The sequence below is a fragment of the Ixodes scapularis genome, unplaced genomic scaffold (genome assembly GCF_016920785.2).
Source record: "Ixodes scapularis isolate PalLabHiFi unplaced genomic scaffold, ASM1692078v2 PGA_scaffold1__304_contigs__length_218370807, whole genome shotgun sequence".
Classification (NCBI taxonomy): Eukaryota; Metazoa; Arthropoda; class Arachnida; order Ixodida; family Ixodidae; genus Ixodes; species Ixodes scapularis.
This window is the reverse complement of record NW_024609846.1, coordinates 199,308,367-199,380,455: the sequence shown is the minus strand read 5'-3', so window position 1 is coordinate 199,380,455 and position 72,089 is coordinate 199,308,367. Positions and strand designations below refer to the sequence as shown.

At 46.4% G+C, this 72,089-nt stretch overlaps 2 pseudogenes; both read left to right on the top strand.

The window, feature by feature from the left end:
* Positions 1-27,259: 27,259 nt before the first annotated feature.
* LOC121835904 lies at positions 27,260-57,073 on the top strand (annotated as a pseudogene).
* A 660-nt stretch (positions 57,074-57,733) lies between these two features.
* On the top strand, positions 57,734-58,447 carry LOC115308582 (annotated as a pseudogene).
* The last annotated feature ends 13,642 nt before the right edge of the window (positions 58,448-72,089 follow it).

Sequence of the window (72,089 nt, the reverse complement as noted above, 5' to 3'; positions counted from 1 at the left end):
CCTCGTGAGTTGAACAGCCGCTGAGACGCTTTCTCTATCACTACAAAAAATCGCAACATCATCTGCGTACGCTAATATTTTAACATCACATGCATTTAAAGAAAAACCACGTATGTTCCCACTCTTTATGACACTTAGGCAGTAGGGCTCAAGAAATATGGCGAACAACAACGGCGAAAGTGGGCACCCTTGCCGAACAGAGGATAACACAGAAATGCGTTTAGTTACTTGTTTGTTAATTACAAGACTAGTCGTGCAGTTACTATAGGCCATCTTTACTCCATCAAAAATAATTTTACCCACGCCAACATGGTTTAGAATGCAAAAAAGAACATCATGGGACACTCGATCAAAAGCTTTTTCAAGATCGACTTGCAACAGAGCAACTTTCCGGAAATTAGCATCACATAGTTCCAACACACTGCGCGCAACATGAATGTTACTCATAATCGTACGTCCCTTGATACCGCACGTTTGATGTTCTCCCACCACATCTCCAATCACCGATTGCATTCGTCTCGCAAGGATTTTCATTAGAATCTTATAGTCTGTATTAGCTAGTGTAATGGGCCGGTAATTGGCTACATTACGAAGTTTATTAGTGTCTTCACTTTTGGGGATAAAGACTGTGTGGGTAAATAAAAAGGAAGGGGGAAAAACTTGGTTTTCATAACATTCGCGATACACTTGTAACAAAATACAAGCTAAATCTTTTTTATACTTTTTATAAAAGGCAGCACCCGAACCATCAGGGCCCGGTGATTTTCCGCTTTGCAAATCATCAATGGCTCTTTCTACTTCGGACACACCTATCGGCTGTTCTAACCATTCTTTTATTTCACTACCTATCTTTGGCAGAAGGGGCAAAAAATTTTCTGTGAAACCTTCTTCTTTTGGGGCTTTGTGACTCAGTAAGCTTTCGTAGAATTCAAGAAAGGCTCCCTCAATTATGCTAGAGTCACGCGTCGTGGTACCCTGATAATCAATTTCAGTTATTTCATTGGCGCGTGCGTATCTCTTTTCTGTGGCTAACGCTCGTTTTGTTGGTGCTTCACCCGCGAGAAACCTTTCTGCCCGGGCACGTATTATCGCACCTCTGTAGTGCTCAGTATCTATGAGCTGTAGCTTGCTTTTTATTTTATTAATGTCATCTATAAATAACCCGGGGGATTTACACTCTTCTAGAACAAGCTCCTTTAAAGTTGAGCGCAGCTGCTTTTCCTCTTTCTCTTTCTCGTACTTTAGAATGGTTGATCTTTCTATGGCGTCCATTTTAACTGCTCGTTTAAATTCTTCCCATTCTCCGGTCATCTCGCTCCCGCAGATGTTCCTAAAATTTTCAATCCTTGCATTTATCTTGTCGTTAAACACTTCGTCGTCAAGGAGCTTATAATTCATTTTCCAGTTGTGCCAATCAAATCGGTGTCGTTCTTTTCTTTTTGATCCTAACCCCAAAGTCACAAGGCAGTGGTCGCTAAAGCACACCTGCTCGACACTATAGTGTCCACACAGCGGAACTAGCTCAACTGACACGTATGCTCTGTCTAGCCGTGCGTGGCTACTTCCTTGGAAATGTGTGAACTGCACGCCCTTCGTGCCCTTTCCGCAATGTGCCACGTCCTCCAAGTAATGCTCGTTTACCAGTTCATTCCAGACATCGCCACTGCTATCCCTCCGGCGACTATGAGGGGTCCTGTCTTCTGGAGCACATGTACTGTTAAAATCCCCCACCACCACAAGCAGTCGTTCGCACTTTAAATATTCCGCTATACTTTCAAAAAAATGGCATCGTTCCGTCTCTACAGTCGATGCGTAGATACAGATTATACGAAACTTTTGATCTGAAAAGCAAATATCACAATACACGACTCTCCCATCTTCGCGCGAAGCAACATTCTCAACAATAATACCTAAAGCATTTTTCAAAAAGATGCATACACCTCCCGACCTCCCTACCGCATGGCTTACGCATACATCGTATCGCGACTCAAATTGGCGCACCATCTGCTCGGTCTGCTCCTCGCTCTCAATCTTGGTTTCCTGGACCGCTATCACGTCGAGGTCGTTTTCCAAGAACAACCTTCTGAGCTGGCACTGCCTTCGCCTTGCAGACAGTCCTCTTACGTTCAGGGTAGCTATACGCAGTGCGACCTCGAGCTGTTTCATAGCTTTAAAAACTTAGGAGCTTATGACCTTGCGCCAGCTATCAGACACTTGCCAATCAGGGGGGTAGCGGGGAACCAGCTTACTGTGACAGCCGGTCTTCACGAGCCCTCGACGGCGAGCGGCTGCGTGTCGTATAGCGTCCTTTTTTCCCGGCGAGCTTCCACTGATATTCCAGGCGTCGCAGTGCCTGCTCGCTGGCAGCAGCACTGCGTGCACCCAAGTCCTCTAGTCGCCGCTCCGAAGTGATCGCGTCCAGGGACATTTCCTCGCTGGGGCTGTTCTCCGGTGCCACTTCCTTTTCCTTACACGTAGCCGTATTCTCCGCTGCTTCCTCTACTCTAGCTGCATCTGAACCGGCTGAGTGCTCGAAATCCCCCGTGGTGTCCTGGAGCTTCGCGGTCGGCATCTCGGCTGGCGCTGTGACCACAAAAGGCTCCTTTTCTCCGTCAGGTTTCCCTTCGCACTCCTTGCTAGCGGTTACTGTTGCCTTTGAAGTCGTCGACGCTACAGACGCTTGCGTTGAGGGCGCCGCCGCCTGTTCCGCCTCTTGTTCGTCCATCACAAGCTCGTTCGTGTCTTCCTCGGCCTGGCGTCCTCCTGCGACACGAGCGTAGGATCGAACGCAGTCTTGGCGTTCGTGACCATATCCACGGCACTCACTACAGCGAGGCGCCCTACAATCACGGCGAATGTGTCCAGACCGTTTGCACCGCAGGCACATTGGTGCACGCCCTGGAACAACCACAAGTACAGGGCCGCCGGTGAACCGAAGCTGGTGAGGCAGGCTTTCCAGCGTCATGCCTTCCTTCAGTGACAGCCGCGCCACCCGGGTCGACGACTCGACGCCGTCAAACCCGTCGATGTGCCATTTTTCTCGGATTATCTCTCTCACCACGCCAAACTCCTCCAGTGCCCTTTTCAGGGCTTCGTTGGGCACGTCGAAAGGCACCCAGTGAAGCTTGAGTCGGACCTCTCGTCGATCAGGGTCCATCGGCACACACCAACCTCCTTTCACCTTGAACTTGCCAGACATCATCAGTTTCTCCTTGGCAGCAGTCGACTTGAGGCGGACAATCCAAACGTGCCCCATCTGGAACACCCCCATACCGGTCACGTCGCTCAGGACGCCAAGTTGCCGCAAAGGTTCCCTGAAATCTTCAATGCGGTACGGCCGCACTCCGATGTCAGCGTGCAGAAATGCCGTGCATTTCGAAAAGTCATTCGCCGGTAGCGTCGGCAGAATAAACCGATAGTCAGCAGGAAGATCCAAAGCCTTATCACCGCGTCCAAACAGGGACGCTTGCTCAGCTCCAACGGAGCTCATGATTCCGCGTGCGCTTTCGACGACGTTCGAAATTGGAATCTCGGCCACCGATCCCCCGCCAAAATCGTCCCCTATATCTACAAATGGTCGTAACCGAAAAGCTGCAGCTTTTGACTTTCTACCCTCTTTATTTTGGCCCACTAAACGATATGCGAATATTAAACCCCCAATGTAAAATCATTTGTCCCAGCCCAAAATTCACTTCATTTCGAATAAAAGGATAAAAGGCGCGAACAGAACAGGACGAAAAAAAGAACCACTTACGACGCGGGCAAGCGTCAACTTCCAACTGATTTAAAGGGGCACTGACACATCAAAATCATTTTTTTTTTATTACCAGAAACAATTGAAAACGATGCTGGGACATTACCCTCAAAATATGAAATTTGGGAATTCAGTATTCGTGAAGTAAAAAAACAATTTCCAAATGCCGAATTCGAAGTTCCCGCGCGATCGGCGCCGGTGCCTTGACGTCAAAAATTGCGGAGACCTGAGAGTCCCCTTTCCTGTCACCACTCCCTGCTGTTGCCATGGCGACCCAAAGCGAGGAGGAAAGGAGCGAGCGGCGGCGTTGCGGCGGACCGGTTTTGAGCGGTGTCGCCTGTTTTCCGTTGGAGGATACAAATCCAGGAGACGGCACCACAACGAACTCCCGATTTTCGGTATTTCAAAAAGAAGGGCCGTAGTGCGTTCGCAATTGCGTTAAAAAACATGTTTTAGGATTGCCGTAATTAAATGTTATAGAGATGTCGCCTACAAAGCTTCTAAATTTCATGATTCTTGACGTCACCGATCAAAAGAAGCGAGGAGGCGAGAGGCGGGAAAATCAAACGCCAAAAATAAAAAGGCGCGCGCGCGCGCGGGAAAATTTTTTTTCGCGATGCGGTTTTTTTTTTGCGTGTCTATGACTGCAACTTGCATCGTTTTAGACAATAAAAATAAATACGACCTTTGGGGTGTCAGTGCCCCTTTAATAAAACACGAAACATTGTCAAACTGTCGATCCCCATCGCCTAAACACAAGCAACAGATAAAGGTTCCTATCGCTCATCACACGCAGCCCTCAAGAAACACAATTTCTTTGTTTAGCAGATAAAGGGACGGCTGCTTACGCATTTGTCAGCCGCTTTGTGTATACCGAAAGCTTCGATTTATCTCCTTTCCATCTTCTTCTTCCCTCTCTTAATAAACCTTGTGTGCTCTAACAAAGTTTCACACCCGCATCGTTCGCAGTGCTCCGCAAGATGGTCACCCGAATCATTGCGTCCGACTAGCTTGTGTTCCCGCGCTCTCTTATTAAGGCATCGGTCGGTCTGTCCGATGTAAACTTGTCCGTAACTAAAAGGAATCTCACCTTCTAAAATTTTAATCGATTTGAACCAACTAGCCTTAAACCAAATTTTTATTTAATTTCATGGCCCCTTTAAGTCTGGAAATCAATAAAAGTAAAAGCACATCGAAAAAAAAAAAAAAAAAAGCCTCGCGGAAAGCTGGAGATTTTTTTTTTTTTTTTTCCTTAAAGAGGGCAATGTAAATTACCTCGACCTGCAAGTTCGGAACTAAGAGTCTAATTTTAACATTCTCGTTTTTGTTTCATGAAGCGGTCATAACACATGAACATGTCGGGACCACACCTAATCTTGTAATGCTCGTGTCCCACTAGAGCGACAGACAGAAGCAAACCACAACAAGCCTCAAACCAGAGTCATTCGCGATTCGAGAGGCTTTGTAGAATAAAGGATGCTATGCTGAAACACGAGCATCATGCACACAAGGGTATCTTTGGCAGGCTTGCAATCACTCGTGCTCACTTCACGAGCACCGAACGACTAAACGCCTGCCAAAGGTACCATCGCGAGCATGCTGCGTGGGTTTGAGGCTTGTCGCTGTCTTTTGTTTCTGTCTGTCGCTCTAGTGGGACACGGGCATAAACAACTCCGGAACGCAGCCCAGTGACGGAACCTTACATTTTTTGTTTCGTCCCTGCTTATGTTCAAAGTGAAACGGTGTTATCTATCTTGACCGGAAGACTGTTTTAAAAGCAGCACTAAAAAAAAAAAAAAGCATTGCAGCAAAAAAATTTTTTTTTTTTTTATTTACATGAGAAATTAGACAAGCACGGAAGCACACTATTCAACTTTGAAACACTTTGGGGGCTTTTGTAATTGAACTTCAAACTGTAGCCAGCTGACATTATAATCGCTCGTTTGATTGCTATGTACACCTCAGATACAATAAATACATGTTTGTTTTAGTGCCTTGCCTACGAATGACAGACAGCTAGTTTGATAAGCTCTGAGTGGGCGCTAAGCATAAGTTAAAATTTTCTTGCATGCTTTCCATAAGACGAGCGGAATCCTTTATCGCTGTCCATAAATTGTATCCCTTTCCAAGTGGAAGTTATTTCACCGTTGCGCAAAATCGCACAGAATTCCTATATATATATATATATGTCGGCGGTGTTCTATAAACGCCGGAGAAAAAATGCAGGCGTCCGAACCAGAGCTTTGGCTAGAGTCAACTTCTTTCTCTTTATTTTCCTGGCTCCTAAGCCACGAGCGCTGGCAGAGGCTGGCGCTCGTGAGAACCAGCATTGCGAGCCTAGCGCATCTGTCTGTGTCACTATAGAATCCCCCCCCCCCCTAGTTGCGCGGAGCAGAAGTTGTGGTTGTGCTCCACGTAACGATCTTCTTGGAACCAGGTTGCTGGTGGGTGTTGGTGACTTGGGTAGTTATTCTGGACAGTTCAAGCGGGAAAACGACAGGATTTGTCACGGAGGAAGCTAATAGGCAGGTTTCACGCGGTCCAGCGTGACCACATCGTGACGTCCGTTGATGTTGACCGTGATGGTTTTTTCTGTTCGAGAAAGAACTTCATACGGTCCGTCGTAAGGTCGCGTGAGGGGTGCTCGTACAGCATCTCTTCGCACGAATACGTTTGTACAGGTGTTGAGGTCGTCGCTAATGAAAATCTGCCGTGAAGTCTGTTGTCTGGGTGGTACTGGCCGCAGGGAGGAAAAGAAAGTTCTCATCTCTTGAAGATAGGACGGGATGTCAGGATCCTTCGATGGTACATGTGTCAGAAATTCTTCAGGCAACCTGAGCGTAGCGCCATAGACCAGCTCAGCTGAGGTGCAAGCGATGTCTGTTTTGAAGGTAGAACGGATTCCAAGGAGGACGATAGGAAGGTGGCTAACCCAATGAGCACGATCTTCTTTCGTCATCAGTGCTGCCTTGAGTTGGCGATGGAGCCGTTCAACCATACCATTGGATGAAGGATGGTATGCAGTGGTGTGTACGTGGCGTACGCCCAAGATCTTGGTGAGGACCGTGAAAAATTTGCGTTGAAACTGTCGGCCACGGTCGGTGGTGATGGTGGACGGACAGCCAAACCGCGCGATCCATGTAGATAGGAAAGTGTGGGCGACTGTCTCCGCTTTTATGTCGGTGAGTGGAACCGCTTCCGGCCATCGCGTAAACCTGTCCACACATGTCAAAACGTATCGGAAACCGCTTGATGATGGTAGAGGTCCCACAATATCAATGTGGACGTGATCAAATCTGGCATCTGGAGGTCGAAATGCATGCAGCGGTGTCTTCGTGTGTCGAAGTACTTTGGAACGTTGACATTTGCTGCATGTTTTGGTCCATCGAGGGATGTCAGCATTAATCCGGGGCCAGATGTATCGTGCCGTAACGAGGCGTTGCGTTGCACGAATGCCCGGATGACTAAGATCATGAATGGAATGGAAGATGGCTTGTCGAAATCGTTCGGGTATGTATGGTCTAGCTGTGCCGGTTGACACGTCGCAGATAAGCTCGCAGTTGGCGAGTGACAGTGTGACAAGTTGGAGCTGCAGAGAGGTAGAGGGCGCTCGTAGCTTTTGCAGCTCGGAGTCTTCCTGTTGTGCGGAGGCGAGTTCCGAAAAACTGACAACAGGAGGTGATGAAACACCGTCAATGCGTGAGAGTCCGTCTGCTGGCGTGTTGTCCGTTCCGGCGACATGGCGTAGATCAGTGGTATACTCAGAGATGTACGAGAGGTGTCGAATTTCTCTGGCGGAGTAGGAATTGTGATTTCCCACGAATGCGTGAATCAGGGGCTTATGGTCAGTTAGCACGTGAAAAACGCGGCCTTCCAAGAAGTACCGGAAGTGCCGAATGGTCGCATAAATTGCGAAGAGCTCGCGTCCAAACGTGCTGTAGCGTGTCTCCGCAGGTTTGAGTTTCTGTGAGAAAAATCCAAGCGGATTCCACCCATTTTCGCCGTACTGCTGTAAGACAGCGCCGACAGCAACATCGGACGCGTCTACCATGACACGTGTCGGGGCGTTTGACATGGGATGCACGAGTAGTGTGGCATCGGCGAGGGCTTGCTTGGCCGTGGTGAAAGCATCCACTGCGCTGGTGGTCCATGATAGTTGTGCCGAGGACTTGCTCGGAGCTCGGAGCAAGTCTGTGAGAGGCTGAATGATTTGTGCGCAATGTGGGATGAAGCGCCGATGAAAATTAATGAGGCCCAGAAATTCCCGCAGCTTACGTAGAGATTTGGGTTGTGGGAAGTCTCGTATGGCTTCCACGTTAGATTGGAGAGGTTCGATGCCATCGGGAGTGATGCGGTGCCCTAAAAATTCCAGTGCCGTAGTACCAAAGGTACACTTCGCCACATTGATTATAAGCCCGTAATCGCGGAGGCGTTCGAAGAGGAGGCGCAGATGTGTTGTGTGCTCCTCGTGGGATTTGCTCGCGATCAACAAGTCATCCACGTAGGCAAATACAAAGGGCAGTCCATGAAGAACTTCGTGGACGAATCTCTGAAAGGTTTGTGCGGCGTTTCTCAATCCGAAAGGCATGCAAACGTGCTCGAAGAGGCCAAACGGTGTTGTGATGGCTGTCTTCGGAATATCTGCAGGCTCGATCGGGATGTGGTGAAACGCCTTCACCATGTCGATTTTGCTAAATATAGAGGTTCCTGCCAGGTGTGCGGCGAAGTCGTGTATGTGAGGTAGTGGGTAGCGATCGGGTTGTGTATGGGTGTTTAGCTCCCTGTAATCACCGCACGGCCTCCAGTCGCCTGGGTCTTTCTTAGGAACCATGTGGAGCGGTGATGCCCAAGAGCTGTTCGATGGTCGAATTATGCCTAGTTCTAGCATATGCTCAAACTCTCGTCGTGCTACTTGCAGGCGTTCGCCAGAGAGACGACGAGGGCGAGCAAAAAAGGGAGGGCCGGAGGTGACGATGTGGTGTGTCACTGCATGCGGTGGCGGCTCTGCCATGTTGGAGGACTTCGTGATTTCAGGAAATTCTTTAAGAATGTCTGAGAATCTCGAAGGAGGCAGGATGTTCCGGATGCAAAGGGGAGGTAGATGTCACGTTCGCCCGGTCTGACACGCGAAATGATTGAGACAAGACCAGGTGAGACAAAGGCATGTACATACGTAATAATATAATGAAAGGAAATCAGAAGGTAGTTATCAACAATAAAGAAAGAAAAGGAAAAGTTCAAAGCAGACCGGAGTCCCCGTGGTCAAGTCCCCACAAAAGCTCGACTCACGCCTGACGTGGCGGGGCTTCAGCTGCAGGAGCGTAGCGGGGCTCGTCGTGGCCTCAGGAGCGTGGCGGGGCTCGTCGTGGCCTCAGGGATCGGAGCGTTGCCGGGTTCTTCGTGGCTCTCAGGAACCGGAGCGTTGCTGGGCTCTCAGGAACCGGAGCGGGGCCGTTCACGGTGAGGCTTCAGGAGCCGGAGCGTGGCCGGCTTCTCGAGAACCGGAGCGGGGCCGGTTTCGATGAGGCTTCAGAAGCCGGAGCGTGGCCGGGGTCTCAGGAACCGGAGCGGGGCCGGTTTCTGTGAAGCTTCAGTAGCCGGAGCGTTGCCGGCTTCAACAAGCGACGGGTCAGAACTCCCGCACCTGCCCGTCGTTTCTCGCGATCCTCTTCTTCCTCTCTTCTCTTCTTTTTCTTCTTTTCTTCCCAGCTCCACACCCGTGACAATCATCCCCCAACTTTGAGAAGTTCATCGTTGAACTTCTTCTACACCGTCAATCTTGATGTTCATTGCTAAAGTCTCGGACTGACGGTAATTCCTGCCGGCACTTGCGCAGCACTCACTCTTGGCCTGGGCGATCTCGAGCCTTGCCAAAGACCGCATCCGTTCTCGTAGTACTCGCACGCGCAGCACCAGTCTACACTCTTGACCGCCCCCGATGTAACACGCGGACAGGTTCGACAGAATAGATGCCGCCCTATGGAGGAGACTCCAGGCGGGCAACTTCCCGAACAAGGTGCTGGCCAGACACGTGGATCCGGACAGGTACGAAGACGACAGCTGCCCCTGGTGCGGCTCCCGAGCGACACTCTACCACTCCACGTGGGAATGTACGAATAACGACGAGCTTCCCAAGCTCCAAGACGAAGAAAAAGGCCAAGCCGGCTGGGAGAGGCTGCTGCGGAGCAGGGACCCCGGAGAGCAGCTTAGGCTGCTCGAAAGGGCCAAACTTGCTGGCCAGCTTCTAGGGATCCTGGAATGAGGAACCCTCCCCGCTAAGGCTCCACTTCCGTCATCATCAGCATCATCCCTCATGTTCCAATAAACGTTTTCCTCCTCCTCCTCCTTCATTTCACGCTCGCGCGCAAAGTACCAAATAAAATCATGCGTGAAGAACTTCGAAATAAAACTCAATTCACATTAAATTGCGTCCCTTTTCCCCCATCAAAAAAAGAACCATGTTTGCACTTCGATACCAGTAACTCGATCCCCGTATTACCCCATGCGCTATCGAGCAAGAAAAAAAAAAATAGGCACGAGGGCATTCTATGTCTAAATTCCTTATTTACATCCGACTTAAGTAGTCTGCACCTACATTATCCTTCCCCTTAATGTATTCGACGTGAAAACTATAGTCTTGCATCTTCATGCTCCATCGCATGACTCGACTATTGGTGTGTTTAGCCTTATTTAAGAATTCCAACGGCTGGGGGTCAGCTTGCACTCGGAAATGCTTGCCATATAAATATAGTGCAAACTTTTCATCGGCCCAAACTAGTGCCAGGCATTCCCTTTCAATCGTGGCATAGTTATTTTCCGCCTTGCTTAACCGTCTGCTTCCTTTACGCTATCTTTTTCCTGTAGAAGGTCTGCTCCCAAACTGACGCTTGAGGCGTCTGTACGTAGCACAAATTCCTTGTCTAGGTCGAGAGCCATGGGGATGGGAGGTTTACTCAATTCCTCCTTCAGGCGCTTGAATGCCCTTTCCCGCTCGTCGTCCCACTGCACCTCGTTGCGAGTTCCCTTTTGGGTCAACACTGTCAGAGGAGCCGCCACCTCTGCGTAGTTAGGAATGAATTCCCTGTAGAATCCAGTCAAACCCAGGAAGGACCTGACCTGTCGTTTTGTTGTCGGCCTTTGCGGCTCTTGGATCTTCGTCAGGATCTCCTGTCTTGGGGCTACTTGGCCTGATCCTAATCTGTGGCCGAGAAAGCTGATTTCGTGAAATCCAATTTCACACTTTTTTGGCTTGAGTGTGATCCCCGCATCGCGCAGCCTTCCGAATATAGCCTTTAGTGCATCTATGTGCTCCTCCCACGAGTCCGTTGCCACCAGAACATCATCAATATAGTGGTGTGCATTCGGTATGCCTCTTAGTAGGATCCGCATCAGCTTCGTGAAAGTCGCGGAAGCTGTCTTTAAGCCGAACGGCATGAATCTGAAATGATACAAACCGCTCAAAGCTGAGAACGCTGTTTTATGCTTCGATGATTCTGTCATGGGGATCTGCCAATATCCCTTGGCTAAGTCTAACTTTGTGAAGAAACGTTTACATCCCACTTTAGCAAACGTGACATCTACCCTGGGAATGGGCTCGGCATCGGCTACCAACACGTCATTTAGCCGCCTAAAGTCTATGCAGAATCTGCTGGACCCATCTGACTTCTTCACTAGTACTATAGGCGGGTTGAATGGTGATGTTGATCTCTCAATCACTCCCAGCCGCAACATCTCTGTTATTTCCTTTTCCACTGTTTCGTGTACCTTTATCGGCAGAGGGTACTGTTTAACATGCACTGGTGCCTGAGTTGTCAGCTTCAGATCGCACTCAATCAAGTTTGTTTTTCCGGGTAGATCAGAGAAGATTTCTCAAAATTCTCCAATCAAAGTCGCAACTTGTTTCTTCTCCTCTGTACTCAGGGCCGTATTCACCAGTACGTCTTGCCCGTTTTGTTGTCTTGTCAGGGACAGAGTCGGGACATCGTCTATGGCGTCTTCCCCGTCGTTTTTGTTGTCATCGTCAGTTGCTGTTGCCGCGCTGCACCTCGGTGCCGCCCGGTCCATTTCCGTCCTCTCTTCATATTTTTTGAGCATATTTACATGGAAGGCTTTTCTCGTTCCGGCAATCTCCAGCTCATAGTCAACTTCATTTCTTCGCGCCGTGACGATGAAGGGACCCTTCCATTGCATGAGCAACTTGTTATTGTCGCTTGGAAGGAGGATTATAGTGCTTTATCCCCTACCTTCATTTCTCGGTTGACTTTCTTCCGATCATAATACGCCTTGTAATTCACCTTGGCTTCATCCAAGCATTGGTGTGCCAGTTTGCAGGTCTCCTCCAGTTTGTCTCTCAGTTCCATGACGTAGCTGTACGACGTTTTTGTTTCCTCGTTCAACGCCTCGTTGGACCACACTTCTCTCAGTATAGTTAATGGCCCCCGTGCCGTTCTCCCATATAACAACTCAAATGGAGAGAATCTCAAACTGGACTGGGGTACCTCCCGGTAAGCGAACAACAGCGCTGGCAGGTACCGGTCCCAATCCTTGGGCCTCTCCTGACACATTCTACGTAGCATCAACTTTAAAGTTCCATTGAATTTCTCTACCAACCCGTTGCTCATGGGATGATAGGGAGTAGTCAAAAGGCGTCTCACTGACAGCAGGCGACCCACCTCCTTCATCAGGTCTGAAGTAAACGCACTACCACGGTCACTAAGGACCTCTCTCGGTACGCCGTATCGCGTAAACATGTCAACTAAAGCTTCCGCTACTACCGGAGTCCCGATGGTTTTCAAGGCTACCGCGTCGGGGTATCGAGTAGCCACATCCACCATGGTTAAAATGTATCGGTTCCCCGAGTCTGATTTGGCAGCAATCGGACCAATGATGTCAATGGCCACTCTCTGAAAGGGAGTTACAATCGTCGGCATGGTACCTAAGGGGGCCTTGCCTACTCTTTCTTTGGGGACCGTCCGTTGGCAAATGTCACATGACCGCACGTACCTCTTAATGTCGCTTTGGACACCCGGCCAAAAGAACTCTTCAGACACTAGTGCTATTGTGTTGCTCACGCCCTAGTGGCCTGACATTATTCCGTCATGTGCCATCCCGGTGACAGTTCGCCGAAACTTTTTCGGGAGAACCAACTGGTCGGTTTTTCTTCCGGAACTGTATGTACAGCTCCTGTACAACAGCTCATTCCTAATGAAAAACTCGTACTTCGTTCTGCCCCTGTGCTTCTTGGTTACTTTCCCAACGTCGTGGAAGCATTTCTTCAGGGTTTCGTCATTCTTTTGCTCCTGGATGAGCTCCTCTTTAGTTGTTTGAAGCAGTGGTACCTCAGGTACTCGCAGTTCGGGAGGCGATGGCGGGGGTCGACATATAGATTTCTTGGTCTGCACAGCCCCCGCGGTGCCCATGAACTCTTTATCGCCCCGTTCGAGTAAAGATTCGTCAGCAGAGCGTTCTAGAGACTCCACATGTGTCTCTTTCGCCAGGACGCCTTCCGTCCCGGTCTTCTGTTCATCGGCTGGCTCTGTCGCCAACATATGAGCTTCCCTCGTTTTCACATTCAAACTCCAGTTTGGATCGGGGTCATTGGCATCTTGTACAAGCGGCACATTTCCCAACACCAGATCGTACAACGGGTCGTTTACACACTTCGCTGTTAACTTTCCCGTGTAGTATGGTGTCCTAACCATAATCTCGGCCTCGGGAAGGTGCCTTACTGTTTTGTCCAGTAGAAACACCGGGCTCAATATTCCCGTGTACGCTTCCTTCGGAACCAAGCTCTGGCGAACAACGACGGTGTTGCAGCCCGTGTCCCTGAGGACAGTTATTTTGTGGCCACCCATATCGCCCTCTACAACTGGCAGATTCTCCACTAGAAACTTGGGAGGATGTCCTACTGCCGAGTTGACAACCGGAATCTTGTCACCATTCTTGAGGGTAACAAAGCCATCTTCGGGCTCGGTCACCTCTCCGTTTCTTGACTCCGTCCAAAGACATGACGCCCGATGATTGTCGTTAGGCTTTGACCTGCAGCTATCTGCACGGTGTCCAGTTTTCCCGCATTGCCAGCAAGTAATTCCTTTGGAGGCCGGCGGACGTCCATGACAGTTTTCCGCCTTGTGCCCAATTTTGTTGCATAAAAAGCAACGCAAAGCTTTCCTGCCCCCTCCTGTTTTAGACTTATCTGCTAACGCCACACTAGACTGCTTATTCGTCTCGTCGATTTTCGACTTACTCGTAGTACGTTGGGCCTGAGCCTCTAGGAAAAGGTCCGCCTTTGACGCAACTTCTTGCAAGCTTTGGCATTCTCTCTCTCGGAGAAAAATAGTCAACTTGGTGGAGCAAGTGAGCAGAAACTGCTCGACCAAGACCTTGTCACGGAGGGCTTCAAACGTGTGTTGAATATTGGCCATCTCAACCCACCTGTCAAAATACCCAGCGAGACGGGCGGCAAACTGTCTCCTCGTCTCTCCCTCTTCGGGCTTTGCATCCCTAAACCGTTCTCTATACCCTTCTTTAGTGTAGCGAAACCTTTGAAGCAGTGCCAGCTTCACTCTCGCATAATCCAGTGCGTCTTCTGGCGACAACCGACCCACTACCGTCAATGCTTCACCAGTGAGGCACAAACTCAGAGTCGTCGCCCATTTCTGCTGAGGCCAACCCATTCCCGTTGCAGTACGTTCAAAGCGTAGCAAATATGCATCTAAGTCATCCCTTCCTTCTTCGAACTGAGGAATTAACTTTAAGGGCTAAAGTGTCGCGCCTCGCCGGTTGTCGTGGCCAAGTTAGTAGCCTCTCCTTCACCTATGCCTTGGATTGCATCCTGACGTGGCGCCCCTGCGCTTTGTACTGCCAACCGAAGTTGCAGAACTTCGCGTTCTTTGTCCAACCGGACACATTCCTCCTCGCGTTCCTGTCGCGCCCACGCTCTTTCTTCTCGTAGTCTAGCTTTTTCGTCCTCCATCCATTTCTTCAACTCATCTCCCTAATAACCCAACTCCTTTCCCACCGCCATTAATTTCTCGTTCTCCATGCTAGTCTTTTTGACTCTAGCAATTCGTGTGTGTCCCGGACGAAGTGATTCAATTAAACTGATGATAAGTGGGATCCTGGCAGGCTCGCCACAATTGTCACGTTCGCCCGGTCCGACACGCGAAATGATTGAGACAAGACCAGGTGAGACAAAGGCATGTACATACGTAATAATATAATGAAAGGAAATCAGGAGGTAGTCATCAACAATAAAGAAAGAAAAGGAAAAGTTCAAAGCAGACCGGAGTCCCCGTGGTCAAGTCCCCACAAAAGCTCGACTCACGCCTGACGTGGCGGGGCTTCAGCTGCAGGAGCGTAGCGGGGCTCGTCGTGGCCTCAGGAGCGTGGCGGGGCTCGTCGTGGCCTCAGGGATCGGAGCGTTGCCGGGTTCTTCGTGGCTCTCAGGAACCGGAGCGTTGCTGGGCTCTCAGGAACCGGAGCGGGGCCGGTTACGGTGAGGCTTCAGGAGCCGGAGCGTGGCCGGCTTCTCGGGAACCGGAGCGGGGCCGGTTTCGGTGAGGCTTCAGAAGCCGGAGCGTGGCCGGGGTCTCAGGAACCGGAGCGGAGCCGGTTCCTGTGAAGCTTCAGTAGCCGGAGCGTTGCCGGCTTCAACAAGCGACGGGTCAGAACTCCCGCACCTGCCCGTCGTTTCTCGCGATCCTCTTCTTCCTCTCTTCTCTTCTTTTTCTTCTTTTCTTCCCAGCTCCACACCCGTGACAGTAGAGTTGTGGACACGCCGTTGACAGCGAGATGAGTCTTCCTGTCAATAAGGCGTCGATGGTGCATGCTGACGTCCAGATCGAAGTGTGAAAGAAAATTTGAGCCTAAGATGGGGTAGGTCGATCACGTCAGCAATGATGAAAATCCATCGAAAGTTCTTACGAAGCCCTAAGTCCAGGGTCAGAGATTGTCTGCCATATGTTGGAATGTTTGAGCCGTTTGCCGCGACGAGATGTGAACCGGGCAATGGACGTCGCCTCTCTGCATGTGTAGGTGGAATTACGCACATTTCAGCTCCTGTGTCGACGAGGAAACGGCGGCCCGTTATTCGGTCTGTGACGAAAAACAGACGGCTGGTTGCTGGCCCGACTTCACTTGCCGCCTGTAGTTACGGGCCGGAGCGTTTCCCTGCCATTCGCACGGCTGTTGGCACTTACGTGCGTCGCTACCGAATTTCTGGTGGTACCAGCAGAGGACGTCAGTCCGTCGTTGTGAAGGACTGCGACGTCGAGAGGATCTACTTCTCCGACGACGTCTCGAGTCGTTTCTCTTTGTGCCCAGTGCTGCGACGGCGGTTATCAGGGCGTCGATGCGGGCTTCAAGGGCTCGCATGGCGAAACATTGATGAGCGTAATCCGTGACGCTTGACAGGGCGGGCGCAGCATACTCCGCGACGCGGTCAGCCATCTCGGCAAGGCGATCGAGTGGAAGATCGGTGGCTGGTGCAAGCGTCATGCGAATGCCTTGTGGCAAGCGCTGGAGAGACAACTCCCGTAGAATCGGAGTGTTCGTGTCCGAAGCTTGCTCACCTAACAGCTGGCGCATGCGATGAAGTAGCTGAGAGGGTCGACGGTCGCCCAGCTCCTCTGTGTTCAGAAGCTGCTGTAGCCTTGAAGCCTCTGACTCCGTCTTCCTAGCGAGGATCGTCCGCTTGATGTAGTCTTAGGCGTCGTCGGGAGGGGGAGACGCCAGTACGTCGTCAAGCTCATCAGCCACCTCTGGGGGAAGAGCAGAAACGACATGGTAGTAGCGGGCGGTCTGGCTTGTGATGTGCCGCAGGTGGAATTGTGCTTCCACTTGGGAAAACCAGGCCCGAGGGTTTTTCGCCCAGAAGGCTGGAAGGCGGAGGTGGACGGTGGAGAAAGCTCCGTCGCCGTTGGAAGAGGTGCCAGCAGCACTCTGGTTCATGTTGGTCGGACGTCCGGGTCACCAATTTGTCGGCGGTGTTCTATAAACGCCGGAGAAAAAATGCAGGCGTCCGAACAAGAGCTTTGGCTAGAGTCAACTTCTTTCTCTTTATTTTCCTGGCTAGCTCCCAAGTCCCAAGCCACGAGCGCTGGCAGAGGCTGGCGCTCGTGAGAACCAGCATTGCGAGCCTAGCGCATCTGTCTGTGTCCAATACCACCTAGAAGACAAGGCCTGCGCATGACGTTCCGTTAGTAGATCCCCGACCCGCCCCAAGCGGCAAACAGCCCGAAGCTTGACGAGAGTAGGGGCCGCGTCGCAACTACGTCGCATTCACTTGCGGCCGCAGCTGTGTGGGTGACTGCTGAGTGCATTTGCGACGTGCACGCGAACGCTCCCTCGGCCAGGAGCGCGAGCTAGCACGCGCTCGTGGCTTTGAGACGCGCATTTCTAGCGCGCGCGCTCGTTCTGCGGTAGAACGCTTCGAAGCAGCTACTCGAGGTATAAACAGCGCCCCCGAAAATGGCGTCCAGTGTCAGCGTCCAGCGTCCAACGAAGGGCTTTTCAGCCCTTCGCAGCAGCAGTAAGGCAATTTCGCTCATGCATTTGACGCTCCACGTAAACGTCTAACTTCATCGTATGCTATTTGCAGGAGAAACTCGGCGTGAGCATCTGTTTCATTATCTGTTACACAAACCACTGAAGCAGGCGATGGAGCAGACGATGTAGCAGACGATGTTGCTCATCCGGGCTAGCTAGGGGGCGCTGAGGGGATCTACTAGTGATGACGTTTAGAGGAGAAAACGCGCAGGCCTTGTGTTCTAGGTGGTATTGCTGTGTCATTACTTATATATATATATATATATATATATATATATATATATATGTAAGTCAACGATGCGTACTGTCGGAGTTACTAATTCGAAGTTTATTACGACGTTTCGAGCAGGGACCGCTCTTCATCAGGTGGTACGGTCAGAGCGGTCCCCACTCGAAACGTCGTAATAATGTCGTAATTTGACGTCTGAGGCAAACCTTTGGAGAGCGATAACTCAAGAAACACGCCGCTTCAAAAGCACTCGGGCATATACGTCACAGACCTAGAGGAGATTTATTATAATGAATTATGAACTGCTGAGTGTCGCCATTGATGGTGCAATTGACGGCGTGTATGCCCGAAATGTTTATCGGCTTCTTTCGGTAAATTAAAATAAACACTAACGGACACCGGATCACACGATCCTTGTAGCTTTGACATTTGTGATCATCCAAAGAATGGCTGCACAGATACATTGAAAAAGAAATCGACACTTTATTTAGCAAATGTGTGCAACTGTAAAAGAAACAACAAAAAAAGACGGAAGTACAAACAAGTGAGATATGAACCCTATGCCCGAAACACATGGAACTTCACCTTCTGTACATCAGGATTACGTGATCTTATTATAGTACACACACATGTACTTTCCCAGGTTTTCTTCGTTGATCCGCACTTTTTTTTTTTTTTTGTTAATATGACCCTGAGCTTCGAGAATGCCCTCTCAACGCTAACACTGGACACTGGCGGGCTGAGGAGATGAAGCGCTGCCTGAGCGAAAATCGGCCAATCAACCAGTTGTGACCGCCAAAAGAGACACGGTGCGACGTCTTGTAGCTCAACACAACATGCAGAGCTTGCATCCAGTCTTCCTTACAACGAGTTTGAAAACAGGCTCGTACATGGCGAAGTCGTGGGGCATTTCAGACTTCAAGTTCCGATCGATGATGCGCACATTAAACCATGACGTCATGATGGCATCCGTGTATCTCATACATTCGGACACGTTTCGGTCGGCACTGTCGTTCCACTTTTTCGCCACGGCTGTGCGGTACGACTGGAAGGCCCAAAGTGACCTTTTCCGGTTAAAACAGAATTTTAGAAAATGAATTCGACGTACTTTTATCGGTTTTTATTGGTTTAAGTCGAAAATGGCGAACCCACAAACTGACCTTTTTCGTTTAAAACCGAATTTCTGAAAATGGATTCGGCGTATATTTTTATCGGTTTAAACCGAAAACTCCGAACCCTAATTATAATGAATCTCCTCTATGTCTGTGACGAATATGGCCGAGTGCTTTTGAAGCGGCCCAGTATTTCTTAAGTTATCGCTCTCCAAAGGTGGACTCAGATGGGAGAGGCCATTATGAGCGCACGACACTAGAGTACAGTGATCTAGAATAGTAGTGGAAAAATAGCCGGCCATTGTAGAACCTGTTAGGTAGCGCAGGTGTTCGATTCCGGAGCACTCCGGCCAGCGAAGTTCGCGGCAAGCGTAGCTATTTTTGATATTAGCGGTTCATTAGTGTGGTTTGTGTGTGCTTTATGCGTGTTTCAACGTTTGGATTTTGAGTTCGAAGCGAATTCGAAGCGAATAATGGTTTTGGCCGAATATTTTCGATTCGAATATCGAATAGTTTTTCCACGCCTTTTACTACCATTGCATAATGCTTAGACGAAAACCCAGCTAAACTTGTGAAGGTTGTTCCACTTGTTCATTTATAAGCTAAGTTTAATCTATCTATATTTATGAACTGTGACCTTATGGTCTGGAGTCTCGGGATGGCAAGTAAACGACGGATTTGACATAAAATGAATCCTATAGACCGACACGCGGGCTTGACGTCACGGAGCTGCGGCGGCGCTGCGATCGCGCCGGAGCCGGGGGGTGTGGGCAGAAGCGCGCACGTTTCGCATGGGCGTCATAGCATTTCAGCATGCCGCGAAGCTGTGTTGCCGTTAATCTCACCAAAATGTACAAGAAAAGTAGCGGAGTGAGTTTTTACAAGTTCCCGGCAGACTCTGAAAGGCATAAAAGGTGGATAATATCCTTGGATCGAAAAGAATGGGCGCCTCGCGCGAACGACCGTTTGTGCGGAAAACACTTTCTTGGAGGCAAGTGCGGCTTCCATTTCAATCTCCGTCCCGAGGCTTGCTTATGTCCAGGGAAACCGTTGTCTGATCGAGACCACCCGGATTTTGTTCCCACGGTGTTCGCGCACAACGCACCGGCCAAGCGCTCGTCGGAGGCTCGCTACGCCCGTGCTACCGAGCAGAAGGGGATCGGCGACAGAACGGCAGTGTTGTAGGCGTTACCGAAAAAAGTATCGAAATACGTTACTCGTTACTTGCAAATAAAAGGTACGCGTTACTGAGCTACGTTATCTAAAAATAAAAGGAACGCGTTACCGCTACCGATAAAAAGTAAGGCACGTCACTTCTGCGTTACTTTTTTAAATTATGATTTAACACATTTTACGGTTTTGACGATACAGGTCATATATCAAGCAGAAACTGAACATAACTACTTTATCTCTTTTTACGGTTTCACCTAAATACTTACGAGAAAAAACGCAAAGAAAAACATGGCTTGACGCCTAAAACACGGAAACAGTTGAAGTGTAATTTCTTTAAGACTTGGGAAGTAGTAACGACTAACGTAACTACGTTACTTGAAATAGTAACATAAGTACGTTACCCGTCACTGTGTCGAAAACGTAACGAGTAGGTTACTACGTTACTGAAAAAAGTAACGCGTTCCTGGTAACGCCGTTACTTGTAACCTGTTACCGCCAAGACTGCAGAACGGACAAACCTTTACTGGTTGTAATGCCTTGTGGTCACGAGGCTATGAAAAATATCATACCTTGACTTGAAGACGCTCGGTGTATGTATTTAATCAATTAATGAATACACACACTTCCGCAGACCCACAGTCTGCTGAGCCCGCCGGCAGTGCGGAAACCGACTCCATGTAATCGTAGGCCTCGAGAGACTTGTAGGCCTGCACCGTGTCGGGCGTGAACTGACTTGGCGAAAACTAAATAAACGACGACCTGAGCCGTCGAGTTCCGTGGCAGCAACTTTACGTCGGAAGTCCAGCACCTAGGCCTCGTTTACGACGCACGGATCCTCGTAGGCAACGCCGTCCAAGCACAGTTTGTTTCGATACCGCTACCGTTCAGGCTCGGGCAACGAGCTCAAATAGTCGGGCATAGCATACGACATACGTTATGAGGAAATACGACGCACAAATAAAGATACAAGCGTCCCTAGAACGTCAACAACGAGCGCACGCCATAGAGCGCAATGGCGAAAACACGGAGAGCCGGGCTGCTTTTGCCCACATAGCTACCGCGCATGCGCGGCCTTCCGGCCGTGTTGGTAAACAGAGCCGCTCCGCGTGTCGGTCTATAGAGATGTCCAACTCTACCCAATGGAGTTAATTTACAAATCTTGCTATCTTGCTATATAAAATATTCTTTCCTTAATCTGGAGTAAAAAAAAAGAATGACTCGTGCAGGTTGTAAGGGCATCTCTACGTAACATAGTATACTCTTTTATAACAATTTTAAAACCTTTACTAATTACGATATTAATAAGTTTCCATGCGTTTATCGCGGCGGGTTACCCCGTTGAGTGCGCTTCTTACGAAGCACCGGTGCGCTGCGGGGAAGCAACTCCCGCGGAGCTCGCTTTTGCGGGTATTGCTTCTCCGCAGCACACTGGTGCTTGGTAAGAAGCGCACTCAACGGGGCCAACCCGCCGCAGTCAATACTTCGAAAAACGCGAATTGTGCAGTTCTTCTCGAAGCGAATATCAAATAGTGTATTACTCGGAACTACTATTCGAAATATCGAATATTCTCATAACCCTAATAAATTGTTTAAAGCTTACTTCCACCATGTAGGGAAGACCGGGGTAACCAGTCTTGCATGCTGGCGCGTAGCGGTGCGCATCCATCTTCTTTCTTTTCGTTTTCATTGCTTAGCGACAAGACTCGAAACCATGTAGTCAGAATGCCAAGCACTTGACATTCACGAAAATAAATTGGGAAAACGACCATAGACACCACAGAAACCATCTGAGAACGTACGCGACGCCATATCCCATGTTACAGTAGCCATATGCCCTCCGGATTTCAACAACAGCGCCACTCGTGGCAGTCTACACTTCTGGCTTCACACGGCCGATGGGGTGCCGCCGGCACTTTTTCCACTGCCCCTACATTCTAGTTCACTGTATAACTAGAGCGCCGGCGTTAGAACGCGCGACTCGAGAGCGCTGCGACAGGACCGCGCTTGCCATTAGAGCGGACGTCACAAGAGCGCATGACCAGTAGAGCGCACGTCACGAGATTGATTACCTCGTCCGAAAAAGAAGCTTTATTGTACGCAAACACTTTAAAGCACACACAACCACTTGACGATCGGCTGGGTGCAGGAGCCGCGACTGAATGTTATTTCGAATGGTGAAGTTGTGTACATTAGGAAGCGACTTCCTACTCAACCATAACCACATTTTGCGAGTCCCAAGTTTGCGAAGCGCTGCTCAACGACGCAAGGTGCACCTCGCTAGAGTGTTTTTCTCTACTATACAAACTTGTGAAAGTAGTGGAAAGTCATCACTGGTGCCACTAACTTGAGCGCGTCGATGTCGTATTGGCGCTGACAGTGTTCACAAACACGTTATAAAAGTGCGTCACACACCGCTAACAAATAAATGCGCCCCGCAAACTCAATAATGAGCGGCCGCATCATCGACGTCAGCACTGAGCCGGCTCTGCCATTCGTGCCTTCCTTTTCTGGACAGCATCTCCGTCGCAGTGCACACCGATGTCGCGATCGCGGGGTACGGTAGAAGCCGGCCGTGTAGTTTCCGCGTCTTTTTTGTTGCGCGAGCGCTTGCTGCAGCCAAAGGCACCACCGTCAACCATAGCTCCGCTGCAAATCGCGGTCGCCTCAACCACCAGCATGGTCGGCACCGGAGTGCGACGTCATTCTGTGACGTAGGTGCAACCCATGTATAGTACTATGGTTTGTTTTAGGCTTCATCTAGCAGTCTGAAGGGTCTGGGAGATTTCGGTGTGCAGTTTTTGGTGTATGGTCGTTGAACACAAAGCGACGCAAAGAGTCACTTTTGTTCTCATTTTACGATTATTTCTTGCCCCAACTTCATACAAAAAGGTTATCTTCTCCCTTTGCTCGACTTTTTAGCAGACACCACCGCCCCACGGGGGCTAGAACTTGTGTCTTCTCGCCTCCGACCACGATTAATAAACTTGCACCCCCGTGTAGCGTCTTTTGGGAAGCCGGGATCAGGAACCGAAATTATATAATGAGACACAGCGCAAAAGGGACAGGACACAAAGTAGAAGGACACAGGACATACACTGTCCTTCTTCTAATTTGTGTCCTGTCCTTTTTGCGCTGTTTCTCATTATGTCGTTCAGCCAACCAGCCCAGCAAGGCATCCTGTTAAAGACCGTAATGATGCTCGACGATTCCTCAGGGGCGTTGCTAGCAGTGCCGCCTATAGGTCCCAGAGCAGTGAACACGCGCGTTTTGTAAATAAAAGAGGTTCACATTACCCTTTGTATATGATTATATTTCTTCAGAAGGCAGCTGGCCTCAGACTCTTACTTTATTACGTATACGACGACTCACCTGTGATACGTGGAACTATACGTGTAGATATAGTATTTGGGAGGGCTAGAAACTCGAGCTAAGTTACAGAAAGGGCATTCTTTTAGGAATATATTATTATCAAGCCGCACATGCGAATAATTTCATATGCTTATGCATGTTACATGCCTATCATCCAGACCAGAATCTTAATAAATATGTCCTAGACGTATATTCTAAGCTTTAGAATATTAAAGTATGCAATTGCCAGAAACGACGGGCCGTTTACACCGAAATATCCGTGTACCTTACGTCTTTTATGAACATGTTCTCATAGGATCACACAGGCAAATAATTACTTGATTAAGCCTATCGTATATTTTCATTAGGGGGAATAATATAGTCAAAATAAGACATCTTGACAATTACAGCCCTTATACTTTATGCGCCACTGCCGTTACAATATTTGAACAATCAAAGGCCCGAAGCGTGTATTTACACAGAAATCTCCATGCACCAAAAAGTCCTTGCACCGAAAAGTCCGTGCACCGAAATGTCGGCACCGAAACGACCTACACGCTGAAATGTTCGGATCCCCACTCTGAAGAATTCAACAGCCTTGCGAATAAAGACGGAAAAATTTGACTCTCCTTGTATTTTGATTAAATTTGTAAAACGCCAAGTATCCGAGTTTATCGGAGATTTAAGCCATAACTGCGGCGACCTGGCGGCTTCATAATATTATATAAAAACAAAACTTATGCAAACTTTCACAAGAGCGGTCGTTGAAACAGACGAACCACTACCCGATGTCCCCCGCGCTTGGAACTATTGTACTGAAGAAAAAAAAAAAAAAAAGAAAAAAGCAATACGGGATCGGAGGATTACGAGACGGAATGTCCAACGAGCCTGAATGTCCAACGAGACGAAAGATCCAATAATGGATATTCAGGCACGTTGGACATTCAGGCTCGTTGGACATTCCGTCTCGGTTGGATCTTTCGTCTCGATGGACATTCAGGCTCGTTGGACATTCCGTCTCGGTTGGATCTTTCGTCTCGATGGACATTCAGGCTCGTTGGACATTCCGTCTCGGTTGGATCTTTCGTCTCGTTGGACATTCAGGCACGTTGGACATTCCGTCTCGCCTGTCACGTGCTAGAATAATTTGCCCTCTTAAATGTACAGACTTGTGTGTATATTTAGTCCGCGTCCCTGCAGGAATTGCCGTAGATACATCATACTAAAATGTCGTGCCACAAAAGCCGACGTTGACGGACCGACAAAGAAACAGAGCAGACAGAAATATTATAATTTCATATATAGGAAGGCTTGATGGTTAGTTAGCTGAGTGACGATGCGCAGCTATGTACCAATCGGTTAAAGGTGTCGATTGTACGACGCCAAACGCCCCTTTGATATTAACAGTTCAAATGTTTGGAATATTCCGATGACATAGGTCAGCCAATTTGAAATATATAATAGGAATGCAAAGTACGGGTGTTCTAGTGGATCGCAATTGGCGGACGTCTATAAAAGCCCGGATTTAGAACCCCGGAATTTCTAGTTCAGTCCTCATCCCTGCCCGTTTCGATCTATAGATGAGCTACATACGGAGATCCGCATTGCAAACACATGACGGCCCGCCAGCGCCACTGACTATGCGCAGAGTCAATATTTAAGTTTTTAAAATGAGCTTTGGGAGCTGTGGGTGCGAGGCATCAAGAGTTTCCACAAGCGTAATTTCCCACAATAAAAAAAGATATATATATATATATATATTTTTTTTTTTTTTTTTTTAAATGAAATCTACATCTAACGCGCCTGTAAATGCATGGGGGTGGTGGCTAATGTGACCCGACAATTCCTGAGTAAATGCGGAACATTTGTGTGAATTTGAGAAATTTTTATTTTTGTTCGTGTATCTTTGGAACAGACAACTACTCACTGTACACTTCAGTCGTCAGTAGTTTACATACGCATCCATTTCCTACCAATAGGTTTGTATGTCAGTGAGTAGAGCGATAATACTAGTATCACACAGTACGCATTTTTTTTTTTTTGCATGGGACATGCATATAGTGCATGTCACATATAGTTGTTTTCAGAAGCCCATGTAATTTAACTGGCTTCTGGAAGCACTCCAAAGGTCGCCATTTTGTCGAGGTAGTTCATGACGTCTTGGTAAGTGGGAGCTTGACTGCTGATATAGGAAGCGAACGCATCAATCTCGGCGTGCAGCAGAAGGTTCACACCCGGATGTACTAATAGCCTGCATCATGTGCGAATATAGCAATAGATCGTTCCACGTGGCTGTCTATTCTTGTAGGGTACGCGTATTGCACCACGAATCTGGTCACTTCGTCGAAATTCGATTGGTCTCTGGACAACTGGAAGAAGGACAATTCGTCCCGATTCGCAGAATGAAGAATGGGGCGAAAGTTCCCGTTTGTCGAACTGTCGTAAAGAGTTGATTAGGGTTGGGTGTGTAGATTGCCGGTGACAGTGGGCGTCAACAGTGAGTGGGCACGGGAGCAGCGCGACGGCCGCAATGGCTTACAAACCTTGTTTCTTCGTACCTCAGGTCCTACTACCACTCCTGGCTTACTGCGCGTCCCGGTATAATGGTTTCGCCTTCGACTTCATCACCATGGATTCGCTGCCGCAAGTTCCAGTCGGCGATTTCCGCCGACATGATGACGTAAAGCAGGCCACCTGGATCTACGATTCGCCTCGCTTCATCAAAGAAAACCCATCGACATCGACGACGCCTGCAGCGCCAGATGTAAAAGGCTGGCAGTTCAGTGAATTCCAGTGTCGCCAGATTGGGCTATATATAGCCAAATTGGGCTACATTTTTTTCTAGTTGGCGTCAAAATTTCGAGCTTGGCTATGTGGCTATTTTTGGGCTATTTCTAAAAAGGCGGCGAACTTTTGTCGAACCTCAGGTTCGCCGTCGAATTTTGAGGTTCGACTAGTTAATTTTCGAACTTCTTATCAGTTTTGAAAAAAAATTCTTTCTCTTTCGGCCAGTCGAGAGGAGAGAGAGGAAGGAGAAAGGCTTCAAACTTCTAAAAGCTTCGAGGTTTTCACAATGCGCAGAGATGCAATGCTTGCAAAGTTGAAGCGGTCTCCCCTCACAGCCCACAGCGCACTGGAGGCCCGGTAGCTTGTCTTCTACCCGGACCTAGACTGAAATCTCCAAATGCTGCTTCGGTGCCTATTGTGAGAAAGCACCCAAGGTCGTAAAAATGAGAATTCCGCGCCATCAGTCACCTACCACAAACAAGAACAACAGAATCAGAAATAGCGTGAACCGGAATCTGCTTCTTTATTCTCTTCTTTTACTGTATGATCATATCCCCTCTAGGGCTTCACAATAAAGCTGTCTTTGTGTATTTTGTATTTCATAAAACCTATTTGTCTTTCTCCCAGAAACCACTTTTAGAAGATTTTTGGATCATTGTTTCTTATATTCCTAAGAAAGCTTGGGTTTACAATAACTCTAATTGGTTTAGGGTTCGTGGGTGAATCATCCACCTACCGCCGCCACCTCTTTCCGTAAGGTGGGACTGCGTTCATCTGGTGGACAAAAGAAATTCAAAGAAAACTATGTAGATATTGTTTGAAGTTAGTTTGGTTGAAGCAATGAGACTTCGTCCCTGTCGTTCTGTGTTTTGTCCCTTGTCCGTATCCCCAGTCTCGGGTTACAACTATGCTCAATGCTTAGTTTGGTTGTAACGTCGGTCTACACTACACAGCGCATTCCTATACATCCCGAATGATCCATTTGTGATGGAGTGAAAGTCTCCTGGCTATATAAGGCTGCCAGCACATCGAGGCCAGATGCAGATCGTCATTTTGTCACAACGTCTGCGTCAGCTATGGGCAAATGGGCGAAGTACTCGAGGTCCTACAAGAAGGAATGGGAGAGAGACCCAGATTTCTAAGATATGTGTGCCATGATAATCATTCGTTTATTTCATCGTATATATGTGTCCATTGCTTGCTTTTTGCCTCATTATTGAGCTTACATTTGGTTGAAATTAGATTGATCTGTGGTGGAATATTTCTATTGTGTGTGCAGATTGGCTGATGCAGTCATCGTCTGGAGACATGGCATATTGTCGCGTATGCAAGGCCGAGCTACGGTCACATGTGCAGGACCTGAAAGCCCACAAAACCAGGGCAAAACATCAAAGAAACATGCAGCTTGCTGCAGCAGCCATTCGACCTGGACCACTGGACAACTTCGTTGAGTTGGAGCTCCGGACCCAGAGCCAGCAAGCAAATCGCCAACTCAAGACGGTCGAGCTCCGCCTGGCTGCCCATGTTGCCGTCCACAGCTCGATCATGACGGCAGACCATCTGACTCCCTTGCTGAAGAACTGCTTCAAGGACTCTGTGACTGCGGCTGCCCTGTCTATGGGCCGCACGAAATGCACATCGCTCATTACCAAGGTACTTGGACCAACATTTAAAGAAATTATACTCAGTGACATGAAGGCGTGCAAGTACTCTCTTCTACTTGACGAGAGCACAGATGTGTCTGCCACTGGGTATTCACACGAGGGAGAAATCCCGGGGATTTCTCCCCGGCACGCGCATCCCACGACGAAAACGTCAGGCTTTGCGATGTGCAAAAGCCTCGCGTTTTCATCTCGTGATGCGCGCGTGTCGGGGAGAAATCCCCGGGATTTCTCCCTGGTGTGAATACCAACTAGCTGTCGTGTCGAGGCACTATTCTAGGAAAACAAACTCTTTTTGCACGTCATTCTTGGGCCTTGTACCAATTTACGACGCGACGTCTGGAGGCTTATTTTCGAGTTTAAGTAGGTTTCTTTCATCCTGTGACCTCGCTCTAGAAAATTGCGTTGGCATTGGCACTGACGGCGCTAGTGTTATGTGTGGGCGAAACAACAGCTGTTCACTCGCTTGAAAGAAGTTAACAGTGGCCTAATATTGGTTAGGTGCGTTTGTCACTCGTTGCACCTTGCGTGCAACAAAGCGGTTTCTGTTTTGCCCACACAAGTTGATTTTCTTGTACGTGAATGCTTCAACTGGTTCGCTCACTCGCCTAAACGGCAGCAGGAGTATCACGCTGTGTTCGCTGCCATCAATTCTGGTGACAGGCCTAAGAAGTTAGTCGGGCTGTCTGGCACGCGGTGGCTTAGTATTGCGGGCGCCATTCGTACGGTCCTTGACCAATGGGTAGAATTGAAGACTCATTTTGAGTTTGCAAAAACAACAGAGCGCTGCTATACAGCTAAAGTGCTTAGCGAGATGTTCAATGATGATCTTAACCTGCTGCTGTTGAAGTTCCTCAGCCCCATCATTGACGAGTTTGACCGCATGAACAAATTGTTTCAGAGCGAGAATCCGGACCCGTCCAAGTTGTACAGTGACTTGCTGTCGTTCGTGAAGTGTCTGATGTTGCGTGTCGTCTTGCCCAATCATGCGTCGCCCGGATCGGACTGGGGAGCGCACATCATGCACGTTAGAGCCTGTGACATGGGCGGAGTGTTTCGGGATAGTCTAGAGAGGTCCACTCTCTCTGAGGATGTTAAGACTGGGTTGTTAGAGCGATGTAGGCAGTTTCTTGTGGAATGTGTTAAATCAGTTCTCAAGCGATTCCCTTCAAATATGAGCGTTCTTGAGAACCTTCATCTTCTGCGGTGCAGCTCAATGGAGAACCTGCCGTTTCATGATTTTTTTAAAGCCTTTTCGAGCCTGATTCGATCAGCCGACGTCAGCTTAGTAGAGTCAGAGTACCGTCTCTTACAAATGAAACTGAAAGAGCTACAGGAAGAAACAGTTTGTAAGTTCTGGATTCGTGTGTCGAGTGAGACTGATTGCGCTGGAAACCGACTGTTCCCGATGTTGTCCGATGTTGCACTCGCTATGTTGACACTGCCTATGTCAAATGCAGCTGTTGAGCGCGTGTTCAGCCAAGTGACTCTTACAAAGACCGATCTGCGGAATCGGATGAGCATTGACACGCTGGAGAATGTCTTGCACGTAAAGTATGGTCTACGCAGCAACGGTAAATGCTGCTGCACGGATTTCCAACCGTCTGAGGGTTTTTTAGAGAAGTTCACTAGTGATGTCATGTACGCGAAAGAGTGCGAATCGTTTGATGACTGACAATGTGAAATGTTGGCAAAAATCTTTAATAAAAAAGATGTAGTTGTGTTTGGCTATTTTGGGCTATTTTTTGTTTAATGGTTTGGCTATATTTGGGCTATATCCCCCGGCCGTTTGGCGGTTTTTTGTTGGGACCATCTGGCAACACTGGTGAATTCTCCAGTGGGCACGGGAGCAGCGCGACGGCCGCAATGGCTTACAAACCTTGTTTCTTCGTACCTCAGGTGGGTATCCACATTCCTTTGAACCTAAAAAACAAAAACAAACGTTTGCTATTGCTGTTCCCGAGCCCACGGGTGTTTCTTAGTGTGATATTGGAGTACTTGAAAAATTGTCTTCTTTTATTGATGTCGGGTGACGTAGAGTCCAATCCCGGCCCTTTCACACGAACCACGTCGTCACAGTCCACCAAAGGAAAAACTAGCCAGCCCATGGTTAGTATGACAGAAGATAATACTGAGGGAGCGGTTGCACTGACCCAGGCAGAGCAAAACATAGAAATTTTGCGCATGTTGCGCGATCTTCAAAAGCAATCAGCTGAAATAGCAACAGGTAATCAGGAATTAAAACAAAGCATCACTGAAATTAGAAACGGTCAACAAAACATTGAATCTACGCTTACAAATATAGGCGGTAGATTAACAGCTGTCGAAGAGAAGCTAGAGGTGCTAGATAGTGTTGAAGTTGATTTGCGGAATACTTCCAACACGGTAGAAGGTCTTCAAAGACAAAACCAATTATTGCAGACTCGTATTAACGAACTAGAGGACAGGTCACGGCGTGACAATTTGATTTTCCACGGAATTCCTGATATTCAGGAAACGTGGCCACAAACAGAAGAAAAGGTATCAAACTTGTTGTCCAACTGGCTTGGTATTCAGCTAGCCTCGGTTGATATCGAACGCGCTCACCGTTTAGGAAAATTTTCCGGCTCAAGGTGCCGCCCCTTAATAATAAAATTTTCTAGTTTTAAAACAAAAGAAAAGGTACTTCAGGCCAAAGCTAAACTGAAAGAACACGACGTGAGTGTAACTGAGGATTTTTCACCCGCGACGCGCGAAGTACGGAGGAAGCTGACCGAATTTGCCAAAACGATGCCTAACAGTCCCTCCTTCCAGCTGAAATACAACAAACTGTCCGTTAATGGCAAATTATACACGTACGACCCTGTCTCCGATAAAATTTGTGAGTCACGACTTCCGATATCACAATCAGCTACTACCGATACACCAACAACTGTGCCCTCGGGACAACACGCTGCGTCATCCAGGCAACGTGATACGTCAGACACGTAGGGGTTACCGAGGGGCTGTGGTTATCGTGCATCCTTATCACAAGTCTCTATTTTATTTACTAATATCAGAAGCGTTGTCAGAAACCGCACCGAAATTTCTTCTGCTATTGATTCTTGCTCTGCCGATATTGTCGTGTTAACAGAGACATGGCTTAACAGTAACATTCGTGAAAATGAAATATTCGATTTGTCCAATCAATTTCATTTCTACAGACGAGATAGGGAAACGAGGCAAGGTGGTGGTGTACTAATAGCGATTAAAAAGGAATTTGAGTCATTCGCACTTCATATTGCGTCATGCTTAGAGATTATATGGGTGTCTGTAAAACTAGCTCATTGTAGAATGGTTGTCGGGGTTTGCTATCGCCCCCCGAATGATTCCTCTACCTTTGTTACTGAGCTCTATGATGCCATAAACATCGTTATCACACGGTACCCAACATCCCCTGTATTCTTGCTGGGTGATTTTAATTATCCAGGAATCAAATGGTCAACGTCCCCCCCTTCATTAAATTCGTCCTCGTTTGTTTGCCAGGAATTTATTGAGTTATGTTCATACTTTCACTTTACACAGATCATTTCCGAACCAACCAGAGTTACACCGACAAGTGCGAACCTGTTAGATTTGGTATTAACTACTTGTCCCGAGTTATGCTCAGAAGTAACATACATGCCGAAAATAAGTGATCACTCTCTACTAAATTTTTCTGTGACTATTCCTGTAAAAAAAGTTTTCTAATAGAACTAAAGTGATACGTAATTATCCTAATGCTGACTTTAACCAAATCAATGATGAACTGTTTTTATTTCTACAAGCGTTTCTAAACGGGTTCGAAGCACGCTCAGTTGAATATAATTGGAAGCTTCTAAAAACGAAGATGACAGAGCTTGCTAACCGTTTTATTCCAGTTCGTGTAATCTGTTATAATCCGCAAGCACCATGGTATAATTCATTTATCAGGCGCCTTTCCAATCGAAAAAAAACGCATGTATAGAAGTGCAAAAACGTCTAGTGACCAACATCGATGGTCTCTATATCGTACCTCGGCTGATGAATATAATTCTGCAGTCAAATCGGCGAAGGAAAATTTTCTAACCAACACATTACCAAATATGTTGCTGAACAATCCAAGAAAATTTTGGAATGTAGTGAACCCGGCTGATAGTTCGCGAATTGTACTAACGAATTTGGACGGTGAACCAATTGATGACAAACAGTGTTCAGATACGCTTAACAACATGTTTTCCAGCGCTTTTTCGTGTGTTTTTTCTGACGTTTTGCCTTCATTTAGTAACCCTGAGTATTTACCCATGTATCCTGTGCAGATTGAGACTGATGGTGTTGCCAAAATTATTGACTCTCTCAAACCTTTCTCCTCCTCTGGTGTTGACTGTATTACTCCCATGTTCCTAAAAAACACGAAAGCCTATACCTCTGTCGCCCTCGCTAAAATTTTTCAGCCATCCCTCAATTCTGGTGAGCTCCCGCAGGACTGGAAAATAGGGAGGGTGGTTCCCGTGCACAAATCTGGCGACAAGCACTCACCCTACAACTACAGACCCATATCAATCACTAGCGTTCCTTGCAAAATTCTAGAACACATACTTTTCTCCCATATCGCGAACTATCTGGAATCAAATTCTTTTTTTCACCGCGCACAGCACGGCTTTCGCAAATCTTTTTCGTGCGAGACACAACTGGCTTTATTCACCCATAAGTTGCAATCTATACTCGATAACCGATCATCCGCCGACTGTATATATCTGGATTTCGCGAAAGCATTTGATAAGGTATCTCACCAGCTCCTGCTACTAAAACTAAAAAAATAGGTATTGATATTAACATACTAAAATGGCTTGAATGCTTTCTCACACATCGTCAGCAATTTGTAACCGCGAATGAAGTCAGCTCTCTCCTTCACCCTGTAATATCTGGCGTACCCCAAGGTACTGTACTTGGGCCATTACTTTTCCTTGTCTATATTAACGATCTACCAAACTGTGTATCATCTTCGATTCATCTATTCGCAGATGATTGTGTTCTTTACCGGGAAATAACCTCTATCAATGACGTGCATGCACTTCAATCTGATATTGACGCTATCACTTCTTGGTGCAAAACGTGGCATATGACACTAAATGTTAACAAGTGCAAATTCATGCGAATCTCTCGTTGTTCCGCTAACTTACCTTCATATCACCTTGATAGTAGTCTACTCGAAAGTGTCGAATCATACAAGTATTTAGGCGCCCATATTACTTCTAATCTTAGCTGGCAAATTCACGTCGACTCCATTACTAACAAGGCTAACCGTATGCTTGGGTACCTAAAACGCAACTTTTACTCGGCCCCTACTTCTATTAAATTACTGTTCTACAAAACAATTGTGCGCTCACAACTAGAATATGCTTCAGCGATATGGGATCCTGGCATCGGAACTCTCGTTAATCAGTTGGAAATGATTCAAAATAACTCGGTTCGATTTATATATTCTAACTACCAACGAGCTGCTAGCGTATCCTCCATGAAATCTAACCTAGGTCTTTCTTCCCTAGCGTCACGACGCAAAAACGCACGACTTTGTTTGTTCCATAAAATTTTCCACCACACCACTTTACGCGGTGAACTGTTAATATCACCTTCATACATGTCGTCACGGATGGATCACCCACATAAAGTAGGAGTCATTTCATGCAACACTAATTCCTTTTTTTATTCCTTCATCCCACGTACGTCTAGTGACTGGAACCACCTTCCCTCTCTGATAGCCACTATTACTAATTATGATTTGTTTCAATCTGCCTTAAAAAATATATCTGATTGATTATTTAACTGTATTAGTAGAAGACGTTGTGTTTGCCGGTTTCAGGCTAGTGGACTATATAGTATCAAAGTGTATTAACCATTTGTAACCATTGTTTTTTTTGTTTTTTTTTCTTTCGTGTATGCTTTCCCAATTATTATTCCATTTTACTTATTGTATTTGCTGTACCACTCCCCTCTATAATGCTTCATGCCTTAAGGGTATTTATAAATAAAAAAAAAACAAAAAAAACAGTGTGACTTTCTTTTCAAAAAAGAGAGGATGACAAATTCAGCTATCAGAATTGGCAAGGGTCCGATAGTGAATCATACCCGGGTTATTCAAAATGATAAAAGTCGTGTTCTCTGTGAGTATGTTCACCCGCAACTCTAGCATTATGGAATTTGGGAAGACCGAGCAAGGGGTGGACCTCCTGATGCCGTGGACATATGTGCACTTGTAATGTACGCATATTAATAAATAACGGTCGCACTGTCGCAGCGGCTCTGTGACAGAGTTAGAACCAGTTGAAATCCGATCGCAGCCTTGGTATGCTACCTGGGCGCGTATCGGTGCGATTGCTGCATGCCACGTGACCAGGAAAGGCAGAAACGACGGAAGCCAACCCTAAAAAAGTATTGTAATAATTATTAATATTACCTACTAGTTGCTTAATACATGGTTCACTGCGACAGCAATCGCTTTGGTGGCCGAAGCATGCGAAACTAATCGTCGCGATAAGCGTCAACGCACAATCACCGGACAAAAGCTCACTAATTGAGGAGATTAGCTGCACAAAGGCTTAATGGGAGGAACGTTGTATTCTATCACTGATTTTGATATGAGGATCGAATTTTTGTTTCTGGGGACCGGGAAGTCCAATCAAAAATGTCAAAATCTTTCACGGTCGTTCTGTAAAAAAGAAGAAAACAAAAACTGCAATTTAGAGTAATTACACATACTACACCGACTGCACATAATAATAATTATAATACTCAAAATTCAATCAGGCGCTTTTCTCCCATGCGAGGGACATCATCTTTGCGGGACTAGGGACACGAATAAGAAAAATATAGCAACTCGTAGAATACGGAAAAACGGTGGCTGAGGACGCTCGTGGGTCCCACATTTGTTTCCGGTACAGAGGTACGACCTTCTAAAATCAAACGCGTGACAGGTTGTCAGTGGTCAACGAGTTCGGTCTTTGATGTTGTAGCATGTGTGACCTTTTAAACGTCTTTTTTTTTAAATTTTAGATATCATCTTTATATTTCGATATATAAAACGAACAATAAATGAATTGTTTTGGGGATTTTATGAAGTCTACAAAATATACGAGCATAATTTTAATTTCATTTTGGAGACTTTACAGAAGCAACGTCAGTGGGACAAGCTCAGCGGCATATCAAAATAGCCGTGCATCAAAAATCCCGGTACTGAAAAGCCCGGTGCCGAAGCGACCAAATACCGAAATGATCGCGCACCGATATCTCCGCACCGAAATGTCCGGTTCCCCATTTCATCGAACGCATTTTTCACCCGCCGTAACTATCAGTAATAATACAATTCAACAAAGAAATGTCTTCTAAATTCTTTGCAAGGTTCATTCTATATCCGTTGGATATTCAGACTCGTTGGACATTCAGCCTCGTTGGACATTCCGTCTCGGTTGGATCTTTCGTCTCGTTGGATATTCAGGCACGTTGGACATTCCGTCTCGGTTGGACCTTTCGTCTCGTTGGACATTCAGACTCGATGGACATTCCGTCTCGATTGGATCTTTCGTCTCGTTCTACATTTCGTCTCGCCTGTCACGTGACCGATTGGACATTCAGGCTCGTTGGACATTCAGTCTCGTTGGACATTCAGGCCATAAGTGGATCGGAGTGTGTGTGATTCATGCTGAAAGCGAGGAGATGGGGGAGGGGGGGGGGGAGGGAGGGAGGGAGGGGGAGCACTTATCGTTCTGCTTTGTTCTGTTATAACGTTATTGCCCCGTTCGAGGTTTTCGAAACGGACAATGTAGAGCCTGCTTGGGGAATTCCTCCGGGTCGCTGAGGTGGGGGCTTGATGGAAGTAGAACATCCGGACGCTACAGGCTGCTCCAGCCGATGCACTGCTGTGATGGTTTCATACGACTTCTCGCTCCGTGGGGCGCACCGCTGCACCAGATTCGAATGCCACGTGTCACTTCTTACTTAGTCACTTCCGATGTCTCGTCGTGGTATTGAGGTGCTCGAGGAGGAGGGCGAGGGGAGAGGAGGCTCCGCTGGGTCCTTCTTGTGTTTGGGTTTAATGTTTCAAGCCCAAGTCTGTAAATAACGGGGAGGCTTGGAAGTATGCTTTTCGAAAACCAGCCAGCTTCTTGGGTGAATCGTGATTGTTTTGAGACTGAGCTACGATCTATGTGCGTAATAAAATGTCCGAAAATATTTGTATCCTTCTTTTTATCCCTTTCATCGCCTCATCTAAAAATTTTGGTTTTCTCGTGCGTAAATGACATCTTCAAAACAATTGTGAGCTTGGATGTTCCCTACTTTAGACAAGCTTAGTAGCACAAGTGTGACACAAAATAGGCGGCGCACACCAAGTCACTGAGCCAGAAGCTTTCTGGTTGTCGCGGGGTAGTCAGCACTGCATACAGTGTCTGCGCGCTTGTGCTCATGGGACTTCCATTATATTGCCGGAGAGAAGCAGTTATTTTCTTGGTCCTGACATTTAATCGAAAACATGACAAAGAATATAGTTGTCCTTCCGATGAAAAACGAACTATTTCGGGAAACGAGAAACGATTTCCAAATACTATTTTAAACCATTCGAGTAAACGGCTTCGATGCAATGGCGTTTGATGCAATGGCGTTCGATGAAACGGCTTCGGTGAGACGGCGTTCGATGAAGTGTCCGGACCAAATCATCAGCATTAATTTGAAATACGAGTTCATCTTTCCTACCTTGCTCAGTCCACGGATAGAACCACCTCATCTGGTTGGTTGCTAATATCAATGACCTAACTTGATTATAAATGCAATCAGTGACGTTTTTGCGGTGGCCCATGACCTGCTTCTTTGTCTCTGTTTATTATTAGTAATTATTTGTTACAGATGTACAGACTATTTTGGCAGTGCATTTACCTTCAGCTCATGAGGGCGCATTCGATAAACCAATACAGAAAAGTAGTAATTGTGGTCGCGTTGTCAACTCTATCCCTCGCTTAATTATGTAGACAATGCGTAGGAAGAGACGCGTTGATAGCAAGATAAGGGGAGAAGTTTGGAGCATTGGGCGTTGTTTTTAAAAGCCGAAGATCTTGAAGATGCGTGAGAGATTTGCGGCAGGGGTATATGGAGACGGGGCTTTCGGGTTTGGATTATTTCTTAAACTCGTCATGGAATAGAGCAGAATCGTAAATGTCGCCGAGGAGTACTTTATTCTGTCAGGAAGACACGGCTTGCTTTTGTAAATAAACGACCGTTGAAACAGATAACAGACTTACACTGGATTCCCCGGTAGCTTCGAAGAGCCACGTTACGTTCTCCGCTCAAACCGTGACCCTGGACTTTTAAAATATGTGGAACAGAAGAACGATCAGATAGAAAAGCTACAAGGACCGAGTGTATCTCCGTTTCAGCATAACTTGGTAAACGGCGAAAGCTACGGTCCCCGTTGGCCAATCAGATCAACGGAGCGACGCACGAGCTCTCCGCGGGAGGATCGTGTTTCGATGGTACATCGTCAAGTGCTTTGCTCCCGTGCCCCGATTGGCTCATGAGGGTCGTAGCTCTATATCCTGTCTTCGGAGGACTGGTTCGCACAACACTTTTAACGCCTCGCCTTGTCCTGTGCGGAACGTACTATGTGATAATGGTTTTGTCCGGTTCGACATTCTGACAACATACAATGACATTTTTGTGAGCTGCTTGAAGATGTCTTCGGGGTAATCCGGGAAGTCAGACATACTGCATTGGCACAAGATTATGTTGCGTATATTCTGGGAAGGACCACAACGGACTCTGCTATACTACGTTTCACCTTATGTTGTACCGCAGCGAGGGCTAGAAGCGCGAGCTCATAGCGTTGGCAGCTGCCCTTGGTGCACGAGAGCTTGTGCCGCCGAAGTGTGCCATAGAGTAAGGAGCTCGCGCTTGTAGCCTTTCCTGCGGTACGACACAAGGTGAAACAGAGTATAGTCGTTCCAGCCAATGCAGCGCTGTGAGCGCTTCATTTGGCCTCGTGCTCCGCGTGTCCCCGCACTCAGCGCACGTCACGTGTCACATACTCAGAACTGACTTACCTCTGATGGCTCGTAGCGTCCGCTGCTGTCCATCTTAAGGTAAAACGGATCGTAACAGACTACGCGGTTTTGTGTTTGCGAATAACAGATCGCTTAGAGTGGTTCATTGGTAAATTCTGCTTGAGTTCAGCCTGAGCTCGCAAACTCTGGACACAATAAAACGATGTTGCGTAGAAATAAAAGCTTCTGAGAATGTCAGTATCGTGTCTTCTTTTTTAGAGCGCAGCTCTTAGGCGCCCATTTTCGGCTTGAGCGGCGTCGGCGTAACCGCGCGGTGCATTATGGGTAAATTTCCCCGCTAAATCTAGCGGAAAAATTTCCCCGCTAAATCTAGCGGAAAAAATTCCCCGCTAAATTTAGCGGGAAAACTACCCCACTAAATCTAGCTTGAAAAATTTCCCCGCTAAATCTAGCGGAAAATTTTCCCCGCTAAATGTAGCGGAAAAATTTCCCCGCTAAATCTAGCGGAAAAATTTTCCCGGTAAATCTGGCGGAAAAATTTCTCCGCTAAATCTAGCGGAAATATTTACCCGCTAGATTTAGCGGAAAAATTTCCCCGCTAAATCTGGCGGAAAAATTTCCCCGCTAAATCTAGCGCAAAAATTTCCCGCTAAATCTAGCGGAAAAATTTCTCTGGGGGTCGCGTGACCCCCGAGATCACGTGACACCCCAGGTCAAGTGACCCCCCCCCCCCCCCCGAGGTCACGTGACCCCACGTGATTTTGTGGAGAGTGTTACGTGACCTTGGGGGTCACGTGACCCCGCCAAGGTCACGTGACCTCAAGGGGGGTCACGTGACCTTTGTGGCCTTGGCTCCTCCTCCTCAAGAGCTGCACTCTAATTCGGCGTTACAGGGAGTTGTAATCGGCTTTCATTTTTTGTACTTGTAACTTTTGTTATTGCTTGGGACCGAGTTCGGCCCTGGAAGCTGTTTGCCGCACTGTAAATATTTCCTGTTATTAGCTAGTGCAATCACTTTTATGCAGCTGATAGGCCCTGCTGGGAAGAACATATCGGAAATAAATCAGTGCTATATCTTGAAAACATTGCCAGATAACAACTCACAAATATTGGGTAAAAATGTCAAAGCTGCCTAGTTCGTGTATTTTGAAGCGCTATATTTTGCATAAAGACAAAATAATGCAACATGTTGTTAATGGAACACCACGCGATATAATGTAAAATATCTTTCTCGAGAAAAAAAAACGGAAGTTTTCTTTCAATTGCACGCTGAAGTTGGGGAACTTTTCACATTGAAGCACGTTTGAAACGTTGTAAATATGTTCAGCTATAAACTCGAGTAAAAAAATATATATAGGTGATTTACCGTTCCGGGAAGAATATACGAAAAAAATTTCGGTGCTATACCTTGAAAATATTACGAGATATGCACTCGCAAATATCGGATACACATATCAAAGTAGCCAAGATTGCGCATTTTTGACGCGTGATGTATAACTTTCAGAACTCTATAAATATTAGTGGATATACGCTACTATTTCTACGAAATATTTTTCTTTTCTGCTTGTTACGTGCCGTCAAACTTTACACAAAGGGCAAAGTCCAAAGACCGCGGTTCTCGCCGTGAAACGGTCTTCATTTTGTTTGTTCCGAAATAGATTTTTTCTCTCAGAAACATTGGTGATTACGTTCCCTCCACACATTAGGGAGCAACAAAAAATTAGGAAGGAAAACAAAAATGTCGACCGTATAATACTTAAAAAACACGCGAGCTGGTGATGATTCATGAAAATAAAACCCGAGACTCAGTGTTCGTCCCCTTATGTGTTCCTGAGTCTCGGGTTTTATTACCATGAATCGACCGTATACACGCATGGGTGATCATATCTGAAGAGAATTAGAAGCGGTTACTTTATATTGCGGATATGCAGAATCAGAATGACTGTCTAATAACCTTTTGTGAGCTGCCATCTTTTCTACTGGGCTGTGGAACGGTTCTGAGAGTATATCGTTTTTCTCCTCCGCTACGGTATCCCCGAAGAAAACGCCGCAGCTGCGCATGCGCGCCGCCAGCCTTCTCTGCATAGTTCAAGGTCTTGTGGCGGATTACGGAGCGCTATCCGCGGGTGCTTAGCGGGCTGCGGAAACGGTCAACTCTCCACTACGGAATATGATACGCCGCGCCTGCGTCCTCAGCCCATTTGTTCGGCCCTTTTCGCCTGGGTGATAAGCGTTCGTCAGCTTTACTGTTCCAGCCTTGACTGTGGCACAGAAAACCTTACGCCGAGCATGCAGGTTATTTACGTGCTAAGTCATCACCCACAAATATGGCTGCCGAACGATTAAGCAGACCCTTCATTCGTGAGCTTTATGAAAAAAAAAAAAAAAAGGAAGGCAAAGCAAAAAATGTAAATTTGGGGGTTTGCGTGCCAAACCAACAAAGGGAATCTGGCACGCCCGAGCGGAGGGCTGAGGATTAAAGGGGGGGGGGGGGGGGGTGCAACGATTTCCAGACTTTGGTCAAAAATTTGTGGAAGTTGCCCTCTGACACTTCTAAAGTAAAACAAAAATGAAAAAAAAAAAGCAAAAAAAAAAAAACGATTTTGCCTGCGTGTCCTAGTTGCTGTGTAAAAAAAAAATAAAGATAAAAATTGGCAGTTCTGGCTTCCCTCAACTCACTCCCAATCTTCAGGGTCACACATGGTCCCCCTCCTAGTGACGTAGTTCGGGGTGCCGTGTAGCTTCCCATCAGAGCCGTATATGTAGAGAGTTTGGTCAATGGGAGGCGCGGTCAGAGCCAGGGCATGCGGCAGACTCGGAAAGAGGGCTGGGCATGCTCTCTTGACCAACCAGAAGCCGAAAAGAATCCCCTAGCGGTGGTAGCGAGAAACAGTTCTGATCAAAGGTCTATGTTCGTATATGGTTTAATAAGCGCGTAAGAGTGAAGTGTAGTAACTCTTTGTGGTTGAAAATAGGGCGCACGTGTTGTTTTGATCATGATCATGCAGAAAGATGTAAGAAACGAATGCGCCGCTCAACTCTGTTTTGCGCGGACAGGGTGTGACCGCTCGGACGGCAGATTCCCGGCCCTCGGCGTTTGGCGTACGGATTATGTCGATCGTTCCGCTAGTCGCACTCTTCCACCATCATTTTTTATGAGCGTGATTGAAACATCACGTGTACACTCTCAGAAAAATGGGTGTATTATTACACCCTTTGTCCCATATAATACACCCCAAAACTTCAATTCGACGTAGAGCGTCCTATAACCAAACAGGCGGCCCCAAATTTTACGGGGGGCTTGATAGCCGTGTGGTACAACTTATTAAGATAACTAATCTACGTATTATTGACTACAAAAAATATTATCGAAGTTTTCGTGGCCCTACTGCGAAAACTTCGTGTTTTTTTCCTTTGGTCTTTGATACGTACTTTAGCAATTTAATAAGTTTTATACCACACGGCAATCAAGCCCCTCCTAAAATTTGGGGCCGTCTGTTCGACTATAGGGCGCTGTACGTCGAATTGAAGTTTTGGGGTGTATTATATGGGACAAAAGGGTGTATGGTGATACCCTTTTTTTTTAGAGTGTACCATATTTTCAGCCATCGAGAGTTACTCCAACGCAGTTATCAGGTTTGTTTTTCGCGACCACCACCAGGGTATTATTTCCGGATTCTGGATGGTCACATTCGAATTTCTGGAGACGCCCTGGAACACGCCCAGCCCGCTTTCGGCCAATGGCGCCTCCTCATTTGTCTCCTATACTTCTCAACGAATGGCCAAACTCTCTACATATACGGCTCTGCTTCCCATGTGCTGTCTCGGAGTACGCTTCCTCTCCCTTTCTCTGCTGACATTAGCGGGCGTTATGCTGCAGCTTAGAGCCGACAGAGGTCACGTAATTTTTTCGCCGTAGTTTCTTCGGCTGCCACTTGCGGCTGCAGGTGGGGGAAAAGCTCGACTTTTGCTTTGCGATTTCGCAGCGGAATCGCGACCTTTTTTAAATATATTTTTTTCTATCCTCCGGGACACGATACATAACGTAAAAATGACTAAATATGAATTCTTTTAATTTTAAACTCGTTGCACTCCCCCTTTAATTTAGACCACCTGGAGATCTTTTGATGTGCAACCCAAATCTGAGTTACATGGCGCTTTGCACAATAAGCCTCAGTAAAATGTGCTTGTGTGAAAGTATGTAACTTTTAAGTTTATGTGCAGGTAAACCTTTAGTCTAACTTTGCGCGCAATAGTACATGATAGTAGCGCAGTGTGCATCATAACTGTATACTGCGCAGCACAGTTAGCACGAAGAAGCAATCACCAGTTTTTCATGACCTTTGTCAATTCAAATATTACCATCGGCGGTTACAAAAACTGGAAACGTTGAATATGGACCCCTCACTTATATTTTGGATTAGACAATTCCTTACGAATAGAACCCAATCCGTTGCAATTTCTAATCAGTTATCGTCAAGCACTGATCTTAAGTCTGGCTCGCCCCAGGGCTCTGTACTGGAACCCCTTCTTTTTCTCATTGATATTAATGATCTCCCTGTTAACATTTCTTCATCGATTCGACTCTTCGCTGATGATTGTGTGCTGTATAAAAAGATAGTACATACAGCCGACACCTGTGCACTTCAAAACGATCTGAACTCCATTGCTTCATGATGCAGCAGGTGGCAGATGCGAATTAACATCGACAAAACAAAATGTATGACTGTGACAACAAAGAGATCATCAATCAGTTGCAACTACGCTATCAATGCTGTCCCTCTGGAAAAGGTAAATAAATATAAAGATCTGGGTGTTTTCATTTCCGAAACTCTTAGTTGGCACGATCATATTAACTACATAGTTGGAAAAGCCAGTCGTTCCTTGGGATTCATCAGACGGAAGTTGTATTTAGCTCCCCCTGAAACTAGTTTGCTATAGCTTATAAGTCCTTTGTCAGATCTCAGCTTGAATGCTCCAGCATCATATGGCCTCCCCTCCAGGATTACCTAATTGCCAAAATAGAAAAAAAAAATTAAAAACAAAGCCGCGCGTCTCATATATAGTGACTATTCACCTTACACGAGCGTTTCAGCGCTGAAACAAAGGGCTGATTTAATCTTATTAGACGCCAGGCGCAAATTCTCCCGTCTCGCGTTCATCCACAATGTTTATTACTTTGATAGTAACCATAAGGAACGCTTATTGCCTCCCCCTCATCGTATCTTTCCCAGGCATGATCATCCTCACAAAATTCGCTTACCAACTTGTCGCACGAACCAATTTCGCAACTCGCCATTACAGCTTGTTATTGCAGAATGGAACTCATTGTCCCACCACGTTGTAAATATAACTAATAAAAATGAATTCAAATGTACATGTGAACGTTTGTTCCACTTTTCCCAGGAATGAGTCATAGGATGGTGTCCTTCTTGTTTTTCAGGTGCGAAGATAGTTTAATTTCTTTTCCTGTAGCCTAGTTGGCAAGATGCTCCCTGTTTGTGTACGAGTGTTCTTCTTTTGAGCGGGTATATTACGTTATTTTTGTTTGTGTACGAGTGTACTCTTTCTTGAGTGGGTATATTTGCATTGTTTCTTGTCTTTAAAGGAGCTGTGCAACGATATTAAGTTGGAATGTTTTTCACTATACACGAGCTTACTGGCACTAGTGGGAGTCAAGGATACTCGCACGCAACTCCGCTAGCCAAGAAACGCCTTTGTTGCGGTGTAATTTCAAGAACAAAAGCGATCATTTTCATTCAATCTCTCCTTTGCAAAATTTGATGACGTAACTCGGGGATCGCAGTACACCCAAGTGACGATATTTGAATGCGGTTCATAGATTGGACCCTAGCATTGCGTGGGCACTCGGCTTGGGCTCGTGATAATTACTAGCTCGAGAAGCATTCGGGTAGTGGCCCGTGTCCAATCGCTGCAGCGACAACAGCCGAGCCATAACAATGTCTGGAACTCAGCGCGTGTCCTGCGCTTTGCCAACCCCAGCGCGTGGCTATGATCAACATTGGCGGCATATAATCGGCTCCAGATCACGTGGCCGCTTGTTCTGGCTGCGAGTTGAGGGGGCGAACGCTGCTCGTTTTTCTTTAATTTTTTTCTGGGACTTCTATTGCGTGGGGTGAAAAACGAACGCGTGTTTCATAGGTCATTAACGTTAGGGATGCGTTTTAAGCGGTATTTGCGCAAAATACAAAAATTGTTGCATCGCTCCTTTAAGCAAATATTACGAAATTTATTGTTTTAATATTTTTGTCAAAAACGTGTACTCCCCCCTCATACAATGCCCGAAAGGGCGCTTTGAGGTATATTAAATAAATAAATTAAATAAATAACTAAGAGCAAAACTTCTAGTACGGTGAGAGGGGCTCATTTGGAGCTCCAAGGGCTCGCGTAAAACAGACGATGTGTCGGGTTACTGCAGTGTTCAAATATGGGCGCACGATCTTCAGTGACTACGAGCAGTCGTGCACACAAGTCACAACTCACTCGCCCACGCCTTGCTTAATCTTCTGAACCATCAGAACAACATAGGTTTCGTCCAGCAACAAGGGAGTTAGTTATTTTGGCAGTATAGTTTGCGGGCTGTAACCAGGGCTATCCCGACGCCGACATTAGAAAGCCCTGCCAGGCCCCTTACATGCCCAGTTCCAACGTCACGAGCCCTCAAATGTTATATGTTTTGTGAAATGGCATGTAAGGGACAATACGCTTGTGACTATTCAATCGACACAATTATAAAGACTGAATTTAGACTGGTCCAGTTCTTTTGTTGGGATGTTTTGTCGTTCTTCAAATTGCGCCTCTGTCCGTAGGTAACGAAAAATTGTTTTGACCTAGTCAACTGACCCACGGCAGGTGAAAATCAATTAGTGAAAGTGAGTACAAAAATAACGCACTGTTATCATAGGTACTCCAGATTTAGGTTCACCATAGTCATTAGGCTTTTGTCTTTGTACAGAAAAAGAGCCTAAATTAAACTGGAAGACTATTCCAAAAGCGGTTGAAATTTTGGTGAAATAGTATCAAAAATCTCAAAAGAGAGACAAACTTCTCGCTTTAAAATTAAAATAAGCTAATCCCAGTAAAAGAAATCGCTAAAAAACAAAAACTTCCGGGACAATCGATTACGTGTGTAGCTAGCTCAATTTACGTTAGCAGGTTCAAGTAAAGTTCCTGGGCGCATTTTGTGCGACAACCCCACATGAGCGGTACCCAGAACGCTGTGCCCAGCGTAACTTAACATGTTTTGCATGACATCGGACGTCTTCGATCGTGGCGCAGTTTAAGATCGGTGCCGTGCTCGCACAGTCTAGTGCCGGGTTTGAATTTCGTCCCCCTGTGTTCACTCCCTTTCCCTATATAGGCCTCGAATAACGCAAGAAACCATTTCATTTTGTCTGAATTTCACTTTTAAGCTTCCACATATCATGAAACGTGTTAATGGGATAAGTTGGTGCAGTTGCTATGTGGTCATATTTTTATAGGCACCGAAAATAACAACAAAGACCAGGACAGGCTGAACATGCAAGACGCTCGAAAAGAGCCGGTTGGGTCAGTTGGTTGATTTATCCGGTTTTGAAAGGCGCCGAAAAAAACAAGTCAAGCTGAGCGTGCGATGCAAGGCACCTGTCAGTTTATTTCTATGTCTTCTTGGAACCCAACAAAACGCAGAATGTTACGTGTCGCAATGCTTTTATTATTGCGCAAAGAAATAAAACAAAATTGTGTAATACTTTTTTACACGAGTGCAATAAAATGAAGCAGAAACTAACCTAATGTTTGCTGAAATTCTTACCATATCTGTCGTTGCTGCGATCTCAAATGTTATTAAACTGGAATCGGTGATAGTATGCGAGAAAAAACGACTGCTCAGGTGGCATGGCTCAGATATGCTGATAAGCAAACATTCCCGTTTATCTCCATTTCGCTTCACACAGATTGATTTTTTCAAAAACTAAACAAATGCTTTTTTCGTAAATGGACAGTAGCACTGACTGCATGAAGACAATTTTTGCCTCGTTTTTCCGCACGTTTCATACATCCTAAGTCTACTCTGACTACTCTTGGTTTCCAGTCTTTGGACCGATGCACAAGCTAAGAATAGGGCACGTTTCGTTGATCTTAGCGTAGCTTAAGTTACACGCACAAAAGTACACAATAACCTGAAAACCGAATGCAGTAGCTGTTGTACGAGTAGTGATCAAACTGTTTATGTGGTTGACATCATGGGACGTCGCGTTCATATGGGAGCTGTAAAGGTCGAGTGATCAAAAATGCCCACTCATGATAATCAGAACACATCTCTCCAACATTTTTTACTCTCAACTACCTACCCCCCCCTTTCCCCTACCTCCTCTCGCTCAGAAAAAAAAAAAAAAGAAAAAAAAAAAAAGAAAGAAGGGAGATCATTGCACGCGCGCAAAAGTACTTGTCAATCGCAAGAGTTATTTACAAGATAAAGTAACCAGGAGAGTGTCGCTTTAGATGTCATTATAATTGGTTTTAGCAGTGCACCCATACTTTAAAAAAAGTTATTAAGTTAAAAAGTAGTAAAAAAGTTTTAAAAAATTATGTGGCCTAACTGGCCTAACCACATAGTTTTAACGCAAGTACGTGAAAACGATCAGTTCTTTCGTTGACCCGTTCAAGACTGGCAGTTGTTGAAATATTTCAGCAAAGCGAAAACCGCAACTGCTATCGGCGCAAATGATAAACTATACGCAAATCCGAGCCCCTGAGACTTCAACAGTGCCTCTGGTATATGTGCGCGTGTGTTCACTTTGATTAGAGAATTCATCACAGATACAGTCACGGCAGTCCGGAAAGTCGAAGTGCTTCTGTCGCATTCCAATTAATGCTCGGAGCCTTTATTCTTGGCTGTAAGTATAGGTTAGGTTAGCTGGCTACTCACGCGTGATCCTAAAAACAAACGATTCCGTCAAAGCATTTTAGGCTGCAGAGTTTACGCCGCCCCAGCTTATCGGATATCAGTGATACATTACAAAAGACTCGAGTAGCTCTTGCTGTGTTACAACTTACAAGCAAAAGTAGAGAATTAAAAAAAAAAAAAAGATGATCTTCTTCTCCTTTATTAAAAACCAGCTTTGCGAGAGCACGGTCATGGTCTCATCTCATATGTTTTGCTGTAGTGCAGCATGGCGACACCACTGATTCAGATACTTTGGAGTTACTAGCGCGTCGTAAAACCTCGTTGTCATCGGCGGCTTCCTGAACAAGGTCGCGGCATGACAGTAATATATTATGTTGCGCCTACATTGCACTGTTTGCAACAGCAGACTGATGCTTCATTATCGACAAGCAAAATGTACCTGCAAAAATTACATGTAATATGAAGAGAATGCCCATAATTTTTGGTAAACCTACACCAGCTCGCCTGCGCCCTAATTGTTTTTTTTTATATAATTAAATTTTAGCGATTTTTAAGAAAGGGATCGGTAATGTAAAATAGTTAGTTTTGGAAAGTACTTTTGCCATCTCTCGCCTAGAAATCTCAAGAGGGGCGAGAGTACTAAAGTGATTAACCATTTTGAGAAGAGATATTGAGTTGAGAAAAATTAACGCAATATTGTAATTACACTTCCGAAATTTGACGGGTGATCTTGTACTCTAAACTTTTGCTTACGGAAAGGTGGAGCCATAGTCACCGGTGTGGCTACGTGCAATATGACGTCTAAACACGGCACTGGTCACTAGTAGGATCTCAAAACGCACAATAAAAATACAAGAAACCGAAAAAAAAAAATGCTCTGCTTCGTATTATGGATTTTTGCCGATCTTAATATTTAAAGTTTCGGTCAAATTTCAGAACAAAAACAACGGTTTGACAGCCCCTAGCACTGTTTATTCTAACGTGTGTCCTATATAGGCAACACCAGGTGGGTTGGCGTAGAATCAGACTTGGACGTAGTTCAACTACTCTACTCAAACTACTGTAGTTTTAAAGGGCAACTCCGGTCCATACTTTCGATTTTGGGATTATGGCTGTTTTGAATGCAGTTAGCGCCCCTGAGTTGCAAGGTGTATTTTTTTTCTCGTTATTGGGCGTAGTTTTAAAGATATCGACGTCTCAAAGTTTTGTTTGGGGCGCGGCCGACAAAACCGAAACTAGCCGCTCGAGGCCCTGGCAACACTGGAAATCAGCCGCTATGTGGACGTGACGTCGTTCTCGTCCAGCGAGTACGCAGTCCAAGCGGCACCTGTGTTGCGCTAGCCGTCGAAAGAGAGAAGGGAAACTTGTTTTAATTCTGTATACGTGGGAGTTATCCAGCATATGTAGCAAGAGTTAGTGCACCCAAAAGCTAGTGACTGGAAAACCCGTCAACTCGTTCGGTGGCGTACTGGGCGGCCGCCGCCGCGTGTGCGCTATGCCGTGCCGTACTCGTTGCTTGTATACCCAAAAGCTAGGGAAAACGAGTGAACTCGTTCGGTGCCGTACTCGGCAGCTGTCGGCGTGCGTGCGGTCTCTCGCACTCGTCGCTAGGCCTAAATTGTCATCGGGGATGGAGCGGCGTTGCTCTACGCCGCGCTGCCAGTGACGTACAGTGCTGGCGCTTTCGCGCGGCGGGTCAGTCCCAGACACGAAGCTTTGAGGCTCTCCGGCGCGTTCCGCAACAACCGAACAGACGTGTGTCAAGCTGTAGACGTCTGTTTTTTCGTTATTTTTTCCTCAGGCGCGTAAAAGCCGAATTTGTAAGCTACGACACTAGTTCACCACATAAGTTCGTCCAGGTAGTGGATCTTTGTACAAATAAAAAAAAAGCTTGCCGCACTAAAAAAAAAAAAAAAAAAAAGTTCTTTTGGCAGTCATTTTTTTCTCAAAGCTAGCAAAAGTTTTTGTGGGTGATAAAGGAAAACAGAGAACGTTAGCAAGGTGAGAACACTTTCTTTCCCTTCCGCATTCCCACCCCCACCCACATCAATTTTTTTTTATTAGAATACAAAGGATTTTAAGTTTTCCTTCGTAACTTTTGACTAAGGCAAGTGTTTTTTTTTTGTTTTTTTTTTTGCATTTTTAAATATTATATTTACCTCCAGCCGAACTCGGGCAAATGAGAAAGTTGTAACTTACAAATCCGAACTTTCGCGATTTCTTTAAAGTCCTTTGTGGTATTCACAAGAGCAAAGTTAATTAATACTGCTGCGTAACGCGTTGGAACGATTGGGAGTCGAATGTTTATATCGCATGAGCATCACGCGCCGGCTGTTTGCTAGTAGTCGTTACGGACCTGAATACTACGCACGAGATTGCGTAGTAAACAAGCAGTGACGCAAAGCAGAACATTGTTTTCGTTTTCATGACAAACTTCTGTGTTTGGAGCTAGTTAGTGGTTGTACTCTACATGCCCACCATTCCCCATTCAACAGACATTCAATGGAGCATGAATGCTCAATCTTCAACACTGCACTTGACAATGACTGTTTTATTTATTGATCAGGATACTTTTATCGTGTTTACCTTTTCTGTACATGTACGATGGGCAAAGAGCGACGGCACGGCATCCTTTTTAAGCCTCGACCCCTTCGCTGACAAGCCACAAGCAACCAACACCCCTATAGGTTTCGTTCGTAACTCTCCGGCGAAAAATGATCGGAGCAGAGCTTCGATCTGGGGGTCGACGTCCAAGGCTTTCCAAAGTCCACTCGCCGAACAGCGTTCACCCACACCTTCTCCAATTTCCGATCCGTTGGAAACTTATGAAAAAGCACCTCCGGGTTGCGCAGCGGCTTGTTTGAGCAGCCCACAGCGCTTTAAGTTGTACTCGGCATCTTTCGAGGAACAGCTGGGCAGTCTTGGGCGCACCGAGTTGCTCGCTAAAACGAGTCTAGGAGACCTCACAAGCAAATAAACAAAAGGCTATACCGAAGCTACACGGGCTACAGGTAAAAGCAACGGCTAAACACGCAATTACAAGCCGAAGTAGCAGTGGTAGCGGCACAAAGAAGAGCGCGCGACGGCTGCGCCGTGCTCCCGTCCGGAACGGAGGAAAAAAAGAGAACGATGTTGACATCACGCCCCAATGTTGCTTTAGCGATCGGCAACCCGCTGGCCGCCCGCTAAGGAGCAGCGGCTCGCGGCGGGTCGCGTTTTTATTATCGGCATTAGTTGAGAATGCGGCGTCCCACGGACGTGAAATTTTGGCCGGGGTCGTATTTTGTGTCACTAAAGCGATACCAGTAATTTAATTCATTTTGAGTTTTGGCCGGAGTTGCCCTTTAACTAATTTTCCGAGTAACTTGGTAACTTTCAATTACAGCTTTATTTGGGCAATTAGTAGTTTAATTTAATTGCGTTTTTCAGGTGACTTCTACTCAAATTACTAACTACTTTCGAAATCTAGTGCTAATTTTTCTCATCACGAAAGTTTGAGCGCAGAAATAAAGGGCGCCATCCCCCCAGTTGGACCCGGCGTCAGCGGTGAAGTATACTTCGTTTCATTTTCTGTTAAATCAAAACAATTTTTTTTTTTCAGTGGCGTAGCACTAGCACGGCAGCGAGACGCGCAATCGTCCGGATGATCTCATCGTCATGGCGCGAGACTTGAACCCTTGACGGTCAGGTGCAATCGCTCAGCGTACTCCCCGAAGGTCGTGGGAATAAAGAGGGGCCAGTTATAACAATCTCAACTTGCCGAAAAAAAAGAAAAAGGGTGAGAGTTTGTTATAAAAGATCCCTTAGCCGAGGCAAACCTCACATGTGTTTGTCTTCTATCTTGTGTACGTCTTTTTAGCGCTTTTAACCATGGTTCAATACACTCACATGTTTCGTCATGGACACCTGAGATGCCGACGCTCGCTTACGCGACCGTACACAGCCTGTTTCTCAAATTCAACGGTGCCGTTCCATCCAGCCCGTCGGTGGAACGTCATTTTAGCTTGGCTGGGGACGTCTTTAGGAGGAAAATGGGAGAACTCTTCTATCAAGGACTTTGAAAGACGATTGCTTCTGCGAGCGAACAAACTATTTTGGTGAAAACGGAAGCCATAAAGTGATTGCATTTATTTCAGGCTCACAGGGTTTTTCAGGGATCAAAACTGCTGTTCATTTAGCTACCACAAAAATATAAAAAGTAACTTCGAAAGTAACTTCAAAGTAACTCGCTACTTTTTACAGTAGTTAGTAGTTTACTCAATTACTATTACAAATGCCTAATTTCTACTCTACTCCAATTACTTTTGGCGTCGATACTCAGTAACTTAACTTAACTACCTTTTTTGGTAATTTGTACACGTCTGGGTCGAAGCACCGGGCATGTTCAAGTGCGCACGCTGGCATGAGTTCCCGTCCCGTAAACACTCCTTGTAAGGCTCGCCGCTTCCTCTTCAAGTACCCAGGGTCTCGCCAAACGGCCAGATTTGCTATAGGGAAGCCTAATACATTCTGTAGTACCCTATTTTCCGGACTATGCAAGTTTAAAAGTTCAAGATTAATTTTTTTCTAGATCCTTCACTGTGACAATCGTGAAGGATTTTATGAGTCACGGACTATATTAATGTTGATTTTCGTATGATGAACCTTCATCGTGAGCTAATACAGTAGGCATTTGTCAAGGTCTGCTCTGATACTTTTTTACGTTCGGACTAGGTGCTAAGTGCGAGCTTTGCGCTGGGTGCCGATATTTCCCTGCGGACTATGCACCGGGTGCGGAATGTAGTCCGGAAAATGCGGTAGTTCCTTCGAACTCTAGGGTTCCCGGACGATGGCTCTTGGCCTATGCCCATCCTCACATGGCCTTGGGTCACTGTACATGGACGGCAGAAGCAATCAGATGCTTGAAGTAGCCAAGCAGCCTATAAATCAGTGTGAAACCGAAAAAAATACGGGTTCGGTTACGGTTCAGGTTCAGGTAAATTTATTTTGTTCCGGTTCAGTTCCGGTTCGATTAATTCGATCCGCGAACCGGTTCGGAAATTATAAATGACAAATTGCAACATCAAAATAAATTACAAATAAAACATCTGAAATCAGCACATACGAAACGGGATACATCGTAGTGTAAGGCTCAGGGATTTCTACCAGGAATGGTTTCTTTATGTGCACTCAAAGGTTACCTCACCGACGTTTACGCATTCGGACTTCATCTAATTGGGTCCGACGCAGTAGCTGTAAAATCCGCGACCTCCTTACAAACCCACTTACAAGTAGAACTCGCTAACTATCACGCCACTTCGGCGTGTAAGCAATTGAAGGAACAGTGGGGAGAAAATACAGCTTTCTTTATTTGAACTAGCCTTCGGTAACTCAAATTAGACCCTTAAAGAAGTTTTCATTAAACAAGATACGGAATATGAAAAACACTTCACCGAACGCAACGCCAGAAGGACGTAATAGGATAAATATTAAAATAGAAGAGTTCGCTGTCTCACAAATATGTTAGCTTCTAAGTGCCTATACGAAACCGGATGCATTATTATTAGGGATGCCGCAAACTTTTTTCGAATCGAAGTTTCGATGATAAAATCAAGCGGTTCGAAAGGTTCGAAAGATTTCAATTTTTCGAATTGTCTATATCGTAAAATTCGACGGAGGTCGAATTTTCGAACTTGTTAAGCTAAGAAGTTCGACTTTTTTCGAACCGTCGATTTTATTACGCTAAAAATTCGATTTTTTTTCGAACTTTCGAACTTATTGCGCTGCAAGGTTCGATGCTTGTCGAACTTTCGAACTTGACTGACCAAAAAATCGATAAATTTCGAACTTTCAAACTTATTTATCAAGAAAATTTGAAAATTTTCGAACTTTCGAATTCTGCAAAGTCAGAGGTTCGACGAACTTCGAACTTTTAGGGTAAAAATTCGACGTTCGTCGAACTTCGAAAGACCGGCGGACGGTTTCATTTGATTTCAAGTAGTGGGGTACATTCGTAATTTTTTTTTCTCGAACTTTTACACGCGGTGCTGCGTTCCTTACGAAAGACAATGTCGTTTATTTCGATGTTCTGGCATGCTTAGGTTTAAAGAAATAAATCCCCGAAGGGGCGAGGAAGGACGACGGGTTTTTGACGATTATCGTTTGTGCCAGATTTTGAAGCACGCTGCAGGCGGAGCTATTTATGGTAGATATGTTATACTTTTTTTAAGAATGATCTATGTATAGCCTAGGTAAGTGCCGTCTTAAGATGTGATTATTGTCATTCAACGTGAGTTTCAAAGAAATGTCCAAACATGTATCTGCATGCAATTATGACCTAAACTTGATATTTATTTTCGTCTAAGTTGTTTGAGGTATCGCATTTAAATTAACACCACAGACAGTACATATCATTGCCATCTGCAGAATACAAAATAATATATTTATTGTTTTTTTCACGTTAAGGAATAAATTAACTCATGGGAGAAGATTTCTAATAGTGTTCAAGTTCAGCACGTCATTAAAAGAAACCTTTTTTTTTTCGCTTCACGTTCCTGGGACTTGTTTCTTTTAGCCTGTACACATTTTGGTAAAAGAAACTTGTTTCGAAGTTCTGAACCTCTGAATATGCAAGAATAGAACACTTCCGACGAATTCTTGGTAGTTGTTTTTTTTTCTCCTGGTTTTTATTCCCGCATTTATTATTATTATTTTTTTTTTTTTGCTACTATCGGCACAGGTGTTTAGGTCGAAAAGACAGCTTTGAATTTCCGAACCACTAAGCTTGTGACGAGCAGTGCCTTCTGACAAGGAGTTTCTAACAATGACCATCTACGCAACCTTTTATGCATTGAAGAGCGACAGTAGCTATACATATGCATAAATAATTTCAGATTAAAATAAGCTCGACCACGCCCTCTTTCCCCGTATTGTTTCCTTTAACAGTCCGAAATACCTGCAAGGGGGAGAAGAAGGCTAAAGCCCCCCCCTCCCCCCCCCCCCCCCCCCCTACCCTCTTTCCCCCCGTTTTTCCTCTTCCGACGCCACTTGTATGGTAGAACGCTCCTCAACCTCGAGTTGTGTCGGCTTTTATGCTTTTTGCGAGGCGATTCCTCCGTCCCAGAAAATAAACCTCCAGGACAATTATAAACATCACCGGATCGGATTACTACCAGCGTGCAAGGGGTGGCGAGCTAGTTTGCCAGGTCGCTTCAAGGTTTTTCTGAGCCTCAACCTCCTGCTCGCCCCTGGCCGTTTCGAACTGGATGAGTCTCGTAAAACAGTGTGTTCGTGCAATCACTACTGCGTGATGCAGGTTAAAGACCCCTCCCCCCCCCCCTCCCCTCCCCCCCCTCCCCCCCCCCCCCCCCCCCCCCCCCCCCCTGGGGGCTGGCGGTCACAATTCTGCACTGGCAAAAGTCCGGGACACTTCGCAGAATCTGGATATCACACCCTAACTTTTCTAAACCTTGATTTTGTGAAAATAAGTGAGTCGTGAAAACGTTGTTTGAAACTGAAACTGTGGAAAAACCTGAAAATCGGACTTCGAACTTTGAAAAGTTGGATTAAAAAAAAATTTTAAATCTTCAAGGTTTTTTTTTTTTTTTTTTTTTTTTTAAATTTAGCGTTAAAAGGGAATCGAAACCTTCGAACTTTTCGAACTTCATGCAAGAAGAAATTCGAAATTTTCGAATTGTTCGAACTTCATGTCTATAAAAATTCGAAGCGTTCGAAGTTTTCGAATTTTTTCTACAAAGAATATCGAAATCTTCGAATTTATCGAACCTGAAGTAAAAAATATTCGCAATATTCGAATTCGAAATTTCAAAAACCGTGAAAGCTTCGAAATTTTCGAATTCGAAACTCCGCTGTGGTCAAAAGTTGCGAATTTTTCGAAATCGAACCTTGGTCGGTACGAAAATATCGAAATTTTTCGAAATCGACCTCAGTTCGCTTCGCCAATATCGAAACCTTTCGAAATCGAACCTAGGGTGGTTCGCGATATCCCTAATTATTATCAAACTCCACAGCCTTTTCTTTTCTCATTCCGATGGAAGCAAGCTTCAAGAACTCGCGCGTTCTAGAAACGTGTTATGAAATGAGCACACAGCAGCATTTAGGATTTACGAAATTGTAGAAAAATGAAATCCCGTAACGCGATTTTTTTTTTTTTTTTTTTTGCACAGCCTTTCAATTTTATTTTTTCCGTGTAAGCCGCGACCAGCGCAATACTGGTTCCTACGTCAAAATTCATGGATGCAGCGTTTGTCAAGATTCATGGATGCAGCGTTTATATTCCTAAGACTGAGTGGAGAAGAAAAATATGTAAGCGAGGTGTGTGTCAGTTGACGGCACTTAAAAAACAAATGGCATTGACAGCTCATTCATTGTCAACAGCGCGTGGCCGAACCGTTTTGACATGAGCCGGTAACCGCTATTTTTTTTCCGGTTCAGTTCCGGTTCGGGTTCATGCGATAACAATATAACGGTTCGGGTTCGGGTTCAGTTCCGGAAAAAATACCGGTTCGGTTCCGGTTTTCGGTTCGGTTCCGGTTCGACACCCTGCTATAAATATGCTTATCGCAAAACAAAGCAATAAAGCGCGAAACACATGTACGACGAAACCGTCCGATCCGACGTACGGACTGCCGGAACGACCTTGGGGGGAGAGGGTTTTCATAGCATCGGAGAGCGTTAAAAACCCTCGCCTCCGACCGTCGTATTGCGCGGTCGGACGTCGGATCGGACGGTTTCGTCGTACATGTGTTTCGCGCTTAATTCAGAGACAAGACCAAGAGGCTAGGCTCTGAAAGGCTGCGGAAGGAAGATTTTAGTTTCGGGCGCTTCCTTCGTATCGCCGGAGGAAAGGGGTCGCTGTGTCTCTCGCCGCAAATCGCCCTTTATACGCTTAGCGTCCAAACAGGATACTACAAAACTCACGACTCCGGCAAATCGTGCGGCGCACCGCTTCCGGCCGTCGGGGGGAAATTTGAAATTTCCCCCTGTCAAATCTGCCGGGGGAAAACGTCCCCTCGTCAAATCTCCCCCTCGCTTTACCCTCGCTACCTCCACGGCGGCCATGCTTTGCTCATCACGTGGGTCCGGAGAGCCGCTCACTTTCTGTTGGCTGTCAGTCAATCGCTCAAGGCCTCCGCCGCTTTGGAAGTCCCGAAAATGGGAAAGGGAAGACTCGGAGTGTGAGGGGGCAAGCCAGGCGAGCGCGTGTCGTGTCCAAGGTCGCGTCATCGTCCAGCAGTTCTGTGGACTGGATCGGATTCCCGCGACTCTTGTTCCCAACGTACCTCGTATAGACAAACAAACCTGGTTGGTTTGGAATTTAATAAAATAAATTATATATTCTTAAGTTCTCAGTGTTTCTACATACAACTAAAAGTCTCACTGTTGCGCACTGCACTTTTTTTTTTTCGACCTACGAGCGTGGATATTGACGAAAAAAAGCGTAGCCGGGGCGGCCGAAACACGCGCTTCGACGCAGGATTCTGCCAAATCCACCCGAAGCCGGACCTCTTCGGCCTTTCTGCCGAGGTGACGGCGGTAGCAAGGTCGGTGAGCCGCGGGAGATAGACGGGCATCAGGAACACCATTGGCAGGTGGCGTGTGACGTCAAGTCTGACGAGCACTAGAGTTCCTGTATAGGCTCCCCACCGTAGGTAGCATATACAGGAACTCTAACGAGCACCGACGTTGAGCGCCGCATGGGGGCAAGTTTTGAAACTAGCCCGAATCTCTCGAAATCTTGACCTTGCGAGGTCTGGACTTTATTCCAAAATGGTTCGGAACTTCTCCAAATGGACCTGTCGCACCTCAACAACCTCCTGCATTTCACTCCTTGGAGTCTGGTCCTCAACACCCCATCCGTAGTAGATGATGCTTATGACATGTGGCTGGACATGATGAGCGCCATCGAGGCACATTCTGTGCCTTCCAAGCATCTGTCCGGCCGTCGGAGGACCCCCTTGATCTCCAAAAATATTATACGCCTCTCCAACAAAAAGAGAAAACTCTTTAGAAAAGCGAAAAAGACTAATCGTCCAGACGTCCTTACTGCAGCACGTAAGGCACAACGAGAACTGAAGAAGTTGGTGTATACGGCCCACAAATATTACCTGCGCATGATCGCCGAGAAAGCTGCACGCTCTCCCAATCTTTTCCCGTCGTATGTGAAGAGCCAATGCAGGTCGTCCTCTGTCCCGGAGTTCGAAAAGGATGGCACTGTTCTCAGTGACCCCAAGACTTTTGCTGAACTGTTTAGTGACCATTTCTCTTCTGTGTGGGCTTCCAATGCTGCCTTAGATGTGCCTCTACCTCTCGGCAGTCCTAGTACCCAAACATCCGACTGTGTTCTGCCAGGCCAACGATCACAGAGGACGACGCTATGGAAACGCCGCGCTGCCTCAACGTTTCCCAAAGCGCGGGACCCGATGGCATCCACCCAGCATTCCTGCGAGCCTACTCCACCAGGTTATGCCCGGTCCTTACCCAGCTTTTCGGGAACTTCCTCCTGGTGGGAAAAGTGCCAGGACAGTAGAAACGTGCCATAATGACACCTGTGCAGAAAGGAGGCGGAGGCAAGGCACCAATTGACACTACATCATCATACCGCCCCATCTCCACGACCTCTGTAGTTTGCAGAACCATGGAACGCGTAATAAACAAGAAACTGATTGCTCACTTTGAACAACATAATCTGCTGACAGTGCATCAACACGGCTTTCGACCCGGTCGCAGCTGCGAGTCTGCACTGACTGTTCTTGTCCACAGTGAGTATCTGGATGGTCGTACCCCCTCTGCGCTTGTCCAGTTGGACTTCCGACAGGCATTCGACAGAGGAGACCACAAGATTCTCATAAGCAAGCTCTCTGCCTTTGGTGTATGTAGGGAACTCCTTAACTGGTTGACAGACTTTCTACATGGGCGTACTCAGCGTGTTGTTTTTCGTGGTGCTGTGTCTGATGCAGTTGGAGTCTTGTCCGGTGTGCAGTGTGCTTGGCCCCACTCTCTTCAACGTGTTTGTCAAAGATGTTGTGGCGCCACTACGGAGCAAGCCCCTGGTCTACGCAGACAACCTCACACTCATCCACCCCACCTCCGACCCCATTCACCAGCAGCAGCTCCAGCACGACCTTGAGGCAGCATACGGCTGGTCCTGCCAGAATGGCTACAACTAAACTCTGACAAGTTCTCGGCCATGATGTTCTCCTGTGCCCGACGTCCGCTGCCCCCCCCCCCCCCCCCCTCCCCCCACCTGTACCTCAACGGCTCTACCCTCAGTTGGAAGCCAAGTGCGAAGCTGCTTGGTGTCACTTTGGACCCTCAGCTTCGCTTCTCTGCTCACATCGGGGAGGCGACCTCGGAAGCACGCCGACAGTTGGGTTTCTGTCTCCGGGTGTCCAAAGGCGCTGGACCCGAGACCTTGCGGCAGCTCCTCACTGCACTCGTGCTCGCACAGCTGGACTGCTGCAGTCCAATATGGAACCCGTACCAACTACACCTTGTGGCGGCGCTGGAAAGTGTGCAACGTCGGGCTGCCTACGCCACCCTGATGAGGCAGAAGCACTCCAATCTAGCCCGTTACCGGGACACGCGAACTGTGCATATGCTACAAGCCGTCGGATGGCAGCCTCTAAGTCTACGACGAGCGGTGGCCTCTGTAAGACTTTTGGCTAACATTTCCAGAATTCAGCCGGATGTGCTCCCTGGCGCTTAGCGTCAAAACCGGTCGGGCATCTTGCAGTCAGTGTTTGCTAGGACGGACAGACACCGTCCGTCTTTCGCGGTGAGGGCCATTACTCACTAGCATTCACAACCCGCTAGCCTCACCCTGTGCCCACCCACGTCACGTGAAGAAATGGAACTTTTCCGCCGAGAGATGGCCTCTCATCTGCGCCACTCGCTGTCATAATCCTTATTGTATATGTACAGTCGGGGCGGGATGGGGCGCGGGCGGCCGGTCGACGGTTCTCGGGGCACCGCCGGCGCTTCGCTGGGGCTTGGGGCGCACCAGGCTGGGGTCGAGCACATTTGAGTAGGATGTGTTCGGCCCTAGCTTGGCGGGTCCCGGGCTTCGGCGTGGCGCTGGGGGCCGTCGGTTTGCAGTTCGAGTTCCAGTCCGTTTCCGACTGTGCATAGTGTTGTTGTCATTAGAGTTTATTGTTTATCTACCCCTTCCCCCCCCCCCCCTCTTTTTTTGTAGTTTGGGTGTTGCAAGCCACCTGGTATGGGCCTTCAGCCTATCTGCCGCACTCCGTCTCTTCTGAGCCGAAATAAACTAAATGAAATGAAAATGAAAGGAACTTCACCCGTATAGTGTCAAACCTAGAGCTTCGGCGATGGAGGGGCATTGCGCTCTTCCAGACATTCTAGTTTAGCAGTGTTGTACGGAACGGCGTTCCAAGGAACGGCGTTCCTAGAACTCGTTCCTTCTGAGGAGGAACGAAGGAACGCCGCCGTTCCATTTTACATCGGTGGAACTGGAACGGGAACTCGTTACTTTTTTACTGGAACGGAAAGAGTAACGGCGTTCCTTTTTTCGTTTAGTGGGGTCATTTTTATTCTATTTTTACGAGGGAAATTTTAAAAGTATAAAAGCTGTATCATTACGAAAATATTGTTTTTAAATCGTTTACGTTTTGGTTACTTATCTTAGGATTTATAGTGTGTGGTCCTCGCTTAGTAAGAGTCGGTTGCTGGAAAGTAAGTGGACATAAATGTTTTTTTGTTTTCTTTGAGTGCCCGAGACTGTGGTACAAAAAGCAAAACGTTTAGTCCCACGAAAATACACAAAGAGGGACGTTTCAAACTCAGCTACGTTATTTGCTTCCACGAATCCTCACACACACAGAAATCTAAGGCCGACTACAGCCATTTCTAAACTTTTATAGAGAGACCTACAGTTACAGCAAAATCACAGGTTACGAGACATCGAACGCACTTTTGTATCCCGAACATTGGTCACTTAAACGATACAGAAAATTAACCTTTATTCCCTTTCCCTTTTTCCCCCACCTTCAAACTGAACAACGAATCCAACACTGACTTTCCAAAAGCATACCCCCTCCTTCACTTGTTCGTCTTGCGGAGAGCAACATCAAGAAGCAACTATTGTTCAGTTCGAACAAGGGACTTTGTTAGATGGAAACGTGTCAGGTTGTTGTAAAACGCTCGTGCAATGTGGGGTAACCGTAGATTTGGCTTGTCTGAATCGTTCACCACAAACGTGAATCTGGTTAAAGGCTGAGATTTTTAAACCTGAATATATATACAAATAAAACTTTGATTCCGCTTATTTTCTTCTCCTGGTGCCTTTCCGTCACGACATATAAATTCGTATGTTCCCATTTGATGGGATAGATAAAAAAAGAAAACTTTGCTTGAGCTAACCAAATATGGTAATTCGAAGAATACAAATGTAACGTATATGTGCGAAACGTTCCATTTTTTAAATTGTAACGGGAACGAGTTCCTTTCTCATAGATAAAACTTGTAGCGGGAACGCGTTCCAAAATTCAGAAGGAACGAGGAACGAGCTTTCGTTCCTTTTTTTGAGGAACGTGTACAACACTGTAGTTTAGTACCAGTAAACAATACGATAGAGGGAGGCAATCAAACGCCCCCCCCCCCCCCCTCCCCTTACGTTGTAATGTCTATTATTGTTTTTGTAACTCAAAGCGCGTTCTCATCATGCCACGTCTTTTAGAGCGCAGCTCTTGGGTGCCCGTTTGCGGCTTGAGTGGCGTCGGCGTAACCGCGAGGTCACGTGAACCCCCAAGGTCACCCCAAGGTCACGTGACCCACCAAGGTCACTCCAAGGTCACGTGACCCCCAAAGGTCACGTGACCCCCCAAGGTCACGTCACTCCCCCGGAGGTCACGTGACCCCCTCCCCGAGGTCACACGACCCCCTCCCCCCGAGGTCAGGTGACCCCCCCGGAGCATATTAAAGAATGAGGGGAGGAGGAGGAGGAGGAGGAGGGGTCTACCCTCCCCTCAGTACCCTTCCCTCCTCCTCCTCAAGAGCTGCGCTCCAATTCGGCGTTACAGGGAGTTGTAAACGGCTTTCACTTTTTTGTTTGTTTGTTTTTTATTCGGAGGCTTCGCTATACAGTTTTTATTTTTTTTGTCGGAGCCAAACCCGTGCGTATACCGCCGGACTTATAGTACATAGTATATAGTAGTATAGTACATCAAATTAAACTAGCTTCCTGAAAAAGTATCGTTCGGCGTTGTAAAATTTATTTTTCGTGGCATAGGCGGTCAGATTCTCAAATCCTGAACTGTAAATTTTCCTCACCGCACTGTTTTTTCTCGCGTTTTCGCGATAAAACACGTGAGCCGTGCCATATGCTGGAATCAAATTCTCCAGCGTTGGCAGTAATTTATGAAGTATTCATCAACACATGGGCGTACCAATACCTCCCCCCCCCCCCAGTTCTCAGAGTGTGTGTGTGTGTGTGGGGGGGGGGGGGGGCAAGGCATGTGTTTTGCCCCCCCCCCCCCCCCCCCCCCCTGAAACAGCCGCCACTGGGCAGGGCAAACACTGGCCGGCGACGCCCATGGAATAGCGAGGGCACCACCCCCCGACCCGCGGGGGCAAACTTTCAACGCGCAGGCGATACAAACCCTAGCAACGGAGCTCACGCCGGATTGGCTGGTTCGAGATAGGCGCTGCCGCCGTCAACATAGGCCGTGGTTACAATGCGAGTTTCCGAAGCGGTAGCGAAACTTAGTTGTAAGATGTCTGCCTCATACGTAATCAGCCCCGGGTTCTATCCACGGTGTGGGCTTACTTCTTTTTCTTTTTTTTCCTCGAACATTTTGTTTTGTCGAGGCATTTGGCGATATTTACGACATTTCTTTTTACTATTAACACTGAAAAAAAACGAATGTTGTTGACGAAACATTGCTGAACTAAATCGTATGGGACTCTATTTGCGGATGTACATGGGGGACAGTGTACGGGGGTAGAAGGGGGGGGGGGGGGGGGGGGGGCTAAGTGGGTTAATAGTTTTGTAATTAGCAGCCGCACAGTGTCGCCGCGATGAACGCAGGCGGGGGTGGGGGGAGGGGGGGGGGGGGGTTGACGCGCTTCGAGTGATACACGCACCGTCCGATTCCGAAATTTAAGTTCCCTCGCGTTGCCAAGCAGCCAATCCGGCGTGAGCGTCGTTGGGGGGTCTATCACCTGCGCCGAAAAAGTTAGTGATGGACCGTATCTGCCGAACTTCAGATTCGGCAAAGTTCCGCACATGCCGAAATTTAGAAGGAAAGTTCGGCGAAGATTCGGCGAAAATTCGGCAAATGCCGGCGCACGCGCACGAACGCGACGGGGCCATCGCAAATGGACGCCGCGCAGTCGCGCGGTTACCGTCGCACAGTTTAGTTCAACCAGCGGTTACGGCGAGGTGTGGAGTAGGCGACACGGTAACTGTGCGTTTGTGAGCTTTTGCGAGTAGGGTTCTCTTCAATACTTTCTGCCTCAAGAACAGAAGATCGACCAGTAATTTACGCCATCCCCTGCGCAAGTGACAAACGATGCGGTGCATTCTGGATAACATGATTTTCATTTTATCTTTCCATTGATGCAACGGGGTAGTTCAAACATTGACTGACAACTGCACAATTGCGCTCAGTGTTCGCAGCCCACTGCCGTCAAACGGGGCGGTGTCACGAGAGCTTGCCAGAATGTATGGGATGCAGCTGGCATCCTCGACATAATGTGATACTTGTTTTCCCCCTTCTTTTCTTTCCTTTTTACGCACTTTCTGTAGTGTGTATATTCTGTACATTTATATATCCGTTTTGTTTTTTCACATGTGGTGGCGGGCTGGCAGGCGCTCTGCGTAAGGGTTTTCACCTATCTGCCTAGCCCCGCACACCACCACATAAGCCCCTTCCAGTATTTGCAAATAAAGTTATAATAGTAATAATAATAATAATAATAACAATAATGTTTATTTACGCGTGTAGTTCACTTCATAGTGAGGCGGGTCTGTCAAAGTCAGACAAAAGGCTTGTTGGACAAGACCCTAGTTTGTGATAAAAATAAGCGTCCCACACACGTAAGCTTCCAAGCTCAACATACATCACAATATAAACGATGATGGTCACACAAACACATGCACATACACAGCACAGTTAAAAACTTGCACTTTTAGATCGGAGCATTTGCTTCAGTTTGTTTAGTGAGTCCACGGTGTAAACATCGTCCGGTAGGCTATTAAATATATAGGGAACATAAAAATTCCGATTTCTTTTTCCGTATTTTGTCACTACAAAAGGCATTTCATAGCGCTCGGTGGGTCGAAGCGATCTAGATACGACATGAGGTACTCTGAAATTATCACACCAAAAGTGTTTCAATACAACGGTCTGAACCAATAAGGAGTGGAACAATGGCAAGCCCAACACTGCTATGATCTCTTCTTCAGTTTGCGATATGGAACCATAAACAATGCTTTTAAATATTCCTTTTAAGACTGAGTCTATTTTTTAACCCCATCGTCCTGGGCTGTGCCCAAAAATAGTTATTCCGTAACGCAAAACACTGTATGTCAAAGCGTGAGCTATTGTCTTTTTCGTTGAATAAGGTATTACAGATCTGGTATTGTACAGTAAACAAGATACATTTCTCAGTCGTTTACAAAGTTTTGACAGATGAGAATTCCACGACAAAGCACTTTCGAATTGAATTCCTAAATATTTAACTTGATCTACATAAGATATGGGACAACAGTTACAAGATGTACAAAGAGAGGTAAGCATATATATAGGATGATTGGGCGTTAACATCTTAAGAGGATTACGAAAGCAGACTAGCTGAGTTTTAGATGCACTTATCGTAAGACAATTTGTCTTAAACCAGTCATTAAGTTGACAAGTGTCCTCTTGGAGTAATGCGATTGCTACAGGATAATCAAGATGTTTTGAAAGCAACACTGTGTCATCCGCGTATTGGAACAATTTACATTTTGAAACTGAGTTAGACATATCGTTTACAAAAATGTTAAAAAGAGGTGACAAAACAAAACCTTGGGGAACCCCAGCCTTTAAGGTAACTCGGGAGCTTCGACTATTACCTATAGAAACTAGCTGTGTCCTCTCAGTTAAAAAGTTCCGGAGAAGAGAAAGGAATGGGCCGCGGAATCCAATGTTTTGCAATTTTGTTAGTAAAATATTGTGACTCACTGAATCGAACGCCTTTTGCTATATCAATAAAAAGTGCGCAAGCAATCTGATGCCTCTCGAAGGCTAGGTGCAATTCATCTGCGAAATCTTCCAAAAGTGGCTGTGTCCCACGTCCGTTGACAAACCCATATTGACTGGGCGACAGAATATAAAAGTGGTCAAGAAAGGCCGTCATAGTTTGAAAAATATGTTTTTCTAAGATTTGAACAATACAGGGCAAAATGGAAACTGGTCGATAATTGTCAAGTTTTTTATGCTCTCCCCCCTTAAATACGGGCTTCACTAGCGCACTTTTCAAATCAACCGGGATCATCCCGGAGGAAATGAAATCATTTAACATGTTAAGGAGCACAAGTTTTATAGAATTATAATTTCGGCGCAGATCATTTGCACTGATACCATCGATACCGGGCGCCTTGTTAGTTTTGAAACTAAAAAGCAAAGTGCGTAGATCAAGTTCAGACATTTCAGGAAGGAATGCCGAGGAAACATTTGAATCAAGAAGATCTGCTGTCAACATAGTATCATCTCGAGCTATATACTCCGGAAAATGTAGCGAAAAACTTACTGAAATCCTCTACTAGTTTTGTCGTATTGTTACCAAACACTTTCTCTAGGGAGGCATCTATCGATCTCTTTACACCCGTGCCTCGTAATTGATTTATCAAACTCCAAGTCGTTGAAATATTTGACCTTGCTTTAAAAAATGTATCTCGAAAGTATTTTCTTTTTGCTGATCGAATAAGCGCGGTTACACGGTTTCGCATACTAATTATTTTTTCAAGTTTGTATTGGTTGGAGATCGCCGACATCTAGCCCAAAGAACACCTTTACAGCGGATAGCTGACATAATGTCGCTCGTTAACCATTCTTGTTCGCTACGACGCCGCCTCAGAGTGATAACCTTTTTAGATTTGCCCTTGAAGTAGTGAAATATATCTCAGGCTAAACCTACAGCACACTTCATCAAAGTCTTGAATAGAGAGTAAACTATTCCAATCAAAGGTTTTAACCAAATTATCAAATCTAATTTTATCAGTTATTTCCAGTGTTTTTGTTATCGCTATTGTTGATTTCATCGTGAGTTGGGATGCAACTTGACACGCCACAAAGTAGTGGTCGGCTAATTTTTGCTCTATTACGGCCGATTTTGCAACAACATTCGGAGCGCGTATGCTTATATGATCCAGACACGAGGCCACAAGGTGATTATCCAAGAGTTCTTCTCGAGTTGGAGCTAAAATCAGTTTCTCCAGACCAAAATGCGCTGAAAGATTCAGATAGTCACATACAATAGACTTGACGGGTTGAAGCGTATCAATGTTGAAATCACCTACTAAACAGATGTCGACAGACTGAAAATTGCCAAGTGTATTTTTTAGTTCTTCTAAAAATCTTAAAGGATTAACTGAAGGAGGTCTGTAAAAAGCTAATAAAATCAAGGACCACTTATCATTCCATAGCCTCATAGACAAAGACTCGCAATGGCAAAACTCTACATTAAGGGTTCCAGTTCCTCCTCCTCGTCCAATCGGCCGTGTAAGAAAGAATGATTTATATCCCAGTATCCGGAACTCACCACAGAAATCGTCTTTAACATTGATCTCTGTTAGCACAAAAACATCAAACAGTGGTGACGTATTGTTTACAGTTATTACAAACTGGTCCCAATATTTACAAATACTTCGAATATTTACGTGTAAGAACCCAAGAGTACTATCACTAGCTGGTTCCGAGAAACGTTTAAATGAAGAAAAATCTAAACATTGACGAAACTGTACTTCCATTATTCGATTGGTATTTTTAAGCCTTTTAGCAACAAAAAGAGTTACACAGTCAATTCCAGGTCGGCCAACCGGTGGATGCGAACCAGTGACGAGGTTCCTGACATTTTTTGCAAATAGCTTCCCATTTTTCACCCAAGTGAATTGGTAGTGCTTGCTTCTTGCTTTCTCTCGTACCATCCAAAAGAGTTCCCTGTTCTTTCGCGTTAGGTTCTCGTTGAGGAAGAGTTTGGGCAACGAACCCTCTGCTGCCAGAGTCCTCAGCTTACCTCGCGTGGCGAGCCATTGTTTTCTTAGCGACACTGAAGCCAATTTAACCAAGATAACTGGAGGGCCGCCGCGCCGAGATGGCAGACGATGCACCGCCAGTATGTTTCTTGGCTGAAAGTTTTCGAGCCCTAGCTTGCCAGCCAAGTCGCCAACAACGGAGACTAAGTTTTCACTTGGGGCATGAGCGAGTTCATGTATCTCAAGGTTTGAGAGACGACTGTACTGGTCACTGTCGTTCAGCTCTTCTTTCAGGTGCTCGATGGTCTGAGACTGCTCTGTTACCATGCTTCTTAGCAATGTCATTTCCTCACGGAGCTCTGTTATCACGGTTGAGTTGGTAGTGGCTGTAGACAGCAGAGAGTCGTACCGAGCCGACAGAAAGTCTACGGCCTTCTGAACCTCCGTTACTGCGGATTTCAGGCTCTCGACTACCGGCTTCAATGTCAGGAGTTGATTCATCTGAGTTGGTAAGTCGAGGAGGGTGTCAACATTGGCCTTCAGCAAGGTGAGACACTCCAGTTAAGCTTCCAGCGACCGAAGATGTTCCGTACCAGCAGGAGACGCGCATTGTGACGAGCTGGCTTCACTTCGAGACTCATTCCCGCTATGTCGTTGTCGGCACACACGGCAGCGCCAGACCTCTCGTTTTCCAAAACCCATGGCATTGAATGTATTTTCCGCAACACCGGAGCAAAGCTTCCCCAGATGATACGATGTTCTGCACTCGGCGCAGGACATGTGCCGACCATCGTTCACAATCTTCTCGTGGCATTGAGCCCACTTGAGTGGAGAAGACATAGCACACGCGCAGAAGGGAAAGATGTGAAGTGCTGTACCCCCGTGTCACGTGCGTCGCCCTGATGTGTTGGGCAGGCTTGAGCGAGATGCTTTGCTCACCGTGGAGATCGTCGTGCCAGGCAAGCTCGCGCACAACGGGCGTTCAGCCGGGCGAAGACGCAAAGTCACTTAGGCCTACCCGGTGGAATGCTGTCAGTGAAGACGTTGGGGACCCGATCTTGAGCAAAGTCGGTGCCCACCACGACGCAGAGGAATCGTCCGAGTCACAAACAGCTCGTTGGCGTCGGATGTTCCGATTGAAAGCGATTACGAGTGAAAACTCGCAGAGCAGTAAAAAGGAGCGACGGTTCCTGTGGACTTCTTGATGAATAATAATAATAATAATTATTATTATTATTATTATTACTATTATTATTATTATTATTATTATTTAACAATCATATTTTCGGCTCCCAACTATAGTTTGTGCCAAAACAGAATAATATTGCTTTTTAGTTAGCGTTATTTCGCGATTTTCATGTATCTGCATAAAACTATAACTCAACACTATCATGCTCGACGTTGCACATCCGACATTCCTAACTTTCTCCATCTTCCTAAACGTCCGTGTGTGTCCTAACACCAGAAACCGGAATTTTAAAGGTTAAAGGGGGACCAGCAGAAATATTCTTCCGCCTGGCGGAAAGTCCTCCTCGCCCTCTTTCTTCTTGTATTGTAGCACGGCGAGGCGAAGGGAAAGGTCCCCTTTTGCGCCGGCTTCTTCTGAGAGGATAAGCCGAGAAAATCCCCATTCTGAGCGACGGGCGATGGGTGCGGCAGCAGCGACCTCGTGACTTATTGGTAGCTTCAGCTCCTATCGCGTAATCTGCCCCACTTTTTGGCGCTCACCAAGCCTAACCCTCGGGTGTAGGTTTTACGGGGCTGCACGGCTGCGCCCGCGCAATCACCGAATTTCAGCTGTCGAAGGTCTTTGGTTTAGCCCGTGGCAAAGTGAACGCATACTTGAGAGCTGCGATCCATAACCGCACCCATTGAAGGAACATTTCATAGATAGTTTCGGTTGATCAAGGAGCTCAAAACACATGCGCGAGAAGTGGTGACTTGAATATGTAAGTATGACTTACATCTTCACAAAACATTCCATCTTAAAAAAAACGGCTTATCACGCTCAAACCTGCCTCAAACTAGGATCGATGGAAAAGAAAACGATGTACCAGGCGCGAACACCTTCTAGAAGGTCTCTGTTTTCTAGCAGCGAGCACAAATTATTGGAGAACTTTTAGCAGACTATGTTTTCAGGCCACGCTATATTTAGCGGGAGCTTGCGCTGCCACTTCGATGCATTCTCTGAAGCGCGCGCCTGAAGTGGTAGCGGGCCTTTGAAAACGATTTGCTAAAATGCCCTGTTGTGTGCCCAACTCGCGGAACATGATGGCCAGCAAAATGTATGAAATTCGTATTTACACATTCCCAACAACCACCTGACGTGAGAGGACATCAAGGGTGGATGTCAATTTTAGAAAGTTTTAGTGGGTCGCTTTTAGCCACTTAGATAACCGTACGGTCCGTACCCCACAACGAAATGTAAGCTAGACTCGCTGTTTACATTCTTCATCGAGTGCGGCTATGGAGCGGAAAAGACAATATTAAAACCTTTTTTGGCGAGTCTAGAGTGTCGTGTTATGGTTCAACGTTGCTTGTATTGGTACCATAGCACGGGCCGCCACTTCGAAGTATTTGTGGTGTCTCAAAGAAACTAAAGCAAAAAATTTTTTTTAACGTGACACAGAATAGTATTTAACATTGTAAAAACTTTTAGGTACCCTACGCCACGCAGTTAGCACAAACAAACTATCGCCGGTGTTTCCCACTTTTTTTTTTCTTCTTAGAAGTGAATGATGTTTAGGAAACCGTAAACGCGAGTATCCAACCTAAGCGGTAGATTTTAGTGCGAGCCAATACATTACTGGGGAAAATAGCAAAAAGCGCCGATGTCGTGTTTGCGCTAACAGTGTAGCGTAATGTACGCATACCGCTGCACAATTAACGCTAACGGAGTGAATCCGTAAACTTGGTGGCCCCCCAAAAAAGTGGTGTTATTTTGTTTTGTTTTTTATGGTTGAAAGGTTGTTATTTTTATACAAGCAATTCGGTAAAGAGTGCTTCCATTGGGCACCAACGTACGAGGCATCAATTTGTTCTTATACACTAAATTCTGCATGGCCCTTGCGTAAAAATGTCAATTTTGCGTTCGTGCTAGCTGTTTCACGCACAGTAAGAAGACCAGTTCATTGCTCGAAAATTTTAAAAGGCCTTTCGAAATAGACATTTTGCGAGTACGCTTTATTACTGGTGGTTCATAAAATAATCTACGTTGTTTATTTGGAGGAAAGGAAGTAGTGGTGAGGGGAGGCGGAATTGAATACAAAAGATGACTCTAGGGAACCTCGAACTTTGTAAATATTGCGCACACCCTATAACTCTGAGTTAATTACATCACTTTTCCTTTGTCTGTTTCAGAATTTGTTAACAGTCGCGCTAAAGGCCAAGATGAGCGACAAGTCAGATTCCCCTGTTTACTTGAGCAAGAAGCGTATGCGAGATGGGGGGGACTGAAAAAGCATACGAGTGTAACCGTAGCAATCTCCGACCAAGCCTGAACCACACTTTTCTGAAACCGCCGAGCCGACTGCTTTCGACGACTTGGTAAAGCAAGCCGAAGCTGTTAATAAGTGTGACTCGTTGTCAGCTGTGATAATCAAGGCGCTGCGACGATTTCTTGAAACCTTTCATCTATTAAAACAAATTGTGTAATAAATTCATTGCCACATTATGCTTGTGCTGATCTTGTAGCGGTATGCGTGCATTACGTGGCACTGTTAGCCCGAACGCGACATCGGCGCTTTTGACTATTTCTGCCAGCAACAGGTATTTTCTAGCACTGATCTCTGCCACTTAGGCTGGATAGTTGCATATCAGTTTTCTAAACATCATCCACTTTTAAGAAAACAAAATTAGGAAGACCGGCGATAGTTTGTCCGTGCTAACAGTGTGGCAATATACCTAAAATGTCTTTGCAATGACAAATTACAAACGCGTTTCATGTCAAAGAAAGATCGGCTACATTTTTATTTTTTTTATTTTTAATGCTTCAAAACTATTTTAAAGGGGCAGCATGTGCTATAGCACCGATTTAAGCAACGTTGAATCATAACACGACACGCTTCGATAGCCGCACTCAATAAATAGTGTTCTCAGAAAGGTTATAGCTTATATAATGTTGTAAGATACGGTTATCCAAGAGCTAAAGACGATTCACTAAAACTTCTTAGTATCAATACACACCATTGCTGCCTTCTCACCCTCATGTGGTGTTGGGATGGCTAAATATTAATGTCATCTACATTCGTTGGCCATCATGTAGTGTGAGTTACGCACACAATAATTGTGCTCGCTGCTAGAGAAAACAGAGACCTTCTACAAGATGCCCCGCGCCCGGTATATCGTTTTCTTTTCCTTCGATCCCAATTTGAGGCAGGTTTTGAGCGTGATAAGCCGTTTTTTTTTTTTTTTTTAAGGTGGAATATTTTGTGAAGATGTAAGTCATCCTTGCATATTCAAGTCACCACACCTCGCGCATGTGTTTTGAGTTCCTTGATCAACAGAAAATATCTGTGAAACGTTCCTACAATGGGTGCGGGGATGCACCGCAGCTCCCAAGTATGCGTTTATTTTGCCACGGGCTAAACTAAAGAACTTCGACAGCTCAAATTCGGTGACTGCGAGGGCGCGGCCTTGCAGCTCCGTGAAACCTACACCCGAGGGGCTAGGCTAGGGTGCCTTCATGTGCGCTTTGCTTGGGGTGATGACATCTGGCCATTTTGTTTCGAACGCTTATTTTTATTTTTTGTTCTGAAGCGCGTGTCTTTGCACGCGTTCGCGGCGCTGACTGTGCTACGGCGACATTTTGTTTCCTGCGATTTCTTTGTATTTTCCCTGTGTGCGCGTGCTGTCGGCATCGGGTACTACAAACGATGGCATCACCCTAAACAGAAGGGCATTGAGGCACACTAGGCTAGGCTTGGTGAGCGCCAAAAAATGGGGCAGATTACGCGATAGGAGCTGAAGCTACCAGTAAGTCACGAGGTCGCTGCTGCCGCACCCATCGTCCGTCGCTCAAAAGGGGATTTTCTCGGCTTATCCTCTCAGAAAAAGCCGGCGCAAAAGGGGACCTTTCCCTTCGCCTCGCCGTGCTACAATACAAGAAGAAAGGAGGGCGAGGAGGACTTTCCGCCAGGCGGAAGAATATTTCTGCTGGTCCCCCTTTAAAAACGGCACGTTGCGAATATGGAACGCACACTTTCATGCAAAGCTGACGTCAAGTGACTGAAATCGAAATACATTCATATTTACATATTGTTGTCTCTTCTGGTGAAGGCTCAGCAACCGTTGCATTCGTTTTCGCGCATGAAACGGCGATTCCCAGAGAAAGTAAGAACGCAGTGATTGCCTTTATTTTAACAATATAAACACACTTGCAGGTGTGCGCTGATGAAGTCTCAAAATCAAAACTCTCGTAGCGTGATTCGTGACTGCGCCGGCTACTACCCAACCTCGTTGTCACGCCACTTTCTGGAAGCAGACACTAAAATTGCAAGTAAACACACGAAAGTGACATTGATACAATTATCTTGCAGAATATCACCTTATTTTAGTATGACTGTGTCAATAGGCACTACATGTTGTATTTGAATGAAGAAAACAAAACAAGACACAGAAACCATTTTTCGTGAGAAAATACTAATATCAACGTTAAGTCTAGTAACAGTGTATTTTTGCCGAATCTTTGCTGATCTTTTGAAAAGTTCGGTAAAAGTTCGGCTGCGCCGAATCCTAGGATTCGGCGCCGAATTTTTGATTTGGAAAAAGTTCGGCTTATCACTACTAGTAAAAATATGCTACCCGGGGGGGGGGGGGGGGGGTGCGGGTGGAGGGGGGGGGGGGGGTTGGTTGCCCCCCCCCCTCCCCCACACACACACACTCAAAAACAAGTTGGTACGCCAGTGCGATCAAACGCAAACATTTGCACTTGCTATTCATGAATTGCCGCAGTTCGTCAGGATCTGTGACCTAACTGCATAGTAAAAACGGCAAAAAAGGAAAAAAAAAAAAACGATGCCGGTTAGTAAACGGAACTTCCATGGCGGGGCTCGCCATTCTGAACAGCAAAGCGCCGATGTCGGCAGTCACTGAACTTTCATATCTATACTGGCCATCAAAGACAGCAAAATACCGATGTCGGCAGTTACTGGAACCTCCATGGAAAGACTGGCCAGCTAAGACAGCAGAAACCCGATGCCGGCCAGTCACTGTAACTTCTACGACCGAACTGGCCAATGAGTAAGACGAAACCCCGACGCCGGCCGGGGCCGGTAGCTCACCGACGCCCATGGCCGGCGCCGCCATCCTGTTACCAGGACCGGCCGGCGTAGTCCCGACACCGGTCGAC